Source organism: Rhinopithecus roxellana, chromosome 12 (genome assembly GCF_007565055.1).
Source record: "Rhinopithecus roxellana isolate Shanxi Qingling chromosome 12, ASM756505v1, whole genome shotgun sequence".
Taxonomy (NCBI): Eukaryota; Metazoa; Chordata; class Mammalia; order Primates; family Cercopithecidae; genus Rhinopithecus; species Rhinopithecus roxellana.
This window is the reverse complement of record NC_044560.1, coordinates 26,787,826-26,858,878: the sequence shown is the minus strand read 5'-3', so window position 1 is coordinate 26,858,878 and position 71,053 is coordinate 26,787,826. Positions and strand designations below refer to the sequence as shown.

The window sequence follows — 71,053 nt, the reverse complement described above, 5'->3', positions numbered from 1 at the left end:
GAGTCTCGTTCTGTCGCACACACTGGAGTGCAGTGGTGCGATCTCGGCTCACTGTAAGCTCCGCGTCCTGGGTTCACCTATTACCCTGCGTTAGCCTCCCAAGTAGCTGGGACTACAGGCGCCCGCCAGACCGCCAAGCTAATTTTGTTTTGTTTTGTTTTGTTTTTTTTGAGACGGAGTTTCGCTCTGTCGCCCAGGCTGTAGTGCAGTGGTGTGATATCGGCTCATTACATTCTCCACCTCCCTTGTTTAAGCAATTCTCACCTCAGCCTCCCAAGTAGCTGGGATTACAGGTGCACATCACCACGTCCGGCTATTTTTTTTGTATATTTAGTAGAGATGGGGTTTCACCATCTTGGCCAGGCTGATCTTGAACTCCTGACCTCGTGATCCACCCTCTTCCGTCTCCCAAAGGGCTGGGATTACAGGCATGAGCCACCACGCCTGGCCAACATTTATTTTTCATTATTCAGTTTTGTTTTGTTTTGTTTTGCTTTGTTTTGAGTCACACTCTTGCTCTATTTCCCAGGCTGGGGCACAATGGCTCCATCACAGCTCACTGTAGCCTGGAACTCCCAGACTCAAGCGATCCTCCCACCTCTACCTCCCAACTGTCCCTAGTTGGGGGCCAGGGCCTGGGCCTGGCCTGGGGAAGGGTAGGGGACCGATGCCTGAGAGTTAGGTTTCCACTCCCTTCCTCTGTGCCCTCACCACCCTCTGAGACCTCACCTCCCCGGGTTCCTAAGCAACTCTGATCTCATCCCTGAGGATGCTAGACAAGTCCCCAACATTTCTGAATTTTTGGTAGAGATGGGGGGGGTGTCACTATGTTGCCCACACTGGTCTTGAACTCTTGGCTTCAAACACTCCTCCCTCCTCAGCCTCCCAAATTGCTGGGATTACAGGCATAAGCCACTGTGCCTGGCTCTTTTAAAATTTAATTAAAAAATTTAAAAAGTGAAAATTCAGACTGGGTGTGGTGGCTCACACCCAGCTGACTGACCAACATGGTGAAACCCTGTTTCTACTAAAAATACAAAAATTAACCAGGCATGGTGGCATGCTCCTGTAATCCCAGCTACTTGGGAGGCTGAGGTGGGAGAATCACTTGAACCCCGGAGGCGGAGGTTGCAATGAGCCAGGATCATGCCACGGCACTCCAGGTTGGGAGATGAGGAAGACTCCGTCTCAAAAAAACAAAAAAAAAGGCTGGTTGCGGTGGCTCACACCTGTAATCCCAGCACTTGGGGAGGCTGAGGTGGGTGGATCACGAGGTCAGGAGATCGAGACCATCCTGGCTAACACGGTGAAACCCCGTCTCTACAAAAAATACAAAAACAAAATTAGCTGGGCATGGTGGCGGGCACTTGTAGTCCCAGCTACTGGGAGGCTGAGGTGGGACAATGGTGTGAACCTGGGAGGCAAAGCTTGCAGTAAGCTGAGATCACACCACTGTACTCCAGCCTGGGTGACAGATTGAGACTCCATCTGAAAAAAAAAAAAGAAAAAAGAAGAAAATTGAGTTTTTTAGTTGCCGTAGCCACATTTCAAGCATTCATCAACCATACGTGGCCATAGAACATTCTGTCATGTCAGAGAGTTCTATTGACAGCACTATTCTGGACTGTATTTCTAATCAGCATATTTTGCCCCATCACCCCCGGGGACATCTGGCAATACTTGGAGACATTTTGGTTGTTACAAGGGGTAGGCTTCGGGGTTAGAGGTGAGAGATGTTGTTAAACATTCTACCATGCACGGGTGGCCCACCCCCGCCACCTGACATGAAAGAGATTTGTCCCACCCAAGATATCGATAGTGACGAGGCTGAGGATGCTGCACCAATGCTGCCTAGGGTGTGAGAGGCTTTGGGCCGGACCCGTGGTGGGCAGCTGCCCAGTGGCAGTCAATCTCATTTTTCTGCTCACCTGCAGCCTTGTTGCAGGCAAGCAGGCTGGCAGGCAGTCATGGGCAGACTCAGAAACCCCCAGCAGTCTCCGTGTTCCCCTGCCCCTTGCTCCTGCAGCTGCCTCTGCTGGGCTTTTTCCTGGTAGCCCTGACACTCCAGATGCTGACAGACTGCAGGGAGGGCCTGTCATGCCTGGTTAGAGACCCTGTCCTGGGCTCTGAGAATTCAGTGCTTGGCCTCAGAAAGCAGTTTGCTCCTTTTTCTCTCAGATTCCCGGGTCACAGCCTGGCCTGAGGCCCTAGGAGTAGGGGAAAGCTGGGTAATCCACAGGGCATAGCGTTCATGTCCCACTCTGCTTATGCTCTTTTGGTTGATGCCCAGCACAGATGATCAAGTCCAGGGTAGCCACAGTCAGGCCAGGGTTTGTGCCCTCCCTAGGTCTCCCCGACTCTCAGGACTTGCTCTCCCTCAGCTCTGAGGACAACATGGCCTTGTGGAGCAGGAACGAGGGAACGGAGAGAGGGTGGAACGCCCCCGTCCTGCTGCTGGATGCTCCAGCCACTGCGTGGATGCACCACGCATACTGTCTCCACCGCTGGACTTCTCTGGCCTCCTCCCCCGGATAACACCACCCCAAGTCCTATCCGTGCTTCAAGCTCCCTCCAGAGCCCTCCAACCCCCAGCCCATGCTCAATCTCCCTTGCCATCCTGTGGCACTAATGGGGCGCATGGCAAGGTTCGGTCTTCAGATGGCCTCTCCCTGGAAGCACCGCCTCCTTAACCAGCTGCAAGCCGCGGGATGGCAGAGCCACGTACCCCTCCCAGAGACTCACACGTGCAGTGAGTATAATGTGTTGAAGACGGTCTGCACATAGGGTCCCCTGCCAAGTGCTCTGCCTGTGTGGTCACAACAGTCTCATGAGTGATGATGCTGTCATCTTGACTGTTTTCCATAGCGGCTGAGGAAATCAGCGACTTGCAGAGTCGTGGGCTGGTGCTTTGACAGAGAGGCGAGGGGATAGAGGGATTTCCCTGTCCCCGCGGCACTCGGTCCATTCCCGCAGTTACTCCTTCTCTGCGACCGCGCAGTCCCTAACCTGCTCGAACCTTTATGCAGTAGAGGCGGCCGGGTCCCTTTAAGGCTCCTCCGCGCCTGCGCCTTGGGTTCTGCTGACACGGCCAAGCCGGATCCTGAGAAGCCAGTGGGGCGCAGGCGCGGCGGCGCGGGGCTGGCTGGCGGTTGAGACCGCGACGGTACTGGGAGGGGTAGGTGAGGGTCGCGAGACTCCCTGAGCTACTGCATGAGCATGGCGCTTTTGGAACGCGGGACGGGCGACCTGCGGCGCCAGGAGCTGGGCCGAGGCGGGGCGGCGCGGCTGCTCGCTGTCCTGTGGATGGGAGGTTATGGACAAGTCCACCCAGCGTTTCCGAGGTGAGGACGGCCCACCAGGCTGGGCGGGCGGTGAATCCGGGACCCGCGGGCGCACAGCTGGGTTGAGGCGCGGCCGTGGCAAGTTTTGTTGCGCGAGGGGTGGTGGATGTGGGGGGTGCACGGCCGGGGCCTGAGTTCCCTGAGCTCCATTCTTCCCCTGCGGCTGCCGCCCGCAGCCCACCTCTGGTGCGCACTGGGGAAGAAACTCGCTGGCGGGTGTTCTGTGGCATCGCAGGCGGTGGAGGGACGGAGTAGCTTCGGGGGCACGTCCTCCTATATCCTGTAGAGGACACTGACCCCGGACCCCACCTTCGAGTCCAGAAATCGGTTCCCTCTGCTTGCAAAGTTGGAGTGTTTATTGGCCTCCGGGATTCTGCTCCTGGCGGTGTCTCCAGGCTGGCGATGGGCAAGCCAGGTGTGCCAGGTCCAGGATGCACATGAGGAGCGTTTGTGGCCATCACTGAATCACCTCATGACTAGCGGGGCAAGCCTCAAATTAACCGCAGGATTTCCGGTCGGATGGATTGTGGGGTTGGTGTTTGCACTGCAAAGAGTTGCTGTGATTTCCCTGTGCCTGCCTGTCTGTCTGTCTGTCTGTCATTTGGCGTCCTTTCACCGAAGAGTTAACCGAGATGTTTGGCATGGTTTCCTTGCTTTCCTCCTGTCTTTTGCTGCTAGAGCCACTTTGGAAAAGAAGTCTTTTCTTTTCTTTGGGTTACAGTGTTCATCCTTTCTTTGCCGAAAGAGTGAATCCCAGTGCATCACGAAGTTAAAGAAAGATCTGCTGGTAGTGTTTCATCTTTGTTCAGAGCTGATATGCGTTAGTAGCTTTTTTTTGTTTTTAAATTTTATTAGTAAAATTTCAGCAGTGAACCAGGAGCTGTTTTTTTCTATTGTGAAATGCTAGCTTTAAGATTTCTGAGAACTTTGTGTCAAAGAAATCTTTGAAAAGGTCCTGAAGTATACAGAAGTTCACTATTTTAAAAGTGCGGGTGGTCCGGGCGCAGTAGAGACACCTGTAATCCCAGCACTTTGGGACGCCAGGGTGGGTAGATCACTTGAGTCCAGGATTTCCAGACCAGCCTGGGCGATGTGGCAAAACCCTGTCTCTACTAAAAATACAAAAGTTAGCTGTGTGTGGTGGGATCCCAACCCAGTAGGCTGAGGTGAGAGGATCACCAGAGCCCGGGAGGCTGAGATTGCAGTGAGCCGTGATCATGGCATTGCACTCTGACCTGGATGGCAGAGTGAGACCCTGTCTCAAAAACAAAAACAAAACAAAAAACCAAAAGGTAATGAATTTTTACCAAGTGAACCACCACAGATCAAGAAATAGAACATTGCTAGACTGGGGTATATTTGTAGGAGTGGCATTGTTGGTTTTAGAGGTATATGAATGATAAACTTTAGTATTACATATTGTTGAACATTTTCCCAAAATAGTTGAACCATTTAACAAGGATATTCTTGTTACCCCACGTCCTTGCTGATACCTGTCAGTTAAAAATTATTTTGCCATTCTAGTAGGGGTACAGTAATGTATCAGTGTGGTTTCATTGAGATTGGGTGTCTTTTATTGCCATTTATATGTCCTGTTTTGTGAAGTGCCTGTTAAATCTTTTTATCCGGTTTTCATGGATATGCTTGTTTTTCTGTTGATTTGTAATACTTTATTCTGGATATGCGTCCTTTTTAGGATATATATATATATATATATTACATTTCCCTTTTTTCAATCTGTAGCTTGCCTTTTTACTCTTTTAATGGTGTTTTTTCATGATGGAGATACTCTTTTTTTTGTTTTGTTTTTGAGACAGGCTCTCACTGTGTTGCCCAGGCTGGAGTACAGTGGCACAATCACAGCTCACTGCAACCTTGACCTCCTAAGGCTTAGGTGATGCTCCTGCCTCAGCCCCCAAGTAGCTGGGACGTACAGGGGAGCACGACCACACTCAGCTCTTTTCTGTGTTTTTAGTAGAGATGGGGTTTTGCCACATTGCCTAGGCTGGTCTGGAATTCCTAGGCTCAAGTGATACACCTGCCTCGGCCTCCCAAAGTGTTGGGATTACAGGTGTGAGCCACTGCACCCGGCCTGAGATTCTTAATTTTAATGAAATTACACTTTATCAATCTTTTCCTTTATGGTTACTGCTTTTTGTGTCCTGTTTAAGGAATCAATGCCTAACCTAAGAGTATGAACAGATTTTTCTGTGTTAACCTTACAGCAATTTTATTTTAGTTTTTGCAATTTTTTTTTTCCAGTCAGGGCCTCACTCTTTTGCCCAGGCTACAGTGCGGTGGCAGGATCTCAGCTCACCGAAACCTCTACCTCCTGGCTCAAGGGATCCTCCCACCTCAGCCACCTGAGTAGCTGCGAGTGTAGGCATGGGCCACCATGCCTGGCTAATTTTCGTATTTTTTGTAGAGATGGGGATGCAACATGTTTCCCAGGTTGGTTTGAAATCTTGGGCTCAAGTAATCTGCCCACTTCAGCTTCCCAGAGTGCTGGGATTACAGGTGTGAGCCACCCCACTTGGCTATGATTCACTGTTTGCCACATGGATGTGTCTGCTTGATCCAGCACCATTTATTGAAAAGACCATCCTTTTCCTCTTGCATCGTGTGGCACTTTTTTTCATAAATCGAATGACTGTATTGTCATCTGATTTATGAAATTAGTGTGGGTCTGTTTCTGTTTCTGGACCAACCTGGGTAACATAGTGAGATCCCATCTCTACAAAAAATAAAAATGATAAATAAATGAATAAAATTTAAAAAATAAGTGCGTAGAGCTGATGGAGTCATAGGTGATAATTTAAAAATGATTGTTTCTTGGCTACATATGGGTGTTGGTCATTCAGATGTGTTGGGCGTTCAGGCGAAATGTATTAAGTGAATTATGTGGCGTTCAGAATGATTGCTAGATGTTCATTGTGACTTGAATGAGATACTATTTGAGCCTCACAGAGCTACGTTTTTCACTCTTTTATTTATTTATTTATTTTTTGTCTTTTAAAAATTTTTGCATCTTCTTGTCAAGGCAGTAACTGTTTCATACTGAATTTTTCCTAGGTGTACTTAGTTCCCAGGAACACTGTATGGATTGCACTGAAATAAGTGTTCAGCCATTGAAAGGGCTCATGTGATGTGATGTAAATAATAGTATTCTACATAATAGTTTGAGGACACATCGAATATATGTATATTTTTTTTTCTTGAGACAGTGTCTCGCTCTGTCACCCGGGCTGGAGTGCAGTGGTGTGATCCCGGCTGTCTACAGCCTTGACCTCTCAGGCTCACGCAGTCCTCCCATCTCAGCCTCCTTAGTAGCTGGGTCTACAGGAATGCACCACTATGCCCGGCTAATTTTCTATTTCTTTGTAGACAGGGTTTTCCTGTAGCGCCCCGACTGGTTTTCAATACCTGGGCTCAAATGGTCCTCCCACCTTGGCATCCCGAAGTGTTGGGATTACAGTCATCAGCCATCACACCTGGCCATTTTAGTTGTAATAATTTTTATATTTTTCTAATTTAAAAGATTTACTAAAAAGTCTTAGAGCTATTATTTATGAATATAATATTCATTGTTGTTATGATTGTGTTTAATCTTATTTTCAATATTAGCTCCTGGAAATTAGAGATTTTGTCTCTTTTATTCACTACTGTATTCTCAATACTTGACCTTGCCTGGCATGAAAGAGATATTGAATCAATATTTATTAAATGAATGAATGAATGAACATACTAATACCATATTCAGCAATCTCCAAGTATCACAGTTTTCACCATCTAACAAATAAAATAGCTTGTATAGAGCAGAGTCACAGTCAACCTGCCATAAAAGCAAATGTCAGTGAAAAGTAAAGCTTTGTATGGGTAGCTGCTAAGATTTTGGGGCTTTTGTTACTGTAGCATAACCTAGTGAAAGCTCAGCGAGACAGCATATAGAATATAGGTGTACAGATAGACCAGATAGAGCAGTAGATGAGATTCCAAAGATAGTTCAGTAAGCATTAACTAACTACACCCACACTCTCTTAATTCCCCAACAGAAATAATGGAATTCTCGTTCACTAAGATGTGCCTCAAATATTACTTACTTTGTGAAAACTTCCCTGGCTACTCAAGTATTTAGTCAGGGCTGTTTATTATTTTCCCCCCAGGCTGGAGTGCAGTGGTGCCATCATAGCTCACTACCCTCTAAGTGAAGGCTCAAGGAATCCTCCTGCCTCAGCCTCCCGAGTAGCTGAGACTCCAAGTGTGCACCACCATGCTCGGCTAATTTTTCAGTTTTCATTTCCAGAGACGGGGTCTTACTATGTTGCCCAGGCTGGTCAGGACTGTGGATTACACATGACAGAAACCCAACCAACTCGCGTTCCCCACCATCTTTCAAGCTGCTCTTTCCTGGGTCTTCCCAGTCTCCGTAAATGGCAGCTCCATCCTTCAAGTTGCCGAAGCCCCAAATCTCAATGTTAACCTTGATTTCTCTCTTTTATCTCATAGGCAATCTGAAGGCAAATCCTGTTTAAACCCAGGGGAACGTTCCTGGTGTTCCAGGCTCTTACCAGCCAATTCTCCCTTCCTGTCCTCCTGAGGGTGTCTGGAGCTTCAGTGCTATGTGCTCTTGGCCTCCACGCTGGGGTGCTACTGACTCCCACTGTCCAGCGCTTCCAGTGGACACCGAGGCACCGATGCAGAAACTTCCCCATTCGGTGCACCAAGAGCAGCCTCACAGGGTGTGGGCCGACATGAAGAGCTGCCAGATCCAACAGGTGAAAATCCCGAGGCATTGCCGGCTCGATGGGGTCAGAGAGTCCTCTTTCTATGATGACTCAGATGTGAAGGGAAGATGCCAAGGTCCCTAAACATCGCAGGGCCTTGCCTGGCATGAAACAGATATGAGATAAGTATTTGTTAAATGAATGAACAAATATTCACAGCGTGTGCTGCCCACGACCTGCAGTGCCGTGGTCAGGTGGAAGTGATTTTACTTCAGGAGAGGACAGTGTTCTCTCCAGGACTTTTCCTGAGTAGCGAGATCTGCATCCGTCTCCTCGCTCTTCCCCTCTCACCCCCATTGTCTGCCCCCTTTTCTCGCTGTTTCCACCCTGCTGTCCCCTTTCGCCTGCTTTCTCCTTTTAGCTTTCTTGGCTCATCCCCTCCCTGTCCCCCCGCATCCCCCAGGCTCAGGCCCCTACTCTCTCCTGGATGGGGAGATGTGTCTGGTTTTAGGCAGTGTCCTCTAGATGTGTCCAGGATGGGGAAACATGGCTCAGTTGACAGTCTAATGGGTTAAAAGAGTGGCCACTTTTGAAGGCTTGTCCCATCTCCCCTTCCAGAATCCTGTAGGACTTAGAATTTATGGGCCACAGTGGAACTCTTGGTTCCCCAGGAGCTTGTGGTGGATGCCTTCTTTCCCTGAGCTTTCATGGGGTGACTATTAGGTAGCAGGCCCTGCTCTGGGCTAGAGGCCCCATAATGAATAAATCTCAGGTCACTACCCCACGGAACCCACCACTGCAGGCATTGAGAGGGGGAGAAAGAAAGGGGCATGGCCTGTTTGTGTCCTTCTCACGGGGCCGCCTACCAGGTCCCGGGGGAGTGGGAGCCAGTGCAAGGAGAGAAGTCCAGTGAGAAAGGCAAATGGATGACATCAGACTGAGGGGCTGAGGCCCCCAAATGCAGCCAGGTAGATCTGGAGTTTGGCAACAGTGGGCGAGACAGAATGTGTTTCAGAGGAGGAGGAAGGGGTTGTACCCCATGGAAACAATGTATGGTTTTACGGTAGTGCGTCTTTCTCTAATCACCAGTTAGCGTGTTCCTGTTAATGGAAAATATTGGTGGTATACGTTCCCCAATGTTCTCATATTCGTGTAAATTTGTTCCCTCCCTCCCTCCCTTTCTCCCTCCCTCTCTCCCTCCCTGCCTCCCTTCCTTCCTTCCTTTCTTCCTTCCTTCCTGTCTTCCTTCCTTCCTTCCTGTCTTCCTTCCTTCCTTCCTTCCTTCCTTCCTTCCTTCCTTCCTTCCTTCTTTCTTCGTTCCTTCCTTCCCTCCTCCCCTCCAACTGTCTTTCTATTTTTTCCCTCCTGCCCTCCCTCCCTCTGTCCCTTCATTCCTCCTTCCCTCCCTCCCTTTCCTTTCTTCCTTTCTTCTTTTCTTTTTCTTTCTCTCTCATGCTCTCTCTTTTTTTTTTCCTTTTCATTCTCCCTACTTTTTTGAGTCGATCACACTGTATTGAAACCCACATTATTTACCGAAATCTCTGGAGCTGCTTCTGTCTTGCAGGCGGGGAGTTCGTCCAGTAGCCCTTAGCTCCTCCCAGCCCCTCCTTTGATTTGTGGGTTCCACTGGGGCAGCTGCTGAGTCTCAGTGGTTTCTAGTCTTCACCAAGTTCTGCCCACCCAGATGGTTTGTACCTGTCTTTACCACAAACCTGCACTATCTAGATTGCTGAGGCTGCTTCTCCCTAACTGATCTGCTGTTTTCCGGGGCACCCCAGGATTCGAGGTAAATGGCACAGGCCTGGAAATCTCCAACTGCTCTGACTCCAGGTTGGTGCACTTCAATGCCAAGTACTAACCACACAATAACAGGATGCCACCAAAACCTTGATATGGGGCTGCTGCAACCTAATGAAAAAAAATTAATAGACATTATTATTATTATTTTTTATTATTATTTTTTTGAGATAGAGTCTCGCTCTGTCCCCCAGGCTGGAGTGCAGTAGCCGGATGTCGGCTCACTGCAAGCTCCGCCTCACGGGTTTACGCCATTCTCCTGTCTCAGCGTCCTGAGTCGCTGGGACTACAGGCATCCGCCACCTCACCTGGCTCGTTTTTTTGTATTTTTTAGTAGAGATGGGGTTTCACCATGTTAGCCAGGTTGGTCTCAATCTCCTGACCTCATGATCCGCCCGCCTGGGCCTCCCGAAGTGCTGGGATTACAGGCTTGAGCCACTGCACCCGGCCAATAGACATTATTTTTTAGAATAGTTAGAGGTTCACAGAAAAACTGAGTGGATAGTACAGAGAGTTCTCCTAGGCCCCCCTGTCCTCCAACACGCAATTTCCCCTATAAGTATGTTGTATTAGTGTGTCCATTCGTTACAATTGATGAACCACTATTGATACATCATTATCAACTAAAGTCTATAGTTTACATTAGATTTCATTCTTTGAGTTTCACAGATTATGGGTTTTGGCAATTACATAATGTCCTAAATCCCCAATACAGCATCATGTAAAATAGTTTCACTGCTGAAAATTCCCTGTGCTTCACCATTTCGTGCATCCGCCTCTCTTCCAATCCTGACAACCACTCATCATTTTACTACTTCTCTCTTTTTGACTTTCCAAGAATGCCCTAGAGTTGGAATCGTACAGTATGTAGGTTTCCAGACTAACTTCTTTGTAGCATTATGTATTTTAAGTTCCTCCATGTCTTTTCATGGCTTGATAGCTTGCATTTTAAAATCACTGAATCAGATTTCATTGTGGGGCTACAACACAGTTTGCTTATTCCTTCACTTGTTGAAAGACATCTTGCGTACTTCCAAGTTTTGGCAATTATGAATAAAATTGCTGTAACTACTTATGTGCAGGGTTCTAAGTGAACTTAAGTTCTCCAGAGTGACTGTATCCTTTTGATTTCTACTGGCTATGGAGAGTTCTGGTTGTTCCTCATCTTTGAGAGCATTTGGTGTGTTCACCTTTTTGCATTTTAGCCATCCTAATAGGTTTACACTGATATCTCATTGTTGTTTTAGTGTACAATTCCCTAACGCCAAATGATTTTGAGCATCTTTTTCATATACTTATTTGCCATCTGTATATCTTATCAATGAGGTGTTCAGATCTTTCAACTATTTTTTTCTTTTTCTTTTTTTTTTTTTTTTGCTTTGTGTTGTTTAGTTCTCAGAATTCTTCATATATTTTGGACAGCAGTTTTTCCATCAGAGTATTTTGTAAATATTTTCTGCCAATCTGTGACTTGCTTTTTCCATTCTCTTAACAGTGTCTTTCACAGAGCAGAAGTTTTTCATTTTAACGAGGCTCAACTTCATTTTTTTTCATTAGTAGATTGTGCTTTTGATTTTGTATCTAAGAAGCCATCATCAAACCCAAGATCCCCGAGACTTTCTCCGATGTTACCTCCTAGGATTCTTATGGTTTTGCACCTTACGTTTACATGTAAGTTTTATTTTATAAAGGGTATGACATGCATAGCGGGATTTATTTATATACTTTTTGTTTGTGGTTGTCCAGCTGTTGTAGCACCACTAGTTGGAAAGGGTACCTTCCCTGCTTTAAGTTGTCCCTAAACCTTCATGGAAGATCAATGAATGTAGGTAGGCCTGTTTCTGGGCTCTGTATTCTTTTCCATGGATCTATTTGTGTGTGTATTTTCTCTTTTCACCAACTTCACACTATTTGGGTTACTGTAGCTTAATGTAAGTCCTGAAGTTGGTAGTGCCAAACCTCAGGGGGGTTTTCAGAACTTCATCTTGAGAACCTGGTTGAGATCATTGTACTAAAACTTGGAAATATGTGAGACTCCCCCTTAGTCTGGTTCTCAAGGAGTTTTTAATGCGCTAACCAGGCCACCCTCAGCTTCTAGTGATCTGTGAATACCATTTAAGTTCTTCTCCCACTTGCTGTCCCCAGTAGCTTCTCTTCCTGTGGGCTCTGACTCCTTGTGTGTTCGCCTGTCTTTCTCATTTTTAGGATGGCAGTTTTCCCTGTGACTTCAATTCTCTGGTCCACCCTAGAAGGGTTGACTTTCAGTTCCTTCAGCCTTTAGCTAGCTGTGAGGATGAGTGATGACTGCCTAGCTCTTTCCATCTTGGACTAGAAACCCAAAAGTTCGTTTAAAGAATTACTTGTTATAAAAGTCACCCATTGTCAACATACGACTCAATGATTTCAGCTGATTTATGGAATTGTGCAGCCATCAGCAGAGTTTCTACTTCAGCACATTTTATCGCTTCCCCAAATTCCCTTGAACCTCTTTGTAGTCATTTCCTAATCCCTGGTCCCCATGACTGGTCTGAATAGAATGAATATTTGGAAAGCAGACTTCATTGTATTTACATTTTCATGTGTTTAGAACTTTATATAGTGGACTATTGTGTTCATTTTGTGACAAGTAGAGAAGAGATTGCATTCTAGGGACAGTTTTTTTGGGAAACATAATAGTAGTCCTGTTTATGGCTCTCCTTGAATTGGTTCATCTGTGTTGGTGACCGGTATTTGCTACCAGACCTTGTCTGGTGAGCAAAAGAAAAGCAGTTTTTAAAAATCTGCTATTAAAATCGAGATGATACATTTTCACATAATAATATGTGGAGTGAAGTAATGAACCATCTTTATTAATTAATTTATTTTTGAGATGGATTTTTTGCTCTATTCCTCGGGCTGGAATGCAATGGCGTGATCTCAGCTCACTGCAGCCTCCACCTCCCGGCTTCAAGTGATTCTCCTGCCTCAGCCTCCTGAGTAGCTGGGATAACAGGCGTCTGCCACCATGTCTGCCTAATTTTTGTGTTTTCAGTAGAGACAAGCTTTCTCCATGTTGGCCAGGTTGGTCTCTAACTCTTGACTTCAAGTGATCCACCTGCCTTGGCCTCCCAAAGAGCTACGATTACAGACATGAGCCACGGCCTGACCTCAACCATTTTTATTCTTTCAGAAATGTGATTGATAACAGTAAAGCCGCACTCCTCACGTGCCTGAAATACCTCTCATTGTCTTCTTCAGTTGGCAAGGGCCCTGGAACAGCCACGTAAAGGTGAGGGCAATATTTTTTTTCATTGATTGATTGATTGATTGATTTTTTTCTGTTAGAGGGGTTAGCATCCATGTATCTGAAATTGAAATTCAAGAGGAGAGACAGACACCTGTACTAGTTTTCTCTTGCTGCCAATTATCACATTACCACAAACCAGTGGTTTGAAACCACAAAAGTCTGGAATGAAGTGGCTGGGTTCTCTGATCAGAGTCATGTGAGGCTAAAATCCAGGAATGGGCTGGGTGTGTTTTTTCCTAGAGCTCAAGCTGTTTTTCAAAGTTCAATACAGATATTGGGAAGAGTTCCTATTCTTGTTTGTTGGGGACTGAGGGCCCTTTGTCTTTGTTGACTGTCAACCAGGAGACACTCTGACTCCAGAGGCCACCTGCTTTCCTCCTTACCTGTCTTTTCCATCATCAACCAATAATAACTCATGGAGTCTTTCTCAAGCTCCTACCTTCTCTGACTTCATCTTCTCCAACCAGCCCCAGAAAGTTGTCATGTATGGAGTGATGTGATTAGATCCAGTTCATGCAGGTAACCTCACCAGCTTAAACTCATATAACTGGCATATAACAGCATAATCACGGGAATGGTGTCTCATCACCTTAACGGGCTTTAGAGACAAGGGTGTGGCATGTTTGGGGACCGTTTCAGAAATTCCATCTACCGCAATATTCACATTCCCCCAACTGCGAAATGCATTCACCCTCTCCCCTAAGGTTTCCCAATCTCATGTCATTAAAGCATTAGTTCAACATGAAAAATGTCATGTAGACCACATCAGATGAAAAGTTTAAAATCCCATTTAAAACATCCACACCAAGTGTGGATGAGGCTTCTGAGGGTGTCCATGAAGTACAGATCCTTGACATAATTCCCTTTCCTCCTTGACCTGTGAAACTGAACGAACAGCTTATCTGCCCCTAATGTGAAATGATGGGACAGACATGGAATAACAACTACAGTGATTCTAGTTCCAAATGAGGGAACAAGGAAGGGATAAAGAAGCCACTGACCCACACTAGTTTGGAAATGGAGTTGGGCAAAATCCAGCAGGAGTTTCTTAATTAGGATCCACAGCCTGGGACCGACCCGCTGTCCTGTGAGTCTTTGCCTCTGGGCTCTCTGCTCTGCATTTCTTGAGACCATGATTATTTATCGATATTTTCTCACACTCTTTTGTGTATGGCTCCTATTGCACTGAAAATGTTTTTGAGATTCATCCATGTTGTTTTGTGAGTCAACAGTTGGTTCCTTTAGCCTTTCCATGGAATGAATGTATCACAGTTTATTGATCCATTCCTGTATTGACAGATGCTTGAATGTTTCCAGTTTTTCCTATTATGAATAAAAGTGCTATGAACATTTTGTATAAATCATTTTCTGGACATATGTTTTAATTTCCCTTGGATAAATGCTTAGGAATTACTGAGTCATAGAGTAGTAGGTAGTTGTTTAGTTCTGTAAGAAGATGCCAGACATTTTTCCCCAAAGTGTTTATACTATTGTACATTCCAAGCCTTAATATATGAAGGTGGGAAAGCTTTTGCTACTTTCAAAGAGGCCTGTCTATATACATGTAATTTTTTCTACCTGGAGACAGGCTGATGACTTCAGGGACATGAGCATGGGATACAGGACACCTGTCATCACCACCAGCGTGAAGTTGGGATTGAGGAAGGAGGTTAATCGTATAAGGAATCCTGGGACCAGCATAAGCTTCTGTCAGGGCACAAAGGGCACTGAAGTGAACAGGGCATGGGGGCCCTGGTGTCATAGTAAGAAAGTGTCTCATTGGTAAAACCTTTACCCTTGAGGAGGTAAATAAATTCCTTGTTCCTTCTTGGTTACTCTTGAAGATAAGGATGGCCAAACAAAATAATATCAGGTCTGCAGAAACTCAGATCTTGGTAAGATTTACTAGTAGGGAATCCAATGTTAATGCCAAGAAGCAGCCGCCAGTTGGATCAAATGTGAGCCTGTGGATCAAGGTGCGTACTCAGACACAGAGAGCTTTTTCAAAGATGCTACCAGTAGTTTTCCAGGGCAGAGATGGGTCCTCTATCTTTCTTTCTAACCTAGCCCATATGCTTAGCTGAGAAGGTTTCTTCATATCACTTTAATTGATGATGTCCCTTGTTCAGCAATTTTCTAAACATTCTTTAGATAGGAATTTTATGGGCATTCTTGATTGCATTAAGCTTAAATTTAAAGCATCTTATGGTTTTATTGCAAAGTGTTGCCTTGTTTCCTTTTTAAGATGATACGATTTATAACATGGAAGTTTGCTGTCTGTCCCCTCCCTTTATGTACATATAAAATGAACAAACACGTGGCCATGAAACAGATGGTCGTAGAATTGGTTCAGTGGTTGTGAGTGCAGCAACTCAAGAGTGTCTAATCTGAAATCCCACCAGGAATGCCTGGACACAGTAGACAAAGTTTGTTCAACTAGACTCCTTAGGATGCATGCTTCCAAAAACAAAGTAGCCAAAAAGAAACCAGAATAATAGAATATCAGAGCCAGAGGAACATTTGTTGGTAGTTCAGTACGTCCTCCTTTTCAAGCTACAGGCGACACAGTGGAACAGGAGCAGGGATGGGCCTGCCTGCTGTGCCCAAAATTCACTGGAGATTGTTGCGGTGAAGAATTTAATTGATGATGAAGGAGAAATAAACCCCCGTCGGCTTCAATTCAGGCAGGTTTATTGAAAAGGTGAAGAAGCGTCTTGCAAAGCACAGCATGGCTGAGGCTTGTGGGCTCTGTGTCTGGGAAAATGAGCAGCCGACAGTGGCTGATGCTGCCCCTGACTCTGGGGCTGTGTGGTCTCTTGTTCCCTGAGAGCATCTCTTCTATTCTTTTGTGTCTTCCCTCAGCCTGGCAGTCTCTGTGTACTCTCCAACACATAATTGAGCAAGGCTGTGCCAGCCCCAATGCCACGTGGCACTTTAGGTCAAATTAGAAAGGCATGACATAAACTGGCCCTTTATAATACAGCTGTTGGAACAGCAGTTGAAAATACAGTATCTTGACTCCTGGTTTAGTACTTTATGCTGAACTTTCTTTTCTGAATATGAGCACAGACTTTGGAATGTTAGTGTCACCTAGCATTATGAGCTAGTATTCTCCTTTTGTTTCCCCATAACATCCCCTCCTGCTTCCCACAGATCCACTCTCCACTCATTTCCATCCTGTCTTATGCCACTTGGTGCTTGTCCCTTCTAGAATGCATCCTTGGCTCCCCTGCGTACACACTTCTAGTTAGGTTTAGCAACGGGGGTCACCTGATGGAGCCTGGACGTGAGAGGAAGGTGAAGTCTGTATTTCTTCCCTCTCCCTCCCTGCTCTGGCACTGAGTATCTGGCAATAGCTGCATCTGTCTGTTACTTCAGTGGTCACTCTTCCATAGCCCCAATTCTCAGTGGGTCCCATAGCATTATTTACCTTTGTTCCTTTAGCTCCCATCAAGGAAGATCCAGAGACATTCTCCTCACCAAGGCATTAAGAAATGCACAGGTGAGGGGAACAGTGGCGTGACTGTCAAGTTCTGTGGTACCTACCATCTGCAAACTGGAGGTCATGGCGGGAGATGCTGCATGGATTTGCCCTCGCTGCTGTCAGTGAGAAGAACAGGGTTCTGGAAGAGTAGAGGACAGGCCGTGGGAGTTGGCCATCTAGAGACAAGGCGGGAGGGATTTCCTTGAGAGGTAGGGATATGTGGTGGTTACTAATCATTGTGAGGTGTCTGGGAATGTAATGGATGAGAAATCTAGTAAGAAATGAACTTTTGCAATAATTAGAAAAGCTCTAGTTCTGAGGACAGAGACCTGATGGAGTCACCATAGTGGGAATTTATGACCTGGCATCCAGTTGAGCTACCTGGAGCTTCTTGACTGAGGGGAGATGGATCCCTTCAGGAAGAGTGAAGCCTTCAATGGTGCCGCAAGTGTATGCTGTCAATCTTCCTCCAAGCCTCCCCCTGAAGGACCTGAAGTCATTTATGTGGGTGACTGAGGAAAGGGAAATACTCAGAGCTTCAGTGGCTTGTTGGATTCTGGCTCTGAAGAATGCTGACCTAAGGGCACCTGTGGTGGCCATGAAAATGCACTACTTCCTTGAGGAAAGGATCTAGAACTAGATGTACCATATGACCCAGCCATCCCACTACTGGGTATATACCCAAAGGATTATAAATTATTCTACTACAAAGACACATGTACACGTATGTTTATTGCGTCAATATTCACAATAGCAAAGACTTGGAATCAACCCAAATGTCCATCTGTGACAGACTGGATTAAGAAAATGTGGCACATATACACCATGGAATACTATGCAGCCATAAAAAAGGATGAGTTTGCGTCCTTTGTAGGGACATGGATGCAGCTGGAAACCATCATTCTTAGCAAACTATCACAAGAACAGAAAACCAAACACCGCATGTTCTCACTCATAGGTGGGAACTGAACAATGAGATCACTTGGACTCGGGAAGGGGAACATCACGCACTGGGGCCTATCATGGGGGAGGGAGGGGGGAGGAGGGAGGGATTGCATTGGGGAGTTATACATGATATAAATGATGAATTGATGGGTGCTGACGAGTTGATGGGTGCAGCACACCAACATGGCATAAGTATACATATGTAACAAACCTGCACGTTATGCACATGTACCCTAGAACTTAAAGTATAATAAAAAAAAAAAGTAAATTGAAAAAAAAAAAAAAAGAAAAGAAAATGCACTACTTGCATCTCCAGCAGCAGGAGGCCTAACGAATCAACAGCCCCGGCTGCTGCACTCCGAATTGAGGACTTGGTGACATTTCCCCCGCGTCTGTACTAGCCCATGATGAGGAAAGCCTCATATCAAGTCCTCCCAACAGAACACCCCTGATGACTGATGAGGATGTCGAAGCTGTTTTCCTGTGGCAGCTGTGACTTTCTTTCTTCAAAGTCTGTTTTGTTCATGCACATTAACTGATTTATATAAAATAGGAGAATAAATGCCTAGACTCCCATGAGTCCATCTTCTATTGATAAACTCTAGTTCTGAGGACAGAGGCTTGATGGAGTCAGTATAGTGGGAATTTATAACTTGGCATCCAGTTCAGAGACTTGGAGCTTCTTGACTGAGAGGAGATCGGGACCCTCTGGGGAACAAAGAAGCCTTCAATGTTGTTTCAAGTGTATCCTGTAAAGCTTCCTCTAGGCCTTCCCAGAGGGACCTGCTATATGACTTATGATCCAGTGACCCCAAATTCAGAGTGTTCTGGTCTACTCTGAAGAATGCAATATCTTACTCCTCTGGATTCAACCTAGTACCAATATTTGTGTGTAGCTATGCACCTTAATAGACCAAAGCTAATTAGATGAGGAATGGTAGACCCAATTCAACTGTACAGGCATCAACCATATCAGCATACAGGCATCCCTCTCCCACCGTTTCACTTTTGTCCCCCACTCCAAAGTCTTCTCCATTTTGTTTGTCTTAATTTTCTGTTGCTGCATGCTAAATTACCGCTAGCTTTTAGAGGCTTAAAATAAGAATGATTTATTTTCTTGCAGTATCCACAGATGAGAAGTTGAGGCCTGGATTAGCTGGGTCTTCTTCTCAGGGCCTCACAGGCTGAAATTAGGCTGGATTTCTTTCTGGAGTTTTCTGGGGAAGAACTTGCTCTCTAGGTTCCTCAGGTTGTCAGCTGAGTTCAGTTCCTTGTGACTGTAGAACTGAGATCTCTGTTTTCTTGCTGACTGTCGGCCAGGGGCCTCTCGCTGCTCCTGGAGGCCTCCTATGTTCCCAATACATGCTTCCTCCAGCCAGAAGAGGAGAATCGCCCTGCATGGAAACCCTCCTGCCCGTCACATCTCTCCGGGAAGACCTCAGTCCCTCCAAGGAACTCACCTTCATTAGGTCAAGCTCATAAGATCATCTCTCTGTATTAAATTTGACTGATCTGAGATCTCGATTACATCTGCTAACTTGTTTTTGCCATAAATTGTAACACAATCCCAGGAGTGATACCTCATCACTGGCTTTTGTCTACACTCAGGAAGAAGTGATTATATGAGAACAAAGATCACTGGGGGTCATCTTAGGATTCTACCATAATATTATAAAGACACAGTAATTAAAAGAATATAACAGATTTCTGCTTGTTTCTGTTAGAATAAATCATATCAGACTAATCCTGCCTCCATAAACAACCATAAAATTGTTTTCAGACAGTGGACAACAGGCAGTACAACAGGAAACTTAAGGGGGAAGCCCCATGATTTCGTAGTTCTTCAGGGAGAATTTTTCAGCAGCTGCATCGTGGGCTAGAGTCCACTCAGAGCAGGACAGCCCCACTGAGGTGAGAAGGTAGAGATCAGAGTTCAAGTCCACTGAAGCAACTGCAGTCTGTGGGGCAGGGCAGCAATGAGGAGACAGCTGTTCAGAGGGGCAGCTGTCGAAGTCCATGAGGGGTTCCATGTGCATACTTATCAAGGACGGGACTGTACCTGCACAAGGAAAAGACAAACAGATTTAACAGAGGGGTGACTGCTATGAAATTGAGTTTGGACCAGAGGTACTTGAGGTGGAGGAGGGTTGGGGAATGGATGATGGAGTTTGTGCCATCCAGGGTGGGAAGAACTCACGCACACCTCATTAGCACCCGGGTATCCAACTGAGACACTAGAATGACTGTGCTTTAGGAATAAGTGTCACACTTTACAGTAAGGCCTATTCTAGACCAGCCCTAGTAAAGCCTAAAACCAAACCCTGACAAAATCCACAAAGCGGTGAATTGGTGATTGCCAAATTAGAGGGTCTTGGGAAATGCTGTGGGCTTTCCGTGAATTCATTTTAATAAAACATAAACCAAGTCCACATAAGTCCAAAGTGATCAGACAGTAATTTTCCTGCCCACTAGAACAAAATTAATTCACACAATCAATGACACAAGTGAGCCAAGTCGACATTTAAGCAAAATACATCTAAGAACAGCTAACAAATACCTCTTCTCAAACTCACATAGAACATTCACCAGGATAAACCACATATGCTGAGCCATCCTTAGTATTTTCTGTCCTTTCTCTTTGACTTGTGTATACTGTGCTCAAGCTCTTAAAAATTATACACTCCAAGTATACACTTTAATGCTTATGTACTTTAATGCATCTCAATTGCATGTAAGTTATATTTCAATATATTTGTTAAAAGTTTGTAATGTAAAAAAGTGTCCTAGCTTGATTCAAGAAATCCTTTTTATATCTAAAAAATATAATTTTATATATTATCAGGGCCAAAGAGAAAAACCATATGGTAACCTTATTATACACAGTAAAAGTGTTTGGCAAAATTGAAAACTTTTTTCATGATTTATAAAAACAAACCCCAGAAAACTCTCAGCATGATAAGAACAGAAGGCAACACTTCCAAACCCATTAAGAGCAGATTTGAGAAAAACTCACAGGTAACATATTAAATGGCGTAAGATTGAATGCTTTTCTATTAAACAAGGGAAAAAAGTAGAATATCTGTTGGTACTCCCTCAATTCAGCATTATAGTAGAGATCTAAATCCATGCAATAAAGTAAGAAAAATAAATAAATAAAAGTATTGAAAAGATTGAAAAGAAAGTATTGAAGCTGTCTTTCTTCACAGATAATGGCTGCGTATGTTAATAATCTTAGAAATCTACAAAAATCTACCAAAAGTAATTAGTGAGTTTGATAATGTTACAGAATATAAGCTCAGTGTAAGTAGTCTTGCGTATTTCTATATATTAGCAATGAATATTTGGAAAATGAAATAAAAATACAATTTCATTTAAAGTAACATCTGAATACATGTCATGCTTATAAATAAATTCAACAGGCTGGGTGCAGTGGCTCACACCTGTAATCTTAGCACTTTGGGAGGCTGAGGTGGGCAGATCATGAGGTCAAGAGATTGAGACCATCATGGGTAACATGGTGAAACCCAGTCTCTACTAAAACTACAAAAAATTAGCTGGGTGTGGTGGCATGTACCTGTAGCCCCAGCTACTGGGGAGGCAGAGGCAGGAGGATCACTTGAACCTGGGAGGCAGAGATTGCAGTGAGACGAGGTCACATCCCTGCATTCCAACCTGGGTAACAGAGCAAGACTGTGTCTCTAAAAAAAAAAAGAGAGAGAGAGAGAGGGAGGGAGACACAGAAGAAAGAAAGAAAGTCAACAAAATTTATCTAAGACCAGTACACCAAAAACTACAAAAAAATTGCTTTAAGAAGTTATGAAAGAACAAAATTAGTGGGGAGATAAACTTTGTCATGGATCTGAAGAGTTATGTTTAAAAAGTCAGTTTTTCATCAATTGATTTCCAGATTCAATGCAATTCTAATAAAAATTCCAAGCAGCATTGTGGTAGAAAATTATAAGTTGATTCTACTATTTATATGGTAATGTCAATGATCAAGAATAATAAAGGAGCAATATTATAAGAGAATAATGGTGAATGAATTCACTACCTATTTCCAGAATTACTCTGCAGCTATGAAAATCATGTGTTTTGTTGAAAAAAATAGAATATATATCAGTGGAAGGGAAGCGAGAATCCAGAAATAAGATACATATATGTCTAATTAATGATTCTTAGGACCTATGTATGTATACACCCCCCCACACACATACATCTTTTTGAAGATTATCTATCATCATCTCCAAATAGGGAACATTAAGAGAACATAAAAGGAAACCACAATATTTATCTCCAACAAAGGGCTTTTTAAGAGTATGTATATATGTATGTATATGTATATAGCAGTCTGATAAACAGCACAATGAAACAATTTCTCTAAGGCCGGGCGCGGTGGCTCAAGCCTGTAATCCCAGCACTTTGGGAGGCCGAGACGGGCGGATCACGAGGTCAGGAGATCGAGACCATCCTGGCCAACACGGTGAAACCCCGTCTCTACTAAAAAAACGCAAAAAACTAGCCGGGCGAGGTGGCGGGCGCCTGTAGTCCCAGCTACTCGGGAGGCTGAGGCAGGAGAATGGTGTAAACCCAGGAGGCGGAGCTTGCAGTAAGCTGAGATCTGGCCACTGCACTTCCAGCCTGGGCGACAGAGCGAGACTCCGTCTCAAAAAAAAAAGAAAATGAAATGCAATAAAACATAATAGAGATTAATAGCTATAATCATTACATGCTTAAGAATACATGCAATGAAGCAGGTACAAGGCCCCTAAAAGCAATTGGTGAGAAAAATGATAGAAGACTAAATAGAGAAATATATATCACATTCATTGACTGGAAGATTCCATGTTGTTAGCATATTACATCAACACAATTCTGATTAATATTTCTAGTAGGAGATTTTAGAGAAATTTAAAAGCTAATTTCAAAATGTATTTGAAAATCAAAGAACCTACAATAGGCAAGTCGGTCTTGAAGAAGCAATAAGTTGGAGGACTTACTCTGCTAGACTTCAAACCTGATTTTAAAGCTACAGTAATTTAAAAACGGTCGTACTGGTGTAAGTATTCATAAATATATCAAAGTAAAAGAATACAGATTCAAACAGTATGCCCACATATGAACAGTTACTTTATTTATTAGTAGAATCTTTCTTATTCATAAAAAACCCTCAAAACAAAAAAGTTTTCCAGCCACACACAGGAGAGGTATGAGTAGAGGAAGGTGTCTGTCCATCTATCCCTGGCCCCCAGCCCATGTGGTTTTGGCAGCAATAAGGGGTTTGGGATAATGGCCCCCAAAATTAAAATGGTGCATGTGTGTAATGAGAAGGAAAGGGGGGCAAACTATGGGGAGCGGTTGAGGGGAAGGAACAAAGGAGGTCAGTACTGGGAACGCTGAAGGAGGGAGGCCATTTCATAACATTTATTGTTGATGAAACTGCCGTGGACACCTACTTTGCCCATGAGCAGGCCTAGCGTCTTGGCAGTCATGGTGCCAGTGACATTGAAGTTGGGGGCTCCACCGATGCTCTTCGTTTGAAGATCCACGGTCAATTCCCCATCCTATAGCCGTGAGTCCGGGACCACAGTACATTTCTAGTCCCCAGTGTCAGCCCATTCACAAAAAAGCTTGACCAGTCTTTACCAACCAGGACTCCAACCTCAGCTGGCGTGATGTTCACGAAGGTTTTCCCTGGGATGGTGGCCCAGATGGAGGGCGAGTCCTTGTTGCCCACGATGGCCGCGTCCTAACAGGTCTGGTCCACCACGAGGCTGTGGATAGAGGCATCTGCCTGGCCGTTGTGCTGCTGCTGGGGCTCCTCTGGTCGCTGCTGCTGGGACCGCCTGGGCTGGCGGGCAGGGGAGGCGGAGAGCTCGGGGCAGGCACTGCCCTCCTCACCATGGCTCTGCTAGCTGTGCAGCGGCCCTCGCACCATGCTATATCTATATAATGTATATAAAATACATACTATACGTTCTAGGGTACATGTGTTGTACGTTATGCAGGTTTGTTACGTAGGTGTACATGTGTCATGTTGGTTTTCTGCACCCGTTAACTCATCATTTACATTAGGTATTTCTCCTAATGCTGTCCCTTCCCCAACCCCCCCCCCCAACCCCATGACAGGCCCTGGTGTGTGATGTTCCCCGCGCTGTGTCCAAGTGTTCTCACTGTTCAATTCCCACCCGTGAGTGAGAACATGCTCGCACCGCCACTTCTAAATGTTTTAAAAACAAAGGCACCAATGCCCTTCATTGGGGAAATGAAAGACTTTTAAGTCAAATGATTTTGATTGAAATAATATTTGTTGTTTGAAAAATTTAATATTGACAACGACTCTCTATCATACTTTGAAATTAACATGTGAAAGTTAAAATTAGAAACCTTATAAAGGAAAATGGGAAAATATTTCTTAGACTAGATACTGTAGCACTCACCACAATAAGAAATCCATCGAATTGCACTTCATTTTTAAAAACCTTCTGCTTATTATGTTGTTGTTTAACAACGTAAAAGCTATCTGTAGACCAGGAATAGCAAATAATTATTATATCAGTCCCCAGAGCTCTGTTACAGGCCATGGATGCTCCATGGAGGGGTGGTGAGCCTATGAATATAAATCAGGAGAAACATCGGTGATGGACAGGAGGCATAAATAAACCAGGTCCACCCTCCTCTACAACCCAGGAAAGTTCTCCTTCAAAAAACGATGTCTTCAAGAAAACAGGTACAAATCTTTGTGACTTTGGATTAGACATTTTTTAAGTAGACACATACAATCCAAAAATAGATGGGTAAATGGATTTCATTAAAATAAAAACATATGCTTCAAAGGACACTGTCAAGGAAGTGAAAAGATAATCCACATAATGGGAGAACTATTTCCAAATTATGTATTTGGCACAGGTCTAGTACCTAGAGTATATAAGGAATTCATATAACTGAGCAAAAAATGACAAACAACCAATTGAACGTGGGAAAAAGCTGTGATAGAGGTTTCTCTAGGAAATACACAAATGGCAAGAAGCACATGCTAGATGTTCAGTGTTTTCATCATTAGGAAAATGTAAATTTACACCAAATGAGATACCACTTCACACCCACTACTGTGACTTAGGAAAAAATAGGACAATACATGTTTGGAAAGTTTGGAGAATATGGAATTCTCAATATTACTGCTGGGAATGTAAAAGTGCAGAGCTACTGAATTTAGTGAACAGTGTGTGAGTTTCTCAAAAAGTTTAACAAAAAAAAAATTAAACATAAAGTGACATATGATGCAGCAATTGCACTCCTAGGCTTTAACCAAGAAATGAAAACAGGTTTCACTCAAAACTTGTACAAAGCTGTTATGCAGCCTTATTCTTAAATGTTAAAAGTGGAAACATCTTAAATCACCATCAGTTGATGAATAAACAAATGTGGTGTAACCATATAGTGGCTATTTCTTGTGCCTAAAAGTTCATTACTGAGCAGGTTACGAAGGATGAAACTTGAGAACAATATGCTAAGAAACAGATGGAAAAGGCCACAGTTTGTGATTCCATATGAGGAAGTGCCCAAAACAAGTACAGCTATATCTAGGAAAAGTAGTTGATTAGTGGTTGTCAGAGACAGCAAAGAGGGGGGATTGAAGAGTGACTGCCCGTAGGTACAGGATGGTTTTTGGCATTATGAAATATTCTGGAATGAGGTAGTGGTGATGGTTGTGAAACTTTTGGAATATGGTCAAAGACTGAAATGCATGCTTAAAATGGTGAATTTTGTGATATATGAATTATACTATAGAATAATATAAACAGTAATAAAGCAGGTGTCTTTCCACATCTCCATATCCTGTATTTTCATTAAAAAAAAAAAAAAAAGAAAATAAAAGCATTTCAGGCCAGGCTCAGTGGCTCACTCCTGTAATCCCAGCACTTTTGGAGGCCTAGGTGGGAGGATCGCTTGAGGCCAGAAGTTCAAAACCAGCCTGAGCAACATAACAAGACCTTGTCTGTATGAAAAATAAAAAGTTAGCCAGAAATGGTGATGTGTGCCTAGAGTTCCAACTACTTGGAAAGCTGAGATAGGAGGATCACTTGAGCCCAGGATTTCGAGGTTGCGGTGATCTATAATCACCAGTGCACTCCAGCCTGGGTGATAGAACAAGACCCTGTCTCAAAAAGGAAAGAAAAAGAAAAGAAAAAAAGCATCTCACTTTAATAGTAAGTGACCAGAATGTGATGCTGGCAGCATGTTGTGAGGAAATGTATTAGATGGAAGAAGTTAAATTCCAGAAGTTGTCCTTTTTTCAGAAATGAGGTATGAGGGGAGAAAACACGTACTTGGAAGAACTGACCCAGTGGATTGGAAAATGTGAGAGAAGAGTGGGGAAGAGGCTGCTCCACCTGAGATCTGGCTCCAGGACTTACAGCAAGGGGAACTTGGGCAAGTTACAGACTCTCTGTGCCTCAGTTTCTTCATCAGCAAAACAGAATCATCCCATCAACTGTAAGGTCAGTGCTATCACTGGGTCCCCAAATTCAGTGCACATCCGAGTCGTGTTAACAAACATTCCAGGCCCCACCTGAGCCCTCTGAATCAGAATCCCTGCCAGGAGGACAATGAACTTGTATTTGCACCGACTTTCCCAGCTGTTTCTTACTTTGATGAAGTTGGGGGTAGGACCCATTGAGCTGCATCACATCATTCCAAAGCCAATACACAACAGCAGAACAAGAATATTTTCAATGCAGTCTCTAAAGCAGAGGAGAAACTGTTGACGGAACCTAGAATAAAGGAGAAGGACATCTGCTTGCTGGGCTCCATTTAAACTTTATTTTGAGTACAGCAGAGCACAGCCCTTCGGGACACCTCCTGGGGCAGTGACAGTCCAACTTGGAAGAGTGGAAGCCCTAGTTTGAAATTGAAGCATGCTTTGAGTAGAAATTAAGTTGACCTCTTTTTGCACAGCAACATGGGCAATCTTGCCTAAGCTGCTCCCCTTACTAGAAAAGGAATCATACTGCTAGGAATTCAAACTTCAACAGTCATGGGTAAGTAAGGAAGTCTTTAAATCTATTCTAGCCACCTAACAAGAAACCCGAAATTTAGCAACTCTTTCAATTTCAGGACAGTTGTGTTCACTAGATCAGAGGCATGAAGAACAGACCCCTAAAAAGGGAAGTGTTCCTTTCAGTTTTAGGACATCACTGGAACATTAGGGAAGTGGAAACACAGCTGCCTGCTCGAGAGTATGGGTTGCCTTTGTGTCTGGAATGTGTTCTGAGTCTGATCCTGTGTCCATTTCAGGGAGCTCTTGGAGAGCCTGAGTCACTGATGGAATTGGACAGTGCATGGAGATGCTTCAGCAGGACGGGTAAGTGCAGGGGCAAGTCCCGGTCATACTGAGAGGAATGAGTGGTGTTGATGGGGACAGACAAAGGTAAAATCCAAGGTTTGTGCTTCATCTTCAAAAACTCAAACTGATAACAAACTTGGCCTTATGAGAAATCCTAAGTATTTTTCTTTTCCATGAGAATTAATTCCAAAACAGGAATCAGAAAAATATTAAGTCCAGGGCATAAAACCTAAACCATGCTCATTTATTCTTTCTAATAGAGCAAAGTGTAAAATCATCTCCATAAAACATACATGGTGGTTATAAAAAGGCAAAAGTCTTAGTGAGAATCATTGGTATTCCATAGAAGAGTGAATTAAACAGAGCCAGGGGAAGACCCAAGTCTCATATTTCTCTTGTATGTTCCAAAGTTTCAGGGAAATTCCAGGTGATAGAGGTTATTTCCCATAATATTAAAGCAAGGTTTCAGACACTTGAGAATTTTGGTCCCAGTACTCTAGGAGGGGACACCTCTGTCCTGGAAAATAATCCAGGTATGTTTACTCTTCCTGTCACTCATTCTGGTCATTCTTCCCAGCATCACAAAGACCAAAAATGGAAATTGTCCAAGTACTGCTTGCTATCCCTCTTCTTCAGGTTTCTTACCTGTTACGTATGGATAATAGCATCCTTAAGGATTATGGTGAAGATACAACGTCCAGATATGAGCAGTTTTGAGCAAAATGCCTTATACGAATTGGTCAGTGAATATCTACTAAATAATTACGTGAATATTTACTGAATTATATGGATCCTATGAATACTGACTAATGACTGTGATTGCTTTTATTGGCGTGCTGAAAATCATCCCTGTGTGACCTCAAGTAAGCCATGTAACTTGGTGAACCTGCAGTTTTATCTTTTAAAATGAAGAAACTTGACAGATTTCATTATGAACACGAACGTCAGGTCTCCCACACCCCGGAAAAATACATTTACTTAAAGCTGTTGATAACATCTCAAGCAGTATCCTTACAGTGTCATTGGAGGACAGTGCGGGCTGCGTAGGCACGCCTTCAATGGGATTGATCCAGTCCTCGTTCCTTCACTTCCACATGAATGCTGAGCGCCCAGGATACACCCAGTGCACCACACACTCAGGCAAGTCCAGCAGCCAATCCTAGGAGAGCTGGGCTACAGAACAGTCTCCCAAGTTCCAGGCTCACAAAACCTCGGTGGGGATGGAAGCTGAGAAAGTGAGGAGGTGGCTCAGGGGATTGCTCTTTCCTACTCATTCCTCTCATGTCAAACTCCCCTTCTCCTGCACCACTGAGGATCACCAACCAACCCTGACCACAACCTTGATCTTGCCATGTTCTGTTAGTGAAATGAAACCACAAGTGAATGATGTGAGTCCAACTAACAAATATTATTCAAAACATATTCCATAAGAACCGCTCCTGGCCCTGTTCTTTCCTGTATATGGGAAAAGAAGGGAACAACCAAATAGCATCAGGTTTAGGAAACTTCCTAAGATAGATGGTCACACAGGCTTTCAGCAGGTCTCTATATACATGAGTTTGATCACTTGATACCTTGAAAAGAGCCCTTGAGGCACTAGAATGACATCCGCAATGGACAAGTATGAAATGTGGTGCTCAGTGCCATTAAAATACAAATCAACCCACATAGAGGAAGAGTTTTGGACATAGGAATGTCAAACTGGTCTAGAGTGCAATGAAAAGCCAAGATGGTGCCCCAGTAAGAAAAAAGAAATCAACGTAACAATGAGATGCAGCAAGAAGAATACTGAGACAGGAAAGAAAACATTTTTAAAAAATGAATTATGCATTCATTCACTTTCTAGTGGATAAAGAAAAAATTGCAGAAGATGCAGAGGATATCAGTGCAGGCTAAAAGTTTCATATCTTACCTTGTGAAAAGGCTTCGATCGGTTTTAACTTAGAGCAGGTGGGGTGACTTCATGACTGTCATTAAGAAAATATAACCTGTTGGAAACTGTTTCTGCCTTGATGATGTTGTGCAGACGAGAAAACAGTGAGGAATGTGCTTAGATGTATGGAAGAGATGGGTCTGTGGCATTGTCACAAAAGTACGTGAATATTGGAGTGAATGCTGAAGGAATGAGCCCATTGGTGGTGACCCTCAGGTGAGACCAGGGTGCCTGTGTTTCAGCGAAGCCGGGGCAATTGGAAGCAGGCTCCTAAGATTCCATGACACCCCCACCTTCTAATTCTGTTATTGCAACTGCAGACCGTTACCTGGCACGCTGGCCACAATCTTCCTACACTCTTGTGAGACTCTGAGCGACTGGCAGTGCCTTAGTGTGAACTCAGACACCTGGACCTTGTTTTTTTGGTTAAGGATCTAAGTGCTGTGGGGACTGATCTCGTTTTTCTCAACAGTAAGTAGAATTTCAGTTACTGGCATCCCTCAGTCCTGATTCAACCTATTTGATTTCACCAGTTTTTAACCCATCATGTGTTTGGGTTTCTTCTCCCCAGTCCCTGACTCCGCGTCTTCTGCCGCACACGTCAGCATGGTGGTATCTGCGGACCCTTGGTCCATAGAGCGGTGAACTCTCTAGAAATCAAGGAGAAATTGCGCCCCCAGCGGCGGCAGAGAACAAACATCAGTTCATAACCACCAAGGAGAAATGTCTTGTATCTCAACTGGCCTACTTTCTGGCCAAGGGGCAGAACACTTACAGTAAGTTCCATAGGCTCACTATCACAAAAGTGATGAATGATGTCCTGTCTTCTCTCTGAGAAACTGAATTCTGTCTCCATCAAAAATTTTTTAATCCTTCCCGTACTTGTAAGAAAATAGCAATGGGTATTTTCACATTTTGTTAAAGTTGGAAGAGAGAGGTACCAAAGTATTTTTCAACTTTCCATGTGTGCAGTCAGGTGGGATGGGCCTAGAGGCAAAATCGCAGTTATTGATTTCGGACACAGGCACAGAACCACCTGTTTTCTCCAAGAGGCTAAATGATGTTTTCAAGAATCCTCTCTCTACCATATAAGATCCGGCAGACAAATAACATCTATTCTGTTATTCTAAATGTCTAGGACTAGTGAACTTTTATTCGGTTCAAGCTTCTGTTGAGGCCCAATAGGCAAAGCTCTGTTCTAGGGACCCTGAGGGAAATTTGGTGATAGTACACAGTACCCGCTGTGAGGGGCATCAAGAGGAGTCTGCTCCTAATAGAACCTGTGGTATCTATAACCGACAGCATCAAGAGCAGGGAGTAGAGGCCGTGCAAGGTGCCTCAGTCCTGTACTCCCAGCACTTTGGGAGGCTGAGGCGGGCGGATCACGAGGTCAGGAGTTTGATACCAGCCTGGGTAACATGGAGAAACCCCGTCTTTACTAAAATTACAAAAATTATGTCGGCGTGGTGGTAGGCACCTGTCATCCCAGGTACTCGGGAGGCTGAGTCTGGAGAATCCTTTGAACCCAGGAGGCAGAGGTTGCAGTGAGCCAAGGTCATGCCATTGCACTCCAGCCTGGGCGACAGGACAAGACTCTGCAAAAAATAAACAAACAAAGGCAGAGAGTAGCCTGGTGTGAGGGAAGTCCTACTTCCTGGGGCACAGGCTTTTGTTCCTAAAGAGGAAGAAAGATCGCACCCAAGAATGTGTGGAAGTAGCAGTGCAGTGTGCAGAGCACGAACCCTGGGCCTGTCTCCTGGGCTGCATCCAAGTTGCTTGTCCTGTCTGTCCCTCTGTTTCGTCATCTGTTCATAGGGTACTACAGTAATACCTACCCCTGTAAATTGCTGCAGTGAATTACATGAGCTATTTCTTGTCAATGTCCTAGAATATTTATTGGCACAGAGTAAACACTATCTATTAGTTCTTCATTTAACTGTTTCTAAATTAACACAAACTTTGTTAGTATTTGGGCATATTTCCTTCATAGTCTTGTGGTCTTATGTCTCATACTTTATATTTCCATTATGATTTTTAAGATCTTTGACATATTTGTCCTTGAAATGCCCAGTCAAAAGGAAACCATCAGTCCCGTAGTCCTAGGGGCCTTCCCGACTGTCCAAGAAATCTCTGCTTCATGCCCCAGTGCAGTGTTTTGGAGGAGAGGCTGCAAGGCTTGGGGAATTGGTCCCGCATTCAAAGTCAGACCTCAGGGGCTGTGAGTTCTGACACCACTTCATTGTGGTTGAATCATCTTGTCAACTTCCTTGATGTGCCCTTGAGATTCTCTTTCTTCGTCTCTAAATTTTGGAGGATGAGATGCCAGAAAGTCAGAAGACTAAAGAGTAAAGAGGTGGAATTCCCTGCGTAGAGCCTGGTGCTGGTTACACTTATGTCCTTGGGATGCACCTGGCTCCTGCCCTGTAGGCAGTGACCACCGCTGTGTGTTCAGCTTTTCACTGAGGCCGGCGTGTCTGTCTTTTCTCAGACTATGAAGAGTGCAAAGACCTCCTAAAATCTATGCTGCAGGATGAGCTTCAGTTCAAGGAGGAGAAGCTTGCAGAGCAGCTCGGCCAAGTTGAGGAGCTGAGGTGAGGAGGCCCTATGCGGGCAGGCGGGCAGGTATGTATATCTCTGAAGCAGAGCAGCTCGGCAGGGTGAAGTAAGAGCTAAGCTGGGTCTGGGGAAGAGCAGGAATTGCCATGGCAGGCTCACAACACACAAAGATTTACGAAACAGAGAACAAGGATAATAATAAGTTTTGGGTTGCAGTTGTTTCTCAGAGCCTTGATTTCTCTTTTTGAAAGAAGTAATTGTTGAGGTGAAATTTGCAAAACAAAATTAAGTAAAGGAGTGGGAACCACCCAGCAGCATTGAGTGTAATCAAAATAGTGCACCATCACCACCCCACTTACCCTTAGTCAGAATCACCTCCTGACTGACTGCGGCTTCTCATCCTTTCACTCAATCAATGTTGCCTTCTGGAGCCTGTCATTGTTTTCTTCTTTCATCTTTTCAATTGGCCCCGTCTGCACCTGGCCTCATTTCTGTCCATAGCTTTGTATCTAGTGACTGCGAGATGCACTATGTGTATTTTCACATGGAAATGTCCATGGCCAGAGTGAGGAACTGAAAGGATGAATGTCTTTTTGAAACCGAATAAGGAAGACACCTACTTTTGTTTACAGGGGAAAGATGATGGAACATCGTGGAGGATCTTACAGGTACTCTCTGATATAGCGGAGCCTGTAAACCATATTTTTCTTTCTCTTGACACAGACATTTCTTAAACATGTGCTGACCTTCTCCTTGGAGGTCTCCTTGAGGCATTGTCTCAGAAATCTCTGTAGCATATTCGAACTGATCACTCACCCTTTCCACTGTTAATTTCTTCTACTATCTCACCTTAGGCGATATAAAGTCCTGGTTCATCTCAGGAGCGAGAGCTGAGCCTGTTAAGGGAGAAGTTGCGGGAAGGGAGAGATGCCTCCCGTGCATTGAATCAGCATCTCCAGGCCCTCCTCACTCCGGATGAGCCGCTCAAATCTCAGGGGCGGGACCTCCGAGATCAGCTGGCCGAGGGCTTTAGGCTGGCACAGCACCTCATCCAAAAGCTTACCCCAGGTAAAGTTTCCATAGGACCTGATGACCCAAAACCCCCGACTTATGAGAGATTCCAGACCTCTGTACTTTCACGATGACAGTTGTATCGGTGGTGTTTTTTTCCACTAAACATAGGTGACCATGACATGACCAGGACTTCCTGGGTGAGTTCAGAGATGGGAAACCCTGCAACCCGTGGGGTTGGAGGTCACAGTATTGCGAATGTCCCTCTTCCTTGATGGAGATGTGTGTTTGGAGCCAGAGGCAACATCTCTATAGTTGTAAAGGAGAGGAAGGAGGCTGTGACAGGAGGGTGCCTGTTACAGTGAAAAGAGCTCTGGACTAAGAATGAAGGTTCCCAGGCTGTGTCTTTGACAATGTTCTTAGTGACTGTCGGTGACTGAGTGATTTTTCCCTTGTGAGATTCTCTCTCTCCATCTGCAGAGGCAGGCACATTGTCTCTTGCAAGGTTCTGAAGCATCCAAATGTGGGAACACTTATGACTGCTTTTGAAATGAGATAAAGCCCCTCGGCATGTGTTGTTGGAGAAGGCACTTGACATGGGGGCATTTGGTGGTAGGAAGTGCTTCAGACTGGAGCACTCCCCATGGAAAGCGTGTCCCTGAATAACACAGGAGAAGCCACACAGAGGGCCTGTGAAGTCTCCTGATGCATAGACAACTGTGGGGCAAGTTTGACCTATCCTAAGAGAAAGAATTAGGTTCGAAATGCGAACTGTGACAGGACACCAAGTCTGTGCCTGGGAATCAGATTTGTGGTGGGATGATGGAGACAGCTGCCAAAGTCCAGAGATAGGCTGGGCAAGCCCCCAGGGATATAGGGAGCAAAGTGTCTTTTCAATGTTTGGCCACATCTTGATGGTGGCTCTCCAGATCAGAAATGCATTGCCTGATGGATCAGGAAACCATGGCAGGGCATTTTGTTAAAGATAAAACATGAGGCTTTCAGTTGAAAGGTGACCCATGCCTACATGTCCATCTCTCTGTGCACATTGGGCTGACTATGCTTGCAGAGTGTGAAGTGGGAAATATCTGAACAAACACTTCTGTATTTACAGAAAATGGTGAAGATGAGGATGAAGATGTTAAAGTTGAGGAGGCTGAGAAAGTACGGGAATCATGTGCCCCCAGGTAACCCTGAATAATCAGGAGCAAGTAATGGGTTTTGACATATGAAAAAGGTCTAAGAGGCACACCCTCTCTGGTGAAGGGGTGGCCTGCCCCTCCACACTTGTGGGTGTTTCTCGTTAGGTGGAACGAGAGACTTGAGAAAAGAAATAAGACACAGAGACAAAGTATAGAGAAAGAAAGGCGGGGCCCAGGGGACCGGCGCTCAGCTTACAGAGGACCGACGCCGTGCGCTGAGTTCCCTTAGTATTTATTGATAATTATCTTTAGCATCAAAAAGATAAGGGAGTAAATCAGCAGTAAGACATATAGGTAAAGATCTTTGTGACCTCAATAAGTTCAAGGAAATGCTGTGCCTTGAGATGCATATGCAAACTCTCCATAAACCTTTTAGCAGTATTGCTCCAACAAATCCCACCTTTCCTAAAAGAGTTTCTCTTTGCTCAGTAAACAAAGCACACAATGGGTTTTACACGGAGATGTTCCATTGCCCAGGGACGGGCAGGAGACAAATGTTTTTCTCTTACTTGAGATTAAGAGAATGGTGATGACCTTTACCCACAAGCAGCCTTTAGGCACTTGTTTAACAAAGCACATTCTGTACAGCCCCAAATCCTTTAAACCTTAAGTCACCACAGCACATATCTCTTGCAAGGACAAGGTTGGGGGTAGGGTCACAGATTAACAGCATCTCAAATACAGAACCAAATGGAGTCTCTTAAATCTACTTCTTTCTCTATAGACACAGTAACAGGCTGACCTCTCTTTTCCCCACATCTGGCATCTATGATGGGCCAAAAGCCTGCATTCCCTTGGCCACAGTATGTGAAATTCAACCCACTTAGACACAGGATGTGGCAGCTGTTGTGTTTCTCTGGTGTGTGGCGAGTGTCATGTCTGTACTGTACAGGATAGCTGAGTCTTCTTCTTTCTCAGATCCATCTGTCCAGTGCAATGATACCGTTGCTCTCTTCCTCTCTGTCTCCCATGGCAGCCATGCTCTGTTGCAGAGAGAAGACGATTGCTGTTCCCTCTTAAAGGGAGCCTCCTGTTTGCTTTCTGTGACCACTCTCCTAATGCCTCCTGTCAGAAACTGGCTAGGACTCCCTGGGGTCCAATCCCTCTGTATTTAATCTTCTGGCATCTCTATCTCACCTCATCAGGGAGGTGCGGAAGGCGAGAAAAGGAAGTCCCTGAGGACTCAGTGGAGGACTGTGCCGGCACTTCTTCAAATAGCTGTGGCCCTCTGAGTCCAACCAGCCTCACAGAACTGCAGAGTCACATTTGAGGAAGACCAAGTGGACTCGACTTGCTTGTAGACCGTGAATCGTCTCCCGATGGAGGCAGGATGCTCTAAACCTGTCCCAGGTAGCCTCTGTTTTCCTTGGTGTCATACCTTGTCTAGGCTACGGAAGATCCATTCTGAGTACAGGCTGTATAGGTACTATTGGTTACTCAGAAACTTGGATGGAGCTAGGTGCAGTGACTGACACATACATTCGCAGCACTTTAGGAGGCCCAAGTGGGGGATCATTTGAGTTCATGAGTTCAAGACCAGGCGGAGAATATGGTGAAACCATCTTTACAAAGAATAGAAACATTAGCCAGGCATGTTCCCTTGCCCTATAGTCCCGACTGCTCAGGAGGCTTCGGTGCAAGGATTGGCTCAGATGATCCTCCCACCCTCATTCACTTTTCGCAGGCTAGACTCTCTCTCGTTTTCATTGGCTTGTCTTAGCTATTAATAAGAAGTCTCTGGCCAGGGTCGCTGGCTCACATCTTGTAATGCCAGTACTTTGGGAGGGCGAGGTGGGCGGATCCCTGAGGTCAGGAGTTGGAAGCAGCCTGGCCACATGGCGAAATTGCATCTCTACTAAAATACAAAAATAGCTGGCAGGGTGGTTGGCGCCTGTAATCCCAGCTACTTGGGAGGCTGACACACGAGAATCACTTGAACCCAGGAGGCAGAGGTTGTAGGGAGCTGAGATCGTGCCACTGCACTCCAGCCTGGGTGACACAGTGAGACTCCCTCTCAAACAAAACATAAGAACCAAACCAAACAACCAATCAAACAAAAAACTTGAACAAAAAAACAGTCTCTTGAGCTACACAGAAACATTGCCCCTCATAGGTAAAAAGCTCAGAGCCCAGCCTTGCTTTATAGAAACTTGTAGCAAGAAAGGATGGAAGTGTTTGTGTCCTGGTTTCAAGGTGACTGTGTAGCTCGACAAAGTTGACTTAAAGGAGATCAAGAGTGAGATGAGAGAGTGAAAGCGGGAAACAGCATCTTCAAATCAGTGGACAAGGCTGTCAGTGACATCGCTCAATCCTGATTCAACCTATTTGATTTCACCAGTTTTTAAACCCATCATGTGTTTGGGTTTTTTCTCCCCAGTCCCTGCTCCAGCTCTTCGCCACAAACGTCGCATGGTGGTATCTGCGGGCCCTTGCCCCAGGAGAAGTCAGGATGAACACTCTAGAAATCAAGGAGAAATTGCGCCCCCCCGCGGGCAGAGAACAAACATCAGTTCATAAACACCAAGGAGATTTCTTGTAACTCAACTGGCCTACTTTCTGGCCAGGGGCAGAAACACTTACAGTAAGTTCCATAGGCTCACCATCACAAAAGTATGAATGACGTCCTGTCTTCTCTTGCGAGAAACTGAATTCTCTCTCCCTCAGAAGTATTTAATCCTTCCTGTCTTGTAGGAAAAAATCAATGGGTATTTTCACATTTTGTTAAAGTTGGAAGAGAGAGGTAAAGTATTTGAAACTCCATGTGTGCAGTCAAGTGGGATGGCCTAGAGAAAGTTAAATACAGCTGTGGTTTCAGCACAAGCACAGAACCACCTGTTTTCTCCAAGAGGCTAAATCATGCAAGTTTTAGATCTTTTACCAAGAATCCGGCAGACAAATAACATCTAGTCTGTTGTTCTAAATGTCTCGGGCTAGTGAACTTTTATTCAGTTCAGCATCTGTTGAGGCCCAATAGGCAAAACTCTATTCTAGGGACCCTGGAGGAATTGTGTAGATAGTCACAGTCACCGTGGAGGGCGTCAAGAGGAGTCGGCTCCAGAACGTGTGGTATCTGTACCGCACGCACGCAGAGGAGGTAGGGGCCGTGTAAGGTGGCTTGTCCTGTAATCCCAGCACTTGTGAGTGCGAGGCGGGGAGTACGAACTAGTGATTTATTCCATCCTGGGTAACGTGGAGATATGCCTCTACTAAATTACAAGAATTAGCTGGGCGTGGTGGTGGGGGCCTGTAATCCCAGCTACTCGGGAGGCTGAGTCTGGAGAATCCTTTGAACCCAGGAGGCAGAGGTTGCAGTGAGCCAGTCATGCCATTGCACTTCAGCCTGGGCGACAGGGCAAGACTCATCAAAAAGAAAACAAACAAAAAGGCGGAGAGTAGCCTGGTGGGGGGAAGTCCTGTTTCTTGGGGCACAGGCTTTGCTAAAGAGGAAGAAAGAGCACCCAAGAATGTGTGGAAGTAGCAGTGCAGTGTGCAGAGCAGGAACACTGGGCCTGTCTCCTGGGCTCCATCCAAGTTGCTTGTCCTGTCTGTCCCTCAGTTTCTCATCTGTTCATAGGGTACTACGTAGTACCTACCTCTGTAAATTGCTGCAGTAATTATATGAGTATTTCTTATCAATCTCTAGAACATTTATGGGCACAGAGTAAACACTACCTATTAGTTCTTCATTCTAGTGTTTCTAAATTAACACAAACTTTGTTAGTATTTGGGCATATTTCCTTCATAGTCTTGTGGGCTTATGTCTCATGCTTTATGTTTCGTTATGATTGTTAAAATCATATCTGCAGATATGTTAAAAATCAAAGATTTTTAAGATCTGTGACGTATTTGTCCTTGAAATTCCCAGTCAAAGGGAAACCATCAGTCCCATAGTCCTAGGGGCCTTCCCGACTGTCCAAGAAATCTCTACTTCATGCCCCAGTGCGTGTTTGGAGGAGAGGCTGCAAGCGTTGGGAAAGTGGCCCCGCATTCAGAGTCAGACCTCAGGGCTGTGAATTCTGACTCCACCTTCATTGTGGTTGAATCATCTTGTCAATTCCTTGATGGCCCCTGAGTTTCCCTTTCTTTGTCTGTAAGTTTTGAAGGATTAGATGCCAGAAAGTTGGGAGACTGAAGAGTAAAGAGGTGGAAATCCCTGCCTAGAGCCTGGTACTGGGGACAGTTATGTCCTTGGGATGGCCCTGGCCTCCTGCCCTGTAGGCAGTGGCCACCGCTTGTGTGTACCAGCTTTTCACTGAGGCCGGTGTGTCTGTCTTTTCTCAGACTATGAAGAGTGCAAAGACCTCCTAAAATCTATGCTGCAGGATGAGCTTCAGTTCAAGGAGGAGAAGCTTGCAGAGCCGCTCGGCGCAAGCTGAGGAGCTCAGGTGAGGGGGCCCTATGTGGGCGGCGCGGCAGGTGTGTAAATCTCTGAAGTACAAGCCACTCGGCGGGGCGAAGTAGGGCTAAGCTGGGTCTGGGGAAGGGTAGGAATACCATGGCAGGCTCAAAACACACAAAGACTTTGAAACAGAAACAAGGATAATGATAAGTTATGGGATTGAGTGTTTCTGAGAGTCTTGGTTTCTCTTTTTCCAAGAACTAATTGTTGAGGTGAAATATGCATAACACAAAAATAACTAAAGGAGTGGGAACCACCCAGCAGCATTCAGTGTACTGAAAATGGTGCGCCATCACCACCCCACTTACCCTTAGTCAGAATCACCTCCTGACGGACTGCGGCTTCTCATCCTTTCACTCAATCAATGTTGCCTGTCATTCTTTTCTTCTTTCATCTTTTCAATTGGCCCCATCTGCACCTGGCCTCATTTCTGTCCATGGCTTTGCATCTAGTGACTGCAAGATGCACTATGTGTATTTTCACGTGGAAATGTCCATGGCCAGAGTGAGGAACTGAAAGGATGGATGTCTTTTTGAAATTGAATAAGGAAGACACCTACTTTTGTTTATAGAAGGGCAAGATGAATGGAACATCGTCGAGGATCTTACAGGAGCCCTCTCTGATATAGAGGAAGCCTGTAAACCATTTTTTGTTCTTTCTCTTGGCCACAGACATTTCTTTAAATATGTGCTGACCTTCTTGGAGGTCTCCTTGAGGACATTGTCTCAGAAATCTCTGTCACAATATTCGATCTTATCACTCACCCCTTTCCACTGTTAAATTTTCTCTACTATCTCACCGTAGGCAATATAAAGTCCTGGTTCACTCTCAGGAACGAGAGCTGAGCCAGTTAAGGGAGAAGTTGCGGGAAGGGAGAGATGCCTCCCGCGCATTGAATCAGCATCTCCAGGCCCTCCTCACTCCGGATGAGCCGGCCAACTCCCAGGGGCGGGACCTCCGAGAACAGCTGGCCGAGGGCTGTAGGCTGGCACAGCACCTCGTCCGAAAGCTCACCTCAGGTAAGGTTTCCATAGGACCTGATGATCCAAAACCCCAGGCTTATGGAGATTCCAGATCTCCATACTTTCACAATGACAGTTGTATCGGTGGTGTTTTTTTCCACTAAACATATGTGGCCCTTCCAGGACTTCCTGGGTGATATCAGAGATGGGAAACCCATGGGTTTGGAGGTCGCAGTATTGCAAATGTCCCTCCTTCCTTGGTGGAGATGGTCTTTGGAGCAAGAGGCAGCATCTCTCTAGTTGTAAAGGAGAGGAAGGAGGCTGTGACAGGAGGGTTCTTGTTAGGGTGAAAAGAGCTGTAGACTTAGAGTGAAGGTTCCCAGGCTATCTCGTTGGCAGTGTTCTTAGTAACTGTCGGTGAGTGAGTAAATTATCCTTCTTGATTATCTGTGTCCATCGGAGAAGGCAGGCAAATTGCTCTTGCAAGAGTCTGAAGCATCTAAATTGGGGACACTTACGACTTGCTTGAAATGAGATAAAGCCCCTCGCCGTGTGGTGTTGGAGAAGGCACTTGACGTGGGGGCATTTGGTGGTAGGAAGTGCTTCAGACTGGAGCACTCCCCATGGAGAGCATGTCCCTGAATAACACAGCAGAAGCCACATGGAGGGCCTGTGAAGTCTCCTGAGGCATAGAGGACTGTGGGGCAAGTTTGTCCTGTCCTAAGGGAAAGAATTAGGTTCGAAATGTGAACTGTGACAGGACACCAAGTCTGTGCCTGGGAATCAGATCCGTGGTGGGATGCGGGAGAGAGCTGCCAAAGTCCAGAGAGGCTGCGCAAGTCCCCAGTGATATGGGGAGCAAAGGGTCTTTTCAGTATTTGGTGACATCTTGATGGTGGCCCTCCAGATCAGAAATGCATTGCCTGATGGATCAGGAAACATGCCTGGGCATTTTGTTAAAGATAAAACATGAGAGCTTTCAGTTGAATGGTGACCCATGCCTAGATGTCCATGTCTCTGTGCACATTGGAGTGACTGTGCCTGCAGAGTGTGAAGTGCGAAATATCTGAACGAACACTTCTGTATTTACAGAAAATGATGAAGCTGAGGATGAAGATGTTAACGTTGAGGACACTGAGTAAGTACAGGAATCAGGTGCCGCAGGTAACACTGAATAATCAGGTGCAAGTAATGGGTTTTAACATATGAAAAAGGTCTAGGAGGCACACCCTGTCTCTGGCATCTACAATGGGCCACAAGCCTGCATTTCCTTGGCCACAGTATGTGAAATTCAACCCAGCTTAGACTCAGGGTGTGGCAGCTGTTGTGTTTCTCTGTGTGTGGTGAGTGTCGTGTCTGTACCGTACAGGGATAGCTGAGTCTTCATCCTCCTCAGCTCCTATCTATCCAGTGAGAAGAACACCGGTTGCTCGTCTTCCTCTCTGTCTCCCATGGCAGCCATGCTCTGTTGCAGAGAGAAGAGGATTGCCTGTTCCCTCTTAAAGGGAGCCTCCTGTTTGCTTTCTGTGACCACTGTCTTAATGCCTCCTGTCAAAACCTACTAGGTCTCCCTGGGGTCCAATCCCTCTGTATTTAATCTTCTGGCATCTCTATCTCACCTCATCAGGGAGGTGCGGAAGGCAGAAGAAAAGGAAGTCCCTGAGGACTCAGTGGAGGACTGTGCCGTCACTTCTTCAAATACCTATGGCCCTTCTGAGTCCAACCAGCCTCACAAGAACTGCAAAGTCACATTTGAGGAAGACCAAGTGGACTCGACTCTGCTTATAGACCGTGAATCGTCTCCTGATGGACGCCAGGATGCTCTAAACCCTGTCCCAGGTAGCCTCTGTTTTCCTTGTGTCTCATACCTTGTCTAGGCTACGGAAGATCCATTGTGAGGACAGGCTATATACGTACATATTGGTTTACTCAGAAACTAAGATGGAGCTAGGGGCGGTGACTCACACATATATTCGCAGCACTTTGGGAGGCCCAAGTGGGAGGATCATTTGAGTTCAGGAGTTCAAGAGCAGGCAGGAGAATATGGTGAAACCCATCTTTACAAAGAATACAAAACATTAGCCAGGCATGTTCCTTTGCCCTTATAGTCCCAACTGCTCAGGAGGCTTAGGTGTGAGGATTGGCTCAGATGATCCTCCCACCCTCATTCACTTTTCTCAGGCTAGACTCTGTCTCCTTTTCATTGGCTTGTCTTAGCTGTTAATAAGAAGTCTCTGGCCAGGGTCGCTGGGCTCACATCTGTAATCCCAGCACTTTGGGAGGGCGAGGTGGGTGGATTACCTGAGGTCAGGGGTTCGAAAGCAGCCTGGCCAACATGGCGAAATTGCATCTCTACTAAAAATTCAAAAAAATAGCTGGCAGGGTGGTTGGTGCCTCTAATCCCAGCTATTTGGGAGGCTGACGCACAAGAATCACTTGAACCCAGGAGGCAGAGGTTGCAGTGAGCTGAGATGGTGCCACTGCACTCCAGCCTGTGCGACACAGTGAGACTCCTTCTCAAACAAAACATAAAAAACCAAAACCAACCAACCAATCAAACAAAAAAATTAACGAAACAAAAAACAGTCTCGAGCTACACAGAAACATTGGCCCCTCATGAGGTAAAAAGCTCAGAGCCCAGCCTTGCTTTATAGAAACTTGTAAGCAAGAAAAGGGTGGAAGTGTTTGTGTCCTGGTTTCAAGGTGACTGCGTAGCTCAGACAAGTTGACTTAAAGGAGATCAAGAGTGGAGATGAGAAGAGTGAAAGCAGGGAAACAGCATCTTCAAATCAGTGGACAAGGCTGTCAGTGACATCCCTCAGTCCTGATTCAACCTATTTGATTTCACCAGTTTTTAACCCATCATGTGTTTGGGTTTTTTCTCCCCAGTCCCTGGCTCCAGCTCTTCCGCCACAAACGTCAGCATGGTGGTATCTGCGGGCCCTTGCCCCAGTGAGAAGTCAGAGAGGAACACTCTAGAAATCAAGGAGAAATTGCGCCCCCAGCGGGCAGAGAACAAACATCAGTTCATAAACACCAAGGAGAAATTTCTTGTAACTCAACTGGCCTACTTTCTGGCCAAGGGGCAGAACACTTACAGTAAGTTCCATAGGCTCACCATCACAAAAGTGATGAATGATGTCCTGTCTTCTCTCTGAGAAACTGAATTCTCTCTCCATCAGAAGTAATTTAATCCTTCCTGTACTTGTAGGAAAATAGAAATGGGCATTTTCACATTTTGTTAAAGTTGGAAGAGAGAGGTACCAAAGTATTTTGAAACATCCATGTGTGCAGTCAGTTGGGGATGGGTCTAGAGTTAAAATCTCAGTTATGGTTTCAGACACAGGCACAGAATGACCTGTTTTCTCCAAGAGGCTAAATCATGTTTTCAAGAATGCTCTCTGTACCATATAAGATCCGGCAGACAAATAACATCTATTCTGTTCTAAATGTCTCGGGCTAGTGAACTTTTATTCAGTTTAAGCTTCTGTTGAGGCCCAATAGGCAAAGCTCTGTTCTAGGGACCCTGAGGGAAATTTGGTGATAGTACACAGTACCCGCTGTGAGGGGCGTCAAGAGGAGTCTGCTCCTAATAGAACCTGTGGTATCTGTAACCGACAGCATCAAGAGCAGGGAGTAGGGGCCGTGCAAGGTGGCTCAGTCCGGTAATCCCAGCACTTTGGGAGGCTGAGGTGGGTGAATCACGAGGTCAGGAGTTTGATTCCATCCTGGGTAACGTGGAGAGACCCCGTATCTATCAAAATTACAAAAATTAGCTGGGCGTGGTGGGGGGGCCTGTAATCCCAGCTACTCAGGAGGCTGAGTCCGGAGAATCCTTTGAACCCAGGAGGCAGAGGTTGCAGTGAGCCAAGATCATGCCATTGCACTTCAGCCTGGGCGACAGGGCAAGACTCATCAAAAAAGAAACAAACAAAAAGGGCAGAGAGTAGCCTGGTGGGAGGGAAGTCCTGTTTCTTGGGGCACAGGCTTTTGTTCCTAAAGAGGAAGAAAGACGCACCCAAGAATGTGTGGAAGTAGCAGTGCAGTGTGCAGAGCAGGAACACTGGGCCTGTCTCCTGGGCTCCATCCAAGTTGCTTGTCCTGTCTGTCCCTCCGTTTCCTCATCTGTTCATAGGGTACTACAGTAATACCTACCTCTGTAAATTGCTGCAGTGAATTATATGAGCTATTTCTTATCAATCTCCTAGAACATTTATGGGCACAGAGTAAACACTACCTATTAGTTCTTCATTCTAGTGTTTCTAAATTAACACAAACTTTGTTAGTATTTGGGCATATTTCCTTCATAGTCTTGTGGGCTTATGTCTCATGCTTTATGTTTCCGTTATGATTGTTAAAATCATATCTGCAGATATGATTTAAAAATCAAAGATTTTTAAGATCTGTGACGTATTTGTCCTTGAAATTCCCAGTCAAAGGGAAACCATCAGTCCCATAGTCCTAGGGGCCTTCCCGACTGTCCAAGAAATCTCTACTTCATGCCCCAGTGCAGTGTTTTGGAGGAGAGGCTGCAAGGCTTGGGAAAGTGGCCCCGCATTCAGAGTCAGACCTCAGGGGCTGTGAATTCTGACTCCACTTCATTGTGGTTGAATCATCTTGTCAACTTCCTTGATGTGCCCCTGAGTTTCCCTTTCTTTGTCTGTAAGTTTTGAAGGATTAGATGCCAGAAAGTTGGGAGACTGAAGAGTAAAGAGGTGGAAATCCCTGCCTAGAGCCTGGTACTGGGGACAGTTATGTCCTTGGGATGGCCCTGGCTCCTGCCCTGTAGGCAGTGGCCACCGCTGTGTGTCCAGCTTTTCACTGAGGCCGGTGTGTCTGTCTTTTCTCAGACTATGAAGAGTGCAAAGACCTCCTAAAATCTATGCTGCGGGATGAGCTTCAGTTCAAGGAGGAGAAGCTTGCAGAGCAGCTCGGGCAAGCTGAGGAGCTCAGGTGAGGGGGCCCTATGCGGGCAGGCGGGCAGGTGTGTAAATCTCTGAAGTACAGCCACTCGGCGGGGCGAAGTAAGGGCTAAGCTGGGTCTGGGGAAGGGTAGGAATTACCATGGCAGGCTCACAACACACAAAGACTTATGAAACAGAGAACAAGGATAATGATAAGTTATGGGTTGCAGTTGTTTCTGAGAGTCTTGGTTTCTCTTTTTCCAAGAACTAATTGTTGAGGTGAAATATGCATAACACAAAAATAACTAAAGGAGTGGGAACCACCCAGCAGCATTCAGTGTACTGAAAATGGTGCGCCATCACCACCCCACTTACCCTTAGTCAGAATCACCTCCTGACTGACTGCAGCTTCTCATCCTTTCACTCAATCAATGTTGCCTTCTGGAGCCTGTCATTCTTTTCTTCTTTCATCTTTTCAATTGGCCCCGTCTGCACCTGGCCTCATTTCTGTCCATGGCTTTGCATCTAGTGACTGCAAGATGCACTATGTGTATTTTCACGTGGAAATGTCCGTGGCCAGAGTGATGAACTGAAAGGATGGATGTCTTTTTGAAACTGAATAAGGAAGACACCTATTTTTGTTTACAGAAGGGAAGGATGAATGGAACATCGTCGAGGATCTTACAGGAGCCCTCTCTGATATAGAGGAAGCCTGTAAACCTTTTTTCGTTCTTTCTCTTTGCTACAGACATTTCTTAAAACATGTACTGACCTTCTCCTTGGAGGTCTCCTTGAGGACATTGTCTCAGAAATCTCTGTCACAATATTCGATCTTATCACTCACCCCATTCCACTGTTAAATTTTCTCTACTATCTCACCTTAGGCAATATAAAGTCCTGGTTCGCTCTCAGGAACGAGAGCTGAGCCTGTTAAGGGAGAAGTTGCGGGAAGGGAGAGATGCCTCCCGTGCATTGAATCAGCATCTCCAGGCCCTCCTCACTCCGGATGAGCCGGCCAACTACCAGGGGCGGGACCTCCGAGAACGGCTGGCCGAGGGCTGTAGGCTGGCACAGCACCTTGTCCGAAAGCTCACCCCAGGTAAGGTTTCCATAGGACCTGATGACCCAAAACCCCAGGCTTATGCGAGACTCCAGACCTCTGTACTTTTACACTGACAGTTGTATCGGTGGTGTTTTTTTCCACTAAACATATGTGGCCATGACATGACCAGGACTTCTTGAGTGAGAACAGAGATGGGAAACCCTGCAACCCATGGGTTTGGAGTTCACAGTATTGCGAATGTCTCTCCTTCCTTGATGGAAGATGGTGTTTGGAGCCAGAGGCAACATCTCTCTAGTTGTAAAGGAGAGGAAGGAGGCTGTGACAGGAGGGTGCTTGTTAGAGTGAAAAGAGCTCTGGGCTAAGAATGAAGGTTCCCCAGCTGTCTCTTTGGCAGTGTTCTTAGTAACTGTCCTAGAGTGAGTGATTTTTCCCTCGTGAGATTCTCTCTCTCCATCTGCAAAAGCAGGCAAATGGTCTCTTGCAAGGTTCTGAAGCATCCAAATGTGGGATCACTTATGACTGCTTTTGAAAATGAGATAAAGTCCCTCGCCATGTGGTGTTGGAGAAGACACTTGACATGGGGGCATTTGGTGGTAGGAAGTGTTTCAGACTGGAGCACTCCCCATAGAGAGAATGTCCCTGAATAGCACAGCAGAAGGCACATGGAGGGCCTGTGAAGTCTCCTGATACATAGAGGACTGTGGGGCAAGTTTGTCCTCTCCTAAGAGAAAGAATTAGGTTCAAAATGCGAACTGTGACAGGACACCAAGCCTGTACCTGGGAATCAGATCTGTGTTGGGTTGACGGAGACAGCTGCCAAAGTCCAGAGAGAGGCTGCACAAGTCTCCAGTGATATGGGGAGCAAAGGTCTTTTCAATATTTGGCCACATCTTGATGGTGGCCCTCCAGATCAGAAATGCATTGCCTGATGGAACAGGAAATCATGCCAGGGCATTTTCTTAAAGATAAACCATGAGAGCTTTCAGTTGAATGGTGTCCCATGCCTAGATGTCTGTGTCTCTATGCACATTGGGCTGACTGTGCTTGCAGAGTGTGAAGTGGGAAATACCTGAACGAACACTTCTGTATTTACAGAAAATGATGAAGCTGAGGATGAAGATGTTAAAGTTGAGGAGACTGAGAAAGTACAGGAACCATGTGCCCCCAGGTAACACTGAATAATCAGGAGCAAGTAACGGGTGGTAACATATGAAAAACGTCTAGGAGGCACACCCTCTCTGGCGTGTAGGATGGACAAAAAGCCTGCATTCCCTTGGCCACAGTATGTGAAATTCAACCCAACTTAGACTCAGGGTGTGGCAGCTGTTGTGTTTCTCTGTGTGTGGTGAGTGTCGTGTCTGTACCGTACAGGGATAGCTGAGTCTTCATCCTCCTCAGCTCCTATCTGTCCAGTGCAATGAACACCAGTTGCTCTCTTCCTCTCTGTCTCCCATGGCAGCCATGCTCTCTTGCAGAGAGAAGAGGATTGCCTGTTCCCTCTTAAAGGGAACCTCCTGTTTGCTTTCTGTGAGCACTGTCTTAATGCCTCCTGTGAAAACTGGCTAGGACTCCCTGGGGTCCAATCCCTCTGTGTTTAATCTTCTGACATCTCTGTCCCACCTGGCTCATCAGGGAGGTGCAGAAGGCTGAAGAGAAGGAAGAATCTGAGGACTCACTGGACGAATATGCCATCGCTTGTTCAAATAGCCACGGTCCTTGTGAGTCCAACCAGCCTCACAGCAACACCAAAATCACATTTGAGGAAGACCAAGTCAACTCACGTCTCATTGACTCGTCCTCTCCTGATGAATGGGAGGATGCTGTATCCATTATCCCAGGTAGCCTCTATTTTCCTTGTGTCTCATACCTCTTTCTGTGCTCAGGAAGTATAACCCCGAAGACAGACTCTATATACACAAGTTGGTTTAAATAAAAATCTACGATGGGATTCTAAACACAGATATCAGGGAGGTTTTCTGTCCTTCTCAGCTCATGTCATGCCTTTGTCTCGCGGTCCCCAGTGTGAAGTTACTGGACCCCAGGCAAGTGTGACAACCTCATAGTCACCTGAATGCAGGAGGTGCATGGGAGGTAACTGTGAGGCTTCGTAGCTTTGATTCAGTATCTCTTGTCACCTGTGATTAAGTCATGTGTCCCCAAACAATGTCCATGGAGTTTCTATGCCTTTTGAAGAAGACTGGCAGCCTTGCCTTTGTATTTGGATGTATTGTTCCCCAGGCTTCACGACTCTCAGCTTTAATCTTGATCTCTTTTTTTTTTTTTTTTTTTTTTTTTTTTTTGAGACGGAGTCTTGCTCTGCCGCCCAGGCTGGAGTGCAGTGGCCGGCTCTCAGCTCACTGCAAGCTCCGCCTCCCGGGTTCACGCCATTCTCCTGTCTCAGCCTCCCGAGTAGCTGGGACTAGAGGCGCCCGCCTCGTCGCCCGGCTAGTTTTTTGTATTTTTTAGTAGAGACGCGGTTTCACCGTATTAGCCAGGATGGTCTCCATCTCCTGACCTCATGATCCGCCCGTCTCGGCCTCCCAAAGTGCTGGGATTACAGGCTTGAGCCACCGCGCCCGGCCAATCTTGATCTCTTTTAAGGCAGCTTGGTTAGCTGCACAGTCACATTGAAATGTGGACGGAAACTTTTCTTGTTTAGTTTGCTGCTACAGTTCCATAAAGCAAGGCTGGACCCTGGTTCTCCACCCCATCAATGCAATAGCTGATCCACTGTTTCTTTGTAGCATCATAGATTGTTGGTGGTGGTGGTGGTGGTGGGTTTTTTTGGCGATGGAGTCTTTCTCTGTCACCCAGGCTGGAGTGCAGTGTCACCATCTTGGCTTGCTGCAACCTCCGCCTCCCAGATTCAAGTGATTCTCCTGCCTCAGCATCTTGAGTAGCTGGTACCACAGGTGCACACAACCACATCTGGCTAATTTTTGTATTTTTAGTAGAGATGGGGTTTCCCCATATTGGCCAGGTTCATCTTGAACTCATGACCTCAAATGATTCACCTGCCTTGGCCTCCCGAATCACAGATTCTTTTTAAAGCAAGAGTTGTTAGAATGCGTCTATCAGTTGAGTTTCATGTACAGATGCCTCTGAACGTTTAATGTCCGTGGTACCTGGTGATATAAGTCAGTATTGCAGCAACACTCCTAGAAAATTGTTCGACTAATTTTTGGAGATTTTGGGGGGAAAGTTTTATTTTCTTTGCATGGACTCAGGCAGGTAATATGGCATTATGGTCTACCCACAGAGGGCAATTTTGGCCTGTGGGTCTGGAAAGCAGGGTCATCTACTTCTCACCAGACTTAATCTAGACCACCCTAGAATATTCATGTCAGAATCCATGTTCTTGCCTTGAGAATAGTTAGGTCCTTGTGCTATGACTGGACAGTGTTTTGGTCATATGTGAAGTGTGAATTGCTTAATGTGACCTGCTTCTCTGAATTTATTTACAGAAAATGGTTGGGCTGAGAGTTGCCATCACTGTGGGTTTAACCTATATATCAATGTCGATTTCAATCACTCTGGAGTCGAGTCTGAAGCAGGGGCATGGCGTGGTTCAGTGAGCTTTAATATCTTCCTAGTCTCAGGCCATGCCAGTGCAACCCTGGACTGACTGTCAGGACATTAAACTCAAGGCTGGTGTGGTAAACTCACATCAAGCCACGCAGCACATGCCCGGGTGTTGTCTGTTAGATCAGTTCATCTGAATTAAATGTGTCTTGCCAGCTACAAAGTTCCTTATGAGTTTTGTTCCCAAAGCATGTCTGTGCGGTTCTTTACCTGCCCAAGGCCAGTGTCACCCTTGTCTGCCACTGAATCAGAGATGTGACCCAGGTTTCACTGAATTTATCCCCATTTTCTGTGTCTTCTCAGTTGGCTTGTTTTAGCTCATCTGTCCATCGTCTTGCTGGTATGTTTTCTAGATAAATGACTGACTTTTCACCCACAAAAGCCATAATAGCTGATGCTTCTGTGTAGAACCAGGTCTCATTGTAACTCAAGAGCTGGTATATTACACCCCTGCATGAAATCTCAGTGTCCACAATCTCATAAACTATCAAATCCTGGGTATTTGATGTGAGAAACCTGAATATTGCAGTATCTCTCCTACGAGGTGTTAGAACTATTTGCCTAAAATCTGTTGGGAAAGTCATTGCTCATTTGTGTACACAAACCTAGGACAGATCACACTGGGAGGATAACATTCCAAAACAGGGGAATTTTGCCCAAGGCTCCTGAAAGGAACCAAGTCAGTTCTCTCAAGACTTGACCTCAGGCCTGCGGTTATGTTTCTCTCAAAGTCTTCTGTTCCCACACTGAGAAGACTGATGTCCCTGTGTTAGGATTGGACAGAGGAATGTTTCTGTGTGCAAGGAAGAACTGCTTCATGTAAGAGGCCCCATCTGAATTTATTTGCAGGACACTGGTGTGATGAAGTGAAAAAGGAGGACCAAGAGGCCACAGGTCCCAGGTGAGTCTGAGAAATTGTGGACAGTTAATTTGCTGTTGATACCTAGAGACGCCAAGTGCAGGGAAAACAGTATATGCTGAAAATAGTGATTTTGCCTTATCAGACAAGTCTGAATTACGCCCTACTAATACTGCTTTTGGTTTTCATTACAGTAAATATTTAGGTTTCCATTTCTTCCTACGCTTATCATTTACTAACCTACTGAAGGTTGACCATACCTCAAAAGCTGTATTCTCATGGTGACTGCAGGGAAACTTGAGCACATTTTATGCAAAATTATTGAGCCCACTGTTTTCATGATCACTGTTCGCTGTTCGTCCTGAGGGCACAAATACAGAGTGTTCTTTGACTGCCTCATCAGTGTGTCACCTGGCCGATTCACTGAGCTCTTGCTCTCTCTGTCTCTCTCTCTCTCTCTGTCTCTCTTTGTCTCTGTGTGTGTGTGTGTGTGTGTGTGTTTCTTTCTCTTTCATCCTTTTCTACCTGGCCCTGATTGTGCCCACATAAACGCAGTAATCTGTTACCTCGTTAATAGAGCTGTCCTTTTTCTTTTCAAACACTTCCTTATGTTACCTATGAAATAGCTGGGGCTATGTGGTTTCTGATTCCCCCTGGCTTATTCTTTACTTTTCCTACTTTTCCAGGCTCAACAGGGAACTACTGGATGAGAAAGAGCCTGAAGCCTTGCAGGACTCACTGGATAGATTTTATTCAACTCCTTGCGGGTATCTTGAACTGCCTGACTTATGCCAGCCCTACAGAAATGCGTTTTCCTCGTTGGAAGAACAGCACTTTGGCTTGGCTCTTGACATGGACAGTGAGTACCTTACTATGAAGGTGATAAAATAAGGCTCCACCTGGTCTTCCAGATACAGGTGATATTCCTGTTCCAAGTGGCCCTCCCTGACCCGAGAGATGTCATTGCTGCCGGCAGGACCTATGGACGCATATACGTTGTAATGCACCTGTAGTTTCAGTTGGAAGCCCAGATACGAAATGGGTCAGTGAGCGTGGCTCTATTCCTAGTCTCCAGTCATGTCTGTGGCAACCTGAACCCACTCTCAGCAAATTGGACCCAGGCAAATGTAAAAAATTCACAGAACTATGATTCGGACTCAAGGGTTTGTAGATTTCCTCCTTTATTCTAACTTCAGTGTCTTGCGACCATGAACGAGTTGGGAATTTGATGAGACAGGGCTGAATACTCAGTTTTCCTCCTAGAAATCATCTGGGGCATTTTCTTTGAATTGATGGGAACAATAAGGCATAACTGTTGGCACAAACTTGGGATACATGATTTTGGAATAACTGTCTACCAGAATAGGGACATTTCACCCTTGGTTCTGAGATGTAAATCAAAGAATCTCTATCATGACCGGCTTTGAGGCCTCCTGTAGTGTATCTCTCACATTATCCTGTTCTCATGCTGAGGAGCCTGTGGTCCCTGTGTGGGGATTAGACGGTGGACTGTTATGGGAGTAGATGAACTGGCTTATTTTGCCTGTCCCTGTCTGATTTTATTGCAGGAATTACAAAGGACCAAGAAGAGGAAGAAGACCAAGGCCCACCATGCCCCAGGTAACTCTGAGCAATTGACAACAGCTCATTCTGTGTTGACACCTGGAGACTCCTGGTTCAGGGAGAACAGAGCGGGCCGACATTATCAATTACATCTTTTCAACCAAGCCTGAATCATTCCTACTAACATTGCTGTTGGTTTTCATTGCTGTAGATATTTAGGTTCTCATTTCTTCCTCCCCTTATCTTTTACTAACCTACTGTACGTGGACCATACTTCAAAAGCTCTATTCTCATGGTGACTGCATGGAAACTTGAGCACAATTGATGGCAAATTATTGATCACAGCCTTTTCATGATCACTGAATGCTGTGTGTCCTGAGGGCACTAACTCAGAGTGTCCTGTTACTCCCTCATCAGTGTGTCACCTGGACAATTCACCAAGCGCGCGCTCTCTCTGTCCCTCTCTCTGCCTCTGTTCTCTGTCTGTCTTTCTCTTTCATCCTTTTCCATTTGGCCCTGTTCTGTCCCAACATGAAGGCAATAATTTGTTACCTCATTCAATGATCTATCATTTTTCTTTCTTGACCACTTTCTTATGCTACCCATGAAATCTAGTTGGGGCTCTGTTGTGTCTGATTTCTCCTGACGTATTCTTTACTTTTTCTACTTTTCCAGACTCAGCAGAGAGCTGCTGGAGGTAGTAGAGCCTGAAGTCTTGCAGGACTCACTGGATAGATGTTGCTCGACTCCTTACAGTTACCTTGAGCTTCCCGATTCATCCCATCCCCAGGGAAGTTCCTTTTACTCATTGGAGGAACAACACGTTGGCTTTTCTCTTGGCGTGGATGGTGAGTACCTTTCTCTGAAGCTGATATGGATCCACTGAGTCTTCCGTATAGAGATCATATTCTCGCTCCAAGTGGCCGTTACTGAGCTGAGAGATGTCACTGCTGCAGTGAGGACTTATAGGCACATGTAGGTTCAATGAAACTCTAGTTCCACCTGGAAGCCCAGACATGGGATGGGTCAGTGAGCATGGCTCTCTCCCTAGTCTCAGGCCATGCCTGTGGCGCTGATTCTCCTCTCACGACATTGGACCTGGGCAGATGTGACAAATTCAGAGAACTACGATTTTGACTCAAGGGTTTGTAGATTTCCTTTCTCACTCTAATTTCAGTGTCTAAAATCCTGACAACCATGAACAATCTGAGTATTTGATGAGACAGGGCTGAATATTGCAGTTTTTCTCCTAGAAATCATTTGAGGGCATTTGCTTTAAATTCATTGGAAAAATACAGCATAACCATTTGCCCAAACTTGGGACAAATGATATTGGGATAATGATCTACCAGAAAAGGGACATTTTACCCTTAGTTTCTGGGACAAAAACCAAGGAATCTCTATCATGACCAGCCTTCAGGCCTCCTGAAATATATCTCCCACAGTGTCCTATTCTTATGCTGAGGAGCCTGAGGTCCCTGTGTAAGGATTAGACAGTGGATTGTTATGTGTGTAGGGGAATCAGCTTCATGTGTCTGAATTTATTGCAGAAACTGCAAAGTACCAAGAAGGGGAAGAAGATCGAAACCCACCATGCCCCAGGTAACTTTCAGCAATTGTGGACCCTTAATTCTTTCTTAATACCTGGAGAAGACAGATCCAAGGGAAAGCAGTGTTTGGTTTCATGTTTTTAACGAAAGCTGAATTACTCCTACTGACATTGCTGTTGGTTTTCATTGCAGTACAGGTTTAGGTTTCCATTTCTTCCTCCCCTTATCATTTACTAACGTACCATAGGTTGATCATACCTATGGTCAATAATTTTCCATCAAATGTGCTCATGTTTCCATGCAGTCACCATGAGAATACAGCTTTTGAAGTATGGTCCACCTACAGTAGGTTAGTAAATGATTAGGGGAAAGTAAAAGCTGTACTCTCATGGCGACTGCATCAAATTCTAATCACATTTTATGGAAAACTATTGAGCTCACTCTTCATAATCACTGTTTGCTGTGTGTCATAAGGGCACGAACTCACCGTGTCCTTTTACTCCCTTATCAGTGTGTCACCTGTCCAATTCACTCAGTTCGTGCGCTCTCTCTCTCTCTCTGTCTTTCTCTTTCATTGTTTCTACCTGGCCCTGTTCTATCCCAACATAAAGGCAACAATGGTTTACCTCATTAAAAGGATCTATCCTTTTCCTTTTTTAACCACTTCCCGATGTTACCCCTGAAATCTAGTTGGGGCTCTGTGGTGTCTGATTTCCCCTGGCTGCTTCTTTAGTTTTGTCTCCTTTTCCAGGCTCAACGAGGTGCTGATGGAAGCAGGAGAGCCTGAAGTCTTGCAGGACTCACTGAGTGGATGTTATTCGACTCCTTCAAGTTACTTTCAACTACCTGACTCATTCCAGCACTACACAAGTGCTTTTTACTCACTTGAGGAACAGCACGTCAGCTTGGCCCTTGACGTGGACAATGGGTTTTCTAATTTGACGGTGATAAGGTTCCACCTGGGCTTCCAGATGGGAGTCATATTCCCACACTAAGCAGCCCTTACTAAGCTGAGAGATGTCATTGCCGCAGGCAGGACTTACACGCACATGTAGGTTTAAATGAAACTGTAGTTCCGTTTGGAATCCCAGACATAGGATAGGAAAGTGGGCAGAACTCTATTCCATTCTCAGACCATGCAGTGGCAACCTGTGCTCAGTCTGAAGACACTGGACCCAAGTTAGGTGTGCCACGTTCACAGAACTCTGCAGCACATGCCGGGAGTGGTCTGTCAGATACTCTAATTTGAACCAGGTATCTCTGGGTAGCTACAAAGTTCCTCAGGGATTTCATTTTACGGGCATGTCTCTGAGCTTCTATGCCTGCTCAAGGTCAGTGTCATCTTTGTGTTTAACTCATCCAAAGGTGTTACCCTGGTTTCAATGAACCTCCCCCCATTCTTTGTATCTTCAGTGTTGGTTTGTTTTAGCTGATCCATCTGTAACACAGGAGGGATCCTTGGCTGAGGATTGTATTTCAGAACCACTGACTGCTCTTGACAATTGTTAACCCACTAGGCTCCTTTGGTTAGAGAAGCCACAGTCCTTCAGCCTCCAATTGCTATCAATCGTAGGAAGAGACCACAGCTAGATGGACAAACAGCGTGGAGAGCCCTTAGCCCTGCTCCTCTCAATTCCGTCCTGTAAAGAACAGGAGCCAGGAGCCGCTGGCAGGAGACAGCATGTCACCCGGGACTCTGCCGGTGCAGAATATGAACAATGCCATGTTCCTGCAGAAAACACTTAGCCTGAGTTTCATAGGAGGTAATCACCAGACAACCTCAGAATGTAGAACACTGAGCAGGACAACTGGCCTGTCTCCTTCACATAGTCCGTGTCACCACCAATCACACAACAAAAAGAAGAAGAGATGTTTTGGGTTCGAAAAAAGTAAAAAGATACGGTAGCTACATTTCTTTATTTTGAACCCCAAATATTTCCTCATCTTTTTGTTGTTGTCATTGATTGTGGTGACATGGACTCTTTGTAGAGGACAGTTCAGCTGTCTGGCTCAATGATCTACATTCTGAAGTGGTCTGAAAATGTCTTCATGATTCAATTCAGCCTAAACGTTTTGCCAGGAACACTGCAGAGTCAATACTGTGAGTTTCCAACCTCAGCCTATCTATCTGCGGGCATGGAAGGTCTAGTTTGTCCATCACCATTATGATATCAGGACTGGTTACTTGGTTAAGGAGGGGTCTAGGAGATCTGTCGCTTTTAGAGACACCTTACTTATAATGAAGTATTTGGGAAAGTGGTTTGTAAAGGTATAAACGTCATGTATTCCAGTGATCATCCTCTAAACATTTCATCATTTATTAATCATCCCTGCCTGTGTCTATTACTATATTCATATCTCTACACTGGAAATTTTCCGTCTCAATTTTTATTCTGCCTCTCTTTTTGCTAGTGTCTGCTGTTGAAAAAAAAAAAAATTCTCTGCCTGAGTTTTCATTTTTGTCCAAAGTTATTTTAATCTATACAATTAAAAACTTTTGCCCATCACTCTGGGCTGTTGGATTGTTTTTTACATTCAGTGTTAGAATCTTTTATTATGCTGATTGGTTTTGGTGGGTACTGATACAAATTAATAAGATTTTCATTTCCCTGTTTATTTTCTAATCTCTTCCACGTTGTAGGCTGTGTTTATCATATGTAGCAGAATATATTTACTACATTTCTTGATTCTAATTATTTTATTCTTTGTGTGTGTGTCTGTGTGTGTTTCTGTGTGTGCCTTTGGCATTTAGGAAGGGTTGCATAGCTCATGTTTAATATTGCACTAAAAATGTTTTTCATAGTTTTCCCCCCTTTGAACTAGACACACTTCTAATATTTGGTTTATAAGTTTTAAATTATGGCTTTCAATGTCAAAGATTTCCATAAAACAGCAAATTATATGCATTATCTTTTTTCTACCTCCCTTACCTGCCATTTCTGTTTTTTTTTGTTGTTTTTTTTTTTTGTTTTTGTTTTTGTTTTTGTATTTTTTAGTAGAGACGGGGTTTCACCGTGTTGGCCAGGATTGTCTCGATCTCCTGACCTTGTGATCCACCCACCTCAGCCACCGAAAGTGCTGGGATTACAGGCGTGAGCCACCGCGCCCGGCCTGCCACTTCTCATAATAGTAATTGAACGTAAACATATACTAGTGACATTCTGTGATTGTCTTCTTGGCCCCACCTTGGTTTTTGGTTAGATCCACAATTAAATATGTTAATGCTCATGAGCTATTCAAAAGTGAATGTCACGATCATCACTTGCTGAGTGGTACTCATCCTTAACAGAGTCCTCATGAGGGAATCAGGTCTCGCTGAGCTTAGCATGTTTAATCATCTTATCTCACGGTCTTGATGCATGGATCGCATGACTGGATATAAGGTGCTTGCCCAAAATGATTTTTCTTGAGTTTTTAGGAGATATTGTCTTCCCTGGGGGACATACACGGTGTATGTTCTCATTGTGGGATTCTATTTTGTTCTGCCAGGACCTCTAATTTCTGCCAGTTACTTCGTTCATGTGTTCTCTTCACCACAAGTCTCCAGAGGGTGCTTCCTCTGTCCAGACCTCCCCATCTCCCTGCAATTTTGTGTTTCCAAGATTGGCACCTCTGGTCCTCTGCCCGGTGAAGCCCCTTCCTTTCAATTCCCCAGTAGCCAGTGCTCTAATCCACCAGGTCTCAGGCATGATCTGTTTCTCCACACGCTTTCTGAGGATAGTTTTTCCTGTGTTCTGTCATGAACAGGCCTGTCCTGCTGTTCTGGCCTCGATTTGCATAGTGTTTCCTGCTCCCTTTGCAGTTGTGTGGCTCTCAGACCCAGCTAAAGACAATCTCCTGAGGGCCACAGTGTTCCCTAGCCCAGGTGTTTAGGGCCAGGGTTACGGGTGGGATTTTTGACTCTCTACGTTAACCCGTAGGGCTTTGAAGTGTCCATTGAGAAATTCAGCAGTCATCATCCTAGGTGGACTTGCTCTCTCCTATCCTCCTACTTCTGCTATGCTTTTCTGGTATTATAGTTTATTTTTAGTTGCATAATCCATTTTGAGTTATTTTTTGAGTGAGTATTGAGGTTCAGGTGAATTGTTTTCCTTTCGGGATATGCATGTCCAGTTGTTTCTGCAAAATTTGTTGACAAGGGAGCGCCTTCTCCACTGAATCATATTTGGACGTTTGTCAATCCATTGGCTGGTTGAGACTGGTGAGAGGACTGTGCTGGTGTTTGGACAGAGAGACTGGGCATGAAGTCGGGTGGTTCTTAAGGGAAAAATTAAGGAAGGCCCATTTTTGTATGAGGCATAGGAAAGCCCCAAGCACAATTGGGGTACCCTCGGCCGGGCGCGGTGGCTCAAGCCTGTAATCCCAGCACTTTGGGAGGCCGAGACGGGCGGATCACGAGGTCAGGAGATCGAGACCATCCTGGCTAACACGGTGAAACCCCGTCTCTACTAAAAATACAAAAACTAGCCGGGCGAGGTGGTGGGCGCCTGTAGTCCCAGCTACTCGGGAGGCTGAGGCAGGAGAATGGCGTAAACCCGGGAGGCGGAGCTTGCAGTGAGCTGAGATCTGGCCACTGCACTCCAGTCCGGGCGACAGAGCGAGACTCCGCCTCAAAAAAAAAAAAAAACAATTGGGGTACCCTCTACCAGCATGTTGCAGCACACTCATCTCTGCTCTCTCCACCTCTCCTGCTGCAAAAGCTTGGGTGTGCACAGACACTGAGGTCGAGTGGTGTCTTTGGGCACTTTTGAGCATTGACACCGAAGCTCCAGCATCACATCTTAGAATATCAAGCAGCCGGGTGGATCGCCTGAGGCCAGGAGTTCACGCCCAGCCTGACTAGCATGGTGAAACCCGGTCTCTGCTAAATACAAAACAAATTAGCCAGGCATAGTGGTGCATGCCTGTAATGTGAGCTACTGGGGAGGCTGAGACAGGAGAATCGCTTGTGCACCTGGGAGGCGGAGGTTGCAGTGAGCTGAGATCACACAATTGCACTCCAGCCTGGGCACGAGAGCAAAACTCCATCCCCCAAAAAATAAATAAATAAATGTAAAAGAATATCAAGCAGCCAAAGAAGCAGTAAAACATGACACATAATGAAGAATCTAATGATCTAGTTGAAATTGAGACACATGTTGGAAATAGAAGAAAAGGACATTAGAACAGTTAGTATAATTTTATTTTAATTAAATGGAGAGGTTAAAGAATTTTTAAATATCAAATTCTCTAGATAAAAACTATGATTTACAGTCTGAAATGGAGGAAGGCACTGGACTAAACACTGCAGAAGGGAAGATTATCGAACTGGAAGGGATAGAAGTTGAAACTGACATAAATGAAGCACACAGTAGCAAATGACTTGAAAACACAAAGACCATGAGGATAAATACTTTCCACACCCTCCAGAGGGCTAAATGGAATCCCTGAAGGGCGTGTAGTGGAGAAGAGAGACGAAGATACTTAAAACATATTGGATGGAAGATTCAGAAGCTCCATGGAAAGCATAAACTTCAAATATTACAGAAATACAACTATTCTAAGAACAAGAAACATGAAGAAAACTTCACCAAGGAACACCTGAAATCCATCGAAACCAGTGACAAAAAAGAAATCCTGAAAGTAATCAAAGGTGAAAGAACATGTTACATACAGAGCACTGCCTAGAAGGATGGCATAAGATTGCTCATAGGAAACTCTACAAACAAGAAGTTTGCAATAAAGCACTTAGAAAAACTGTCGCCTACAATTCTACACCTGGTCAAATTATCTTTCAAATATACAAATGAAATAAACTATTTTTGAACAGAAAACAAAACGATCTCAATATGCAGATGGGGTGATCCTATGGATAGAAAATCCCAAATAATAATTGCAAATGTAAACACACATACATGCTCACAGACACCACACACACACCACAGAGTTAATATGTGAATTTAGCAAACATTCAGCAAACAATCCATTGTGTTAGCAATGAACAATCCGAGAAGAAAATTGACACAACGATTTCATTTCTATTAGCATCTATAAAAATAATATACCTGGGAATAAATTTCTTCAAGAAGGTGCAGTACTTGTGCACAGACAACTCCTGAACATTGCTCGAGGTCACGTGATCCTGCACCCACGGGCAAAGCTATGGTCTGGGCTCAAAACACAGCCCCGCTCGTCCACAGCAACACATGAAATTGGTGGGAAACCTGACAGCCAAGTGGAGGATTGGTTTTTTTTCCCAACCTTCTTTTTCCCCAGAACAGTGACCTCCCATCACCAGGAAGCCGGCTTCTTCAGAAGAAAAGCAAAGTAAGGGAGGGGATTCCCAAACAACCTGCCTCCCTGGGGTCCTGGCAGCGTAGGTCTAGGTCCCCCTAATAACGGAGGTCTCTGAGTGAGCGATGTGAGCACATGAGCAGACCTGCTGGCAAAAGGGGACCAGCCTGGATTACCAGCACTTCGGGAGGCCGAGGCAGGAGGATCGCTTAGGCACAGGAGTTCGAGACCGGCCTGGGCAACATAGAGACATTTTCTTTTGTAGAGACCCAGTCTCTACAAAAAAATTAAAAAAAAAAAAAAATTAGCTGGACTTGGTTGAGCCTGGGAGGTCGAGGCTGCGGTGAGCCATGATCGTACCACTGCACTCCAGCCAGGGTGATGGAGTAAGATCCTCTTTCAACTAATCCAAAATGAAAATGAAAAACAAGGACAGAAGATGCAGAGAAGATCCAGCACCATGCTAACCTCAGAGGAGGCGGCGGGGGTTGGTGACGATCCCCTGGAGTTTTTTTCTTAAAGACCGTCATTCAGTCCAGGCTCGGTGGATCACACCTATAATCCCAGAGCTTTGGGAGGCCGAGGCTGGTTATCTGGCTTTGGGGTAATTGAATCCCTGCTGCACTGGGGGGCTGGAGCATCCTCAAGGGCAGCCTCTCTCTCAGCCCATTAGCAGCTCATGCATTTTGCTGTTAGATGACTCAGAGGCAGGAAATCAAATCATCTTACTAAAGTCACTAAAAAACTGTCATTAAACTAGTAAAGATGCTGTGCTTTCGATCAGAGGACAGTGCATTTCTTCATTCACTGAACCCTGGCTGAACCCTCCTGCTGTGGGAGGCTGCCCCTACAAGAAACGGAGCTCCTGCCCCCAGGTTCCCCTGAGTAGCTGAGGGAGGTGGACAGGAAACCAGGTCTGCAGAGTGGAGGGTTCTGCTGAGAGCAGAGTCCTCACCACAGTCCGTCCCCAGGGAGCCCCCCATGGAGGCTGCATAAGCATACATGGCCCACGGGAGGCAGGATGTCGTCACACAGGCTTGAAGAAGGGGCTGGGGGCTGGGATGCCTGTGCCTTTCACAGGGCGTGTAGCCCACCCCACACCTCACTCTCTTGGGTTTAGCTGCCGAGCTAACTTCCAGAATTGTGGAATCACAAACTCAACTGCGGCTGGAAACAGTGCAGGGACTGAGTCACTGGTTCCATGAACTTGGGGTGGGGTCCGAGAATCTGCATTTCTCACAAGTCCCAGGTAACGCTGATGCTGAAGGCCCAGGGACCATACTTTGAAGACCCCTGGCCTGGAGGCGAGGTCGAGGGCCAGGAGTCTAAGCAGGCCAGAGCCAGCCTGCTGCCTATTTTTGTAAATCAAGTTTTGTTGCAACATCTCCATGCCCGTTTGTTTACAAATCCTCTCAGGCTGCTTGTGAGCTCCAAGGCCAGGGCTGAGGAGCTGCAACAGAGACTGGCTGGCTGGCAAAGCCTAAATTATTTACTATCTGGTCCTTTACAGAAAGAGTCTGTGGGCACCTGCTCTACGCCATCCTCTCTCCCAGGTCCAGGGGACACCTCGCCACTCCTCCCTTCCACCTCACCCTCAGCTGCCACTGCTGCTTCCCAGACCCCTGAGAAAACACAAGCAACCAGAAGTCACCTTCTCCACACAGGGACACGATCTATGCTCAAAGGTGCCTTCCTTCCCGTGGCTGCCCAGTGAACTGGCCCCAAAGTGTCCATGGCCACGTGGCTGCTCCCAGCCCCACACCCACTCAAGGGCATCCCAAGCCCATTCCTCCTTCTTCAGGAGGCACTGCCAGCTGCACCCAATGAGTTATTATTTCTCTCATCCTCAAATAAAACAAAAAGCACAGTTGCTTTTTTTGTGTGAGACAGAGTCTCACTCTGTCGCCTAGGCTGGAGTACAGTGGTGCAATCTCGACTCACTGCAACCTCCGCCTCCTGGCTTCAAGTGATTCTCATGCCTCAGCCTCCTGAGTACCTGAGATTACAGAAGTGTACTGCCACACCTGGCTAATTTTTGTATTTTTGGTAGAGACAAGGTCTCACTATGTTGGCCAGGCTGGTCTTGAACTCCTGACCTCAAGTGATCCCCCTGCCTCGGCCCCCCTAAATGCTGGGATTACAGGTGTGAGCCACCTCCCTCGGCCTGAAAGGCACAATTTTTTTTTTTTTTTTTTTTTTTTTTTTTTTTTTGAGACGGAGTCTGGCTCTGTCGCCCAGGCTGGAGTGCGGTGGCCGGATCTCAGCTCACTGCAAGCTCCGCCTCCCAGGTTCACGCCATTCTCCTGCCTCCGCCTCCCAAGTAGCTGGGACTACAGGCGCCCGCCTCGTCGCCCGGCTAGGTTTTTGTATTCTTTAGTAGAGACGGGGTTTCACCATATTAGCCAGGATGGTCTCGATCTCCTGACCTCGTGATCCGCCCGTCTCGGCCTCCCAAAGTGCTGGGATTACAGGCTTGAGCCACCGCGCCCGGCCGGCACAATTTCTTTGACCCACTTTCTTCTCCACTGTTTCTCGCCTTCCATTCACAAGAAAACTCCTCCAATTTTTTCCTTCACTTGTCTGTGATTCCTCTCCTTCTTCCGGCTCATAAACCGACTCCAATCAGCCTCTGCCCTCACCACTCCATGGGAGCTGCACTTGCCAAAGTCGCGGTCACCTCTTTGTTGTTAGGTCCAGCGCTGCCTGTTGTACCAGGGCGACAGACGTGCTGCCTGCGGTTTCCCCAGCTCCCAGGACTCCAGGGCCCCTCCCATCCCTCCAGCCACTCCTTTTCAGTCTCCTGGGCTTCTTCCCGCTCATCTCTGTCCTCCAGTGGCTGCCCTTGCTCAGGCCTTGAACCTCTTCTTTTCCCTCCCCACGACACCCCTCAGATTTCTGCCCATCTCGTGGCTCTGAACCGCGTCGCTATGCTGCGGACCCCTCCCCCTCTACCTCTCCCCTGAACCCCCGAGCTGTTTATTCCCTGCCTGTGGGGCTCCACTACGAGGGTGGGGAACGTGTGCCTCAGATTCCCGGGTCAGACACTGAGCTTCCAGCTGCCCTCACCCCCAGCCCAGCTCTTCCCAGAGTGGCCCCCCACCTTCACAGATGTCAGTCCCACTCCCAGGAGTCACCCTGACTCCTCCCTTCCTCCTGCGTCCCGCCTCCTACATCCAGTCCATTACTGGGCCAGGGACCCCATGCTTCTCCCTGTCTCCTCCCGGGCCCAGGCTCTTGTGCTGCTCCTCACAGCGTTCCCTGCGCCCACCTCGACCCCTGCCGGCAGACTCTACCTGGCCAGGGTGATCCTTCCAGAACATAAGTTCGATTATGTCATTGCTTTGCTCCAAACCTTCCTACGGCTTCCATTCCATTGAGAGCCAAAGTCTGATCTCAACAGTGGGTCCACAACCTTTCTAGCCACATTCCCCCGCTGAGCCCCTCACACACTGGCCCCTGCCACACTGTCTCCCTGGGGGTCTGTGAACCCAGCAAACAGACTCACTCCCACCTCAGGGCTTCATGCACTCCCCCTCCTCCTGCCCGAATTCAACTTCTGACCACCACGGTCTGCCTGAGCCCCCTCCCACGTTTGCCTCTTTATGCCAAGGTAGGTCACCTTCTCCTGGAGGTCTTCCCTGGACACCTCCCTTACATCTCAGTCCCCGTCTCCCCCACGCTCCCTGGTCCCTCCCCTGGACTGTTTCTCCTCCCCAGCGCCTGTCACTTGCTCACACGCCTTGCCCTCCCCTCCGGGACAGTGACCTCAGGGTTGTGCAAGGGGTTGCAGGGTGGGGAAGGGGTCTCAGGGGTCTTAATCCCCCGCCACTGCCCTGTGCTCAGCCCCAAGGATGAGGGGAAAGAGGAGGGACTGGGGACCCACGCCCTCCATGTTCAAGGCAGGGGCCTTCGCGCCTTCCACTCAGAGACAGGAATCCCCAGGCCAGGGCTTCTGGAAGAGAGCAGAGAAGACGGGCAGGGCTCTCCCCAGGAGCTGCCAGCCCTGCCCCCTGGAGAGGGACAGAGGTGGCCCCACAGGGCTCTCCATCTCCTGGCGTCTCCCTCAACATCGCCCCAGGGATGGAAGCAGAAGCCAGTGGAGAATGTGCGGCAGTCAGACATCTCTGCTGGGTGCCAGGCCCACTCTGCCCAGCAGCAGCAACAGGAAGCAGTGAAGGGCAGGGCTGCATTGGGCAGAGTGTCTTTGGGGTCAGCTCACCCCAGGCTGAGGCCAATCCCTAGGGGGCACGTGGGGCTCAGAGGCTCAGGGGCTCTGGCTGGCACAGTTAACTCTGGACATTACGGGGGCACCTAAGCCCTGCTCAGGGAGCTGGGGCTGCCCACCCATCAGACAGAAAACCCATCCTGGAAAACGTGATCCCTGAAGCACCCCGGGTACCTGCTTTTGAAGGGGAACGACCGGAGACAAGGCCATTTTCCGACCACTCCGGGGACGGCAAGTCACACATCTGCTGCAAAGCACGCGCCTTGGGACCACGGCACCCAACAGGAAGTTGGTGCAGCTCGTGCCAGAGCCAGGCACTGCTGCTGCAGGGCCCAGAAGCCTGGTGTGCCGGGACCAGGGCCCCGCGGGGTGCCGGGGCGTGGCCTTTGCTCTCAGGCAAGCCTAGTGCGTGACCCAGGAGGGAGGTCCCGACACCCCCGACCTTCCTGGATGAGCAGCGGCCAGATGGGGAAGGAGGCAGGCAGAGGACAGGGAGCAGCTGGCTGTGAGGAGACAGTCCGGGCCTGTCCCCAAGCGGCCCTTCCAGAGTAGGAGGCAGACCTTCGTTGTCAGCCCAGGAGCACCTGCTCAGGGCAGGGGGTTCTGGTGATGTTGAAGAGTTCCCCTCACTGCTGCCGGCTGTGTGCCGAGATCGGCTGGGTGCCGGGATGGGCTGGGTGCCGGGATGGGCTGTGTGCTAGGATCCGCTGCGTGCCGGGATCCGCTGTGTGCCGGGATGGGCTGGGTGCCAAGATTGGCTGTGTGCCTGGATTCGCTGGGTGCCGGGATAGGCTGTGTGCAGAGGTAGGCTGCACAACTTTTTACCTGAGCTCCTTCATCTGATCTTCCCTGCCGGCCTGGGAAAGGGTACTGCTGCCTCCCATGCCACAGGTGACAACACGGAGGGTCCGTGAGCCCTGCATTCAGGGCTGGCTGAATCCAAGTGCGCTCTGCTGTGCACTGCTGAGAAGCCCAGGGCAGGCTCTGCCACTCCATCACATCATCTGTGTGCCAGGACACAGAGGGGGAAACCGCCTTGAGGGGACAGGTGGCCCTGGGGAGGACAGGCCAGAGGTAAGAGCACCCTCTGTGGGAGTTTTTCTCCCTCTCTGTGGCCTCTCCCTGCTCTGCCATTCCTTCTTGGGGAGGCCCCTCCTCCCTTTCACGCCAGCTGCTGAGCCTGGGGCCAGGCTCTCTGGTGACTCACTCTGGGGACAGCCCAAGCGCTTCGGGGTGCCAGGCAAAGGGAGCACTCGGGTGGAACATTCCATCTCCCGTGGTGCCAGCCACCTGCACTGTGTTGAGTCCCTGGTCCCAGGCCACCCCCGTGTGATTCCAGGAGGGAGGCTGGCACCCCCTCTCCTGGCATGGGCACACAGCTCTGAAGCCTACACCAGGGGTGCTGCTGTGTGTTCCCGGCAGGATAAAGACCGTGGTTAGGGGAGGTAGAAAGAGGAAAAGGAAGGGAAAATAACATAGTTTGGGTGCTCAGTAAGAAAGCAGAGGTGTCCAGAGACAAACAGGAGGGAGAAAGGAGAAGGAGGAAGGCAAACAAATGGGAAAATGAAAAAGAAAGAGAGAGGCGCCATGAGGGAGAGCTGGGGGACAGCGACCCGCGTTGAGCCAGCTCTGGGCCTCGCCCCCAGCCCTGGGAGTGACATGCTTTTTACAGATGGGGAAGTCGAGGTCCAAGAATGTTAAATAACATCCAAGGTCGCTTGGTGAAATTAGTGGCAAAGCTGGAACCAGAACCTGGGTGTATCCAGCTCCAAATCGGGGTTCTTTCCTCACACAGACCTTGACCTCCCACCCTGGAGCCCCCCATGGACCTCTGGCTCTGGACAGGTGACCTCTACTGCCTCCCAGAGCCAGAGAACAGCCATTATCCTCCTGGCCCTCAGCACGGAGATGTTGCCCTGACTCTGTGGGTCTCCAAACACAGACTGTATTCACGACTGTCACAGACCACAGCTGCGGATGCTGAACCTCACAAGCAGAGGTAAAAGCTGGAGGCTGCGGAAGTAACCTCACTGGCTGCTTTGCAGTTTCAGACACACTGAACCAGCCCTCAAACCTCAGCTTCATTCCTGGCTCTTAAAAACAAATTGTATTTTCAGATATTTGTCAACTCTTTCTTTAAAAAAAAAAGTTTCTTTGGACCAGGAAGGCAGGTGACTGGTAAATGCTGAGTGGCAAAGTTAAAGATACTTTATTTAAAAGACACTATTGACTAGGTGCAGTGGCTCACACCTGTAACTCAGCACTTTGGGAGGTCAAGGTGAGAGGATTGCTTGAGGCCAGGAGTTAGAGACCAGTCTGGGAAACATAGTGAGACCCAATCTCTAACACAAAATTTAAAAATTAGCCAGATGTGGTGTCTCATGCCTGCAATTCGAGAACTTTGGGATGCCGAGGCGGGTGGATCACCTGAGGTCAGGAGTTCAAGAGCAGCCTGATCAACATGGTGAAACCCTGTCTCTACTAAAAATACAAAAATTAGCTGGGCATGGTGGTGGGCACCTATAATCCCAGCTACTCAAGAGGCTGAGGCAGGAGAATCATTTGAACCCAGGAGGTGGAGGTTGCAGTGAGCTTAGATTGTGCCATTGCACTCCAGCCTGTGCGACAAGAGAGAAACTCACCATCTAAAAAAAAAAAGAAAAAGTTAGGCACGGCAGTGCATGCCAGTGGTCCCAACTATTTAGGAGGCTGAGGTGGGAGGATTCCTTGCGCCCAGGAGTTTGAGGTTACAGTGAGCTATGATCATGCTACTGGACTCCAGCCTGGGCAACAAAACAAGACCCAACTCTATAAATAAATAGATAGGTAGATAAAAATAGAAGGCACTTGCAACAGTAATAAGGCAACCCAGAGTGAGTGAAAATACTTGCAAATCACATGTCTGATAAGGAATTAATATCCAGAATACACAGAGAACTAAAATTCAACAGAAAACCAAACAGCCCTATTACATAAATGGCAAAGGACTTGAATAGATACTTCTGCAAAAACAACACACAAATGGCTAATAAACACATTAAAAGATGCTCAACATCAGTACCCATTAGGGAAATGCAAATCAAAACCACAATGAGACACTACCTCGCAGCCATTAGGATGGCCGCTATAAAAAAGCCCAGAATAATAAGGGTTGGCAAGATGTGGAGAAATGGGGACCCTGTGCACTGTTGGTGGGGATGTAACATGGTACAACCACTACGGAAAACAGTATGACTGTTCTTTGAAAACTAAATATCGAGTTACTATATGATCTAACAATTCCACTTCTGGGGATATACCCTAAATAATTGCAAACAGGGTCTCAAAGGGATATTTGTACCCGTGTGTTCATAGCAGCATGATTTGCTATAGCTAAACCTTGGAAACAACCCATGTCCACTGATGGATAAAAAGATGCGCAAAGGCTGAACATGGTGGCTCATGTCTGTCATCCCAGCACTTTGGGAGGCCGAGGCGGGCAGATCACTTGAGGTCAGGAGTTCGAGACCAGCCTGGCCAACAAGGCAAAACCCCATCTCTACTAAAAATACAAAATTAGCTGGGTGTCATGGCAGGCACCTGTAATCCCAGCTGCTCAGGAGGCTGAGGCATGGGAATCACTTGAACTCAGGAGGCAGGGGTTGCAGTGAGCCAAGATTGCACCACTGCACTCCAGCCTGGGTGACAGAGCGAGACCCTGTCTCAAAAAAAAAAAAACAGAGGGGCCGGGCGCGGTGGCTCAAGCCTGTAATCCCAGCACTTTGGGAGGCCGAGACGGGCGGATCACGAGGTCAGGAGATCGAGACCATCCTGGCTAACACAGTGAAACCCCGTCTCTACTAAAAATACGAAAAACTAGCCGGGCGAGGTGGCGGGCGCCTGTAGTCCCAGCTACTCGGGAGGCTGAGGCAGGAGAATGGCGTGAGCCCGGGAGGCGGAGCTTGCAGTGAGCTGAGATCTGGCCACTGCACTCCAGCCTGGGTGACAGAGCGAGACTCCATCTCAAAAAAAAAAAAAAAAAAGAGATAAACAAAATGTGGCACACACATGCAATGGAACATCCTTCAGTCATGCAAAGGAAGAAAATGCTGACATACGGTACCACATGGATGAGTCTCGAGAACATTCTGCTAGGTGAAATAAGCCAGTCACAAAATGATAAATACTGTACAATTCCAACTATCGGAGGTCCCTAGAGTAGTCACGCGCACAGAGACAGAAAGTAGAATGGTGGCTCCTGGGGGCAGGGGAGCGGGAATGGGGAGTTCCAGTTTAATGGGGACAGAATTGCAGTTTGGGAGAATAAAAAGGTTCTGGAGATGGATGGTGGTGATGGTAGTACATATATTATGAATGTACTTAATACCACTGAACTATACACTCAACGCCGCTGAACTGTACACTCAATACTACCGAACTACACACTCAGTACCACCAAGCTACACACTCAATACCATTGAACTGTACACTCAATACCACTGAACTACACATTCAATACACCCAGTGGCAACCTTCTTAACTGTGGTCCTGACCACATCCCTCCCTGCTTAAAACCACTCAATGCCCACTCAGTGCACGCTCAATGCCCAAGCTCCTGAGCACAGCCTGCAGTCCCCCCCCACCCCCAGCCCCTGGCCTCTGCAGCACTCTGCACCCTTTCCACCTGTTGTAATCCCCACTCCCCAGAGCTTGCTGCCTCTCTGCCTGCCCCTCTCCCTGCCTCTGCCTGCTCACCCCACCTGTCCCTCAGCGCTCAGCCTCTCCACAGGCCCTCCCACCACCCAGCTGGGCCTTCACACTCCTGTGCCCTGGCCTCCTCGAGCCCCCACAGGGGAGATGTCAGCCTCCCGCTCTTCATCAGGGGGGGCCTCCTGAGCCTCTTCAAAATGCTGCCGAGCCCCAGGACGCGTGGGGAAACGGCGCGGCTGCCCTTGGGAAGCGCCAGGACGCGTGGGGAAATGGCGCGGCTGCCCTTGGGAAGCGCCAGGACGCATGGGGAAACGTCGTGGCTGCCCTTGGGAAGCGCCAGGACGCGTGGGGAAATGGCGCGGCTGCCCTTGGGAAGCGCTCGGGCTCACTGCACAGCGCTGGGCATGCGCAGGGCCCTGGAAATAGCCCTGGAATGGTGGAGGGGAAGGGACCTACCCAGGGCGCTGAGCAGTGGACAGAAGCTGCAGTGTCCTGGCTCTGGGAGCCGAGGCTGCTCAGTGGCACCTTCCCAAGGGCAGACCAGAGGCTAGGAGTCTGGGGCACCAGTGCTGGGGGCCCTGCTGTCAGACCCACCTGCCTGCCCTTCCTACTCAGTACCTACGGGGCACCTCACTATGCAGGGCTGGCACCGGACACTGGGTCCTGCCTAGACCCCACCCAGGGGCCTTACTCATACTTTCTCCGCCGCAGGGCCTCAGCTGGGCCAGCACGATGACTCTGCTGACCAGGAGCTCTGGTGCCCCCTGGCAAGGGCGGTAGAAAGAGTCAGGGCTGCTGAGTCAGGAGGCGGGTGCTCATCCTGGCTTCATGGCTGCCCCTCTATGCGGCCCTGGGCCAATGCCCCACCCTCTCTGCACCCCAGTACCCCTTCTATAAAGGGGCAGCAAGAATCCAGCAGCCTGTGCCCTAAGACCAGCACTTCCAGCCAGCTCAGGGTGCCCGGCTCAGCTCCTCCACCCCGGGCACCCTGTCCAAGGGGCTGAAGCTGTCAGCTAGTCCCATTTCCTGGGAGGTGGAGTCACTCCAGGGGGCTCATCTTTGTCCAGCACAAGCTGCCATGGCTGAGTGCACTCCAGGGCTGGAGGAAGTGGCCTGGAACCTCCTTTCTGGATCTTAGTCAATGCTTTCAAATAAGGGTCCTAAGGACTTTTGCCTTGAAAGGGTGACCAGGGTCCAGGTGCTTCTGGAGCTCCTCCCACCCCTCAGTGTTCACCTTTAGAAGGGAGTTCTTGCTCAAAACAAGTCTTCAGTCAGGAGGAGGAGTTGCCTTCCTGGCCTTTCTCAGCCTTCTGTCTGCTTCTTCTTAGCTCACTAGAAGGAGTTCCTCTTGTCAGATTCCACTGGAAAATTAGGGCCCCTTTGCTGGACAAAGGCCCCCATCCACATGGCCGGGGAGCAGCCCCAACCCCACTGGGCCGCAGTAAAAGTTCCGAGAGATTGTGTGAGCCAGAGATTAGCCAAGGGGTTGCTCCCAAGGGAAAAGATGCCTTTCAAGGTGGCTCCTACAGTCAGAGGCTGCTGGTCTGGGCCCTCCCAAATTCTTCTCCACACACACGGACAGCCCTTCTCCTTCAGCCATACGCTCCCCATCTTCCCTGGAGCTGCGCATGCATCAGACAGGAATGCCTCCTCCAGGCTGGCTGGGAGGAATTAGGCTTTATGAACTCCAGGGGGTGGAAACCAGGCCGCAGCCAGCCTCCAATGCTGAACTGGAGGGAACTGCGAATGCCTGCTCAAAAATCTGCAGCGCATCAGAAAATTATGTAAAACTCCAACAAACTCCCCATAAATCTAATAACACTCAGCTCTCTGGTGTTTCGGGGTTGGGGGTGGTGGAAGCAGAGCCACACACAATTACTCGTTGTGCGCGTGCATTACTAGAACACTGATTCTGGGGTTATATTGCCTGGGTTTGAATCTAATCTTGGTCACTTACTGGTGATGTTACCCAAGGTGTCTGTGCCTTCATTTCCCCACCCGTAGAAATAGGGACAGGATAGTGGAAGGTACTGAGATTGAGCTGGGACCATCCGCATAGAGCTGCATGAGAGCCAGGAGGGCCGGGAAGTGCAGCGCCAGGAGGCAGGCGAGCTGAGGTGCAGCCTGGGCAAGGGCGCCAAGGAGTGCGAGGCCCTGTGGTGCTCCAAGGAGGAGCTTCGGGCCGCTGTGAAAAAGGCAGAGTGAGCACATCAGGTGGGGCGTCATGGGGGGACCAGGCCTGAGTCCCCATGGAATCCCATCCCTGAAATCTAACTTCAACCCCAAGGTTCTGGGGAAATTGCCCAGATACGGATCCTCTGTCTCCTAAGCAGAGCCTGGCAACTGGCTCATTTTAGGAAGGTTTCCTCCCTGTTGATTGGGGAAAGGGGCAGAGGGGCAGCGGGCAGGGTTGGGTCCAGACTCAGACCCACCCGTCTCATCACCCTGGAAACCAGGTCCCCTCCTGGAGTCACTGGTCTACCCCTCCCAGCCGAGGGCCTGGGCCCCAGCCCTGGAGGGCTCAGCTCTTGGGAGAGGCCGCATAGGCGGGCAGTGCCTGACCCTCTCCAGGAACTGGAGGAGGCAGCTTTTGTGTAGAGCCACTGACTACTGCCAGGACCCAGGGCTGACCTCTGCCCTCTCCAGCCTGAAGCTTGCCAGTGAGGACAAGGAGCAGAAGCTGGCACTCCTAGAGGAGACACGGACAGCCGTGGGCAAGGAGGCTGGGGAGCTGCGAACTGGGCTGCAGGAGCTGGAGCGCTCATGGCTGGAGGCTCGGCGGGAGCTGCAGGAGCTCCAGTATCAGGTACTCTCCCTGCGCCACCCCTTGCCCTGGGGTTTGCTGTGTGTCCTAGGGCCAGTAGCTCCCCCTTTCTGCAATCAAACCAGGGCCTTGAACTCTGACTCGCCCTCTCACCTAACCTTCATGTGAATGGATGGGCTTTGAGCAGTCCTTGAATCCCTGAATATGTGCAAAAGTCTGCGTGCATTTGTGTGCACGCTTAGGCTCACATTTCTCCAAGGAGAGGAGCTGGTGTCCTTGTCCAGTTCTCAAAGGAATCTGCGAACAACAAAAGGTACAGATTTCATGAACTAGGTCAGAGGTTGGCAAATTGTTTTTTGTAAAGAGCCCAAATGGTAAATATTTCCTTCTTTAACCAGCCACACAGTCTCTGTTGCAGCTACTTGGCTCTGCCGGGGTAGTGAGAAAGCAGCCCCAAACAGCGCATGAACAGAGGGGTGTGGGTTCCAGTCAAACTTTGTTTAGGGACACTGAAATGTGAATTTTCTGTCACTTTCATGTGTCAAGAAATACTGTTCCTCCTTTAGAAAAGGCCATTCAGGGCTTGGTTAGTTAGGAG

General features: G+C 46.9%; 1 protein-coding gene, 1 long non-coding RNA gene and 2 pseudogenes across 7 annotated transcripts in view; 2 read left to right on the top strand and 2 right to left on the bottom strand.

The window, feature by feature from the left end:
- The window catches only part of LOC115900781 (rootletin-like), a 36,703-nt gene extending 10,781 nt beyond the window's left edge, over positions 1-25,922 (top strand). Inside the window, exons 5-8 of one of the 4 annotated variants that reach the window (XR_004060429.1) lie at positions 7,848-8,116; positions 11,423-11,533; positions 13,032-13,130; positions 25,875-25,922. Coding sequence is in view for 1 of the 4 variants with exons in the window: in XM_030942561.1 (XP_030798421.1) it covers positions 7,848-7,873 (26 nt within the window). In the remaining 3 variants the exon portion in view is untranslated. Of the gene's footprint in view, positions 1-7,847; positions 9,280-11,419; positions 11,534-13,031; positions 13,131-24,133; positions 24,440-25,874 lie in introns of those variants that run through there. The other 3 variants (XR_004060428.1, XR_004060430.1, XM_030942561.1) reach the window with 3 other exon arrangements.
- Positions 22,713-23,485, bottom strand: LOC115900782 (annotated as a pseudogene). The gene has a single exon (XR_004060431.1). The product of XR_004060431.1 is annotated as a profilin-1 pseudogene (transcript).
- A 3,522-nt stretch (positions 25,923-29,444) lies between the features above and the next one.
- LOC115900783 lies at positions 29,445-54,165 on the top strand (annotated as a pseudogene). Its single transcript, XR_004060432.1, has 21 exons — positions 29,445-29,629; positions 31,342-31,444; positions 32,264-32,477; positions 33,535-33,607; positions 34,768-34,981; positions 36,012-36,203; positions 37,904-38,007; positions 38,826-39,040; positions 40,076-40,121; positions 40,611-40,822; positions 41,873-42,082; positions 43,834-43,936; positions 44,772-44,986; positions 46,046-46,118; positions 46,583-46,788; positions 49,382-49,433; positions 50,078-50,250; positions 50,960-51,011; positions 51,630-51,802; positions 52,505-52,556; positions 53,256-54,165. The product of XR_004060432.1 is annotated as a neuroblastoma breakpoint family member 12-like (transcript).
- Positions 39,567-44,773, bottom strand: LOC115900784. Its single transcript, XR_004060433.1, has 3 exons — positions 44,263-44,773; positions 42,102-42,187; positions 39,567-40,024 (listed from the first exon to the last, which is right to left on the bottom strand). It is a non-coding gene; the product is annotated as an uncharacterized LOC115900784 (long non-coding RNA).
- Positions 54,166-71,053: the final 16,888 nt, after the last annotated feature.